This window comes from Lissotriton helveticus, chromosome 8, assembly GCF_964261635.1.
Source record: "Lissotriton helveticus chromosome 8, aLisHel1.1, whole genome shotgun sequence".
In the NCBI taxonomy this organism is placed as follows: domain Eukaryota; kingdom Metazoa; phylum Chordata; class Amphibia; order Caudata; family Salamandridae; genus Lissotriton; species Lissotriton helveticus.
Window position 1 is genome coordinate 1,055,396,803 of NC_136069.1, and position 72,089 is coordinate 1,055,468,891.

The following is a 72,089-nucleotide window of genomic DNA, read 5'->3' on the forward strand; positions in this document are numbered from 1 at the left end:
GACAGAAAGTTTTTGATTGATACAGGGGCAAGTAGGACTACTATCAGTCATGACGAGGTTCCAGGGGCTCCGCTCTCAGGCTCTAGAAATGTTTCCCTTGGATTTTCAGGAAAGCCTATTGTTAACGAGATTTCAAAGCCAGTTACTCTAGAAGTTGGTCCATTGTCCCGAACTACTGATTTGTTACTTACGAAGTCATGTCCAGAAAATTTGTTAGTTGCTAGAAGAGGGCAACCCAATACTCCCCAAGGAACTGGGTAATTAACATTCATAGAAAAATTGCGCCTTGAGGTATTATTTTATCTCATTGAGTCTTTTTTTCACATGTCATATATATGTACACTGGCTCCAAAGAACATCAGAAAACGTGGTATTTCAATTCAGAACTTTTATATCGTATCTGAAATCAATATATTTATTTAGGTTCTTTATAAGTAAGGCAACACAAAAACACTACTACATTCAGTAAATTCCTAGTAGTGTGTTACACCGTTGGTATAATATGTACACACCATATATATACATAGAATGCTACTGAAAATACAGTCAGCTCAGTCCATCACTCTCTTTTTTACAAATCCTGTTGTTGGTGATTCCTGACCCAAAACGGTGCCTGGGCGTCGACGTTTCGGTCTCTACTGTATAAATCACACCAAGACCATCATCAGGACTACTGTTGCACAAAACATCTACAAAGAAATATATAAATATGTACAATCAGTCTCATTGTATCCACATTCCAATGTCCAATATATTTAATCGCCTGCTGACACTAAACCATCACCTCACCCGGTGTGACAGAATATATAAAAACCACTACCTGGCTTAATACTCACTGAAAAAGTATATCCTCTCAAAAATATTCTCTCTGAAGTATTCAGATTCCACTGTGGTTTTACCACTATTGTAAATTTAGTCCAACTATCGCCCTAAAACCGGTGTAATAAAAACACGAAACAACCAATCAATAGAACCACAGGCCACATCTATTCCACTTATATGGCATCCACCTCGGCTCCCTGCTTACCTTGATTTCAATCTCAGAGCGTACTTGAAAACGCGAGTCCACAATTCGACTCAGTGTGCAAAAAGTATTACCTAAAAGATACAAGCAAGGAGGGCTACCGTCACACTCCTATCTCGTTTACTCTGGGCATCTTCTGTTAGCTGAAAGGCAGCTGAAAGACAGCGTTTGTACTCACTCGTATGCACCGCCATAGACGGGACCCATCCTTGTCACTTTCACTTCGCGTCTGCTCACAAACGCGCTGGCTAGAATAACAAACTTTCCGTGAAGTGCGCGCATGCGCATACGCTCAAAAAACGCTAGAAACTGCAGTGGCCATTCCTGCAACACTCTGTTGAAATACTCCAGTCATCACCCCAGGAATTTAAGGGACAATCTCCCCTTTGGCCAATTTTTAAGAATTAAACGTAATTGTACACGAAAAGAGGATTATTTTAGAGAAGCTAAAATCCTCCAATTGAAATTAGGCGCCAGAGAATATCCACACAGAATGGTGAAACGGGCCCTTAAGCGGGCTTGGTATTATGACCGTGGAGCACTATTGACTGAGAATACAGCCAAAGAGAAGGCTGAAAACATAATAGCGTGTGTCACTACCTTTGGGACAGAGTCTAGCCAAATCAAAAGAATTATATCCAAGAACTGGCATCTAATACAGAAATTAGAACCACAATTGAGCTTTCCCCGTTTTGCTTTTAAGAGAGGCAGGAATTTACGGGATCATTTGGTTAAAACATACAGGGAACCATGTGTGAAAACTATCCAGAACCAATGGGGTTTGGCCCCCATTGTGGGACATTACCCCTGTGGACAATGTGCTGTATGTGATACCACTGCGAGGACAAAATCCTGCACTCTGAATGGCAAACAAGTAATGCTGCAACATCATTCAAATTGTATGACAAGGAATGTCATTTACTGTATCGAATGCCCGTGTGGCCTGATGTATATTGGAAAGACCACACAGGAAATCAGGAAGAGAATATCACAACACCAATCACGAATTAGGTGTAAGGTACTGACGGCACCATTAGTCGAACATTACATTCAGAAGTCACATGGTCCCAAAGACATGAAGTGGTTTGTGCTGGAAGTGGTAAAGGGTTCAAAAAGAAGGACCAATGTGGATCGTCTGCTGACATTAAAAGAGAACAAATGGATATGGATGAGTAGAACAGTGGAACACGGACTGAATCAATTTGTGGAATGGCACAATCTTGCAACCCTTTGAGTCTCAGTTGTGTTGCTGACGCACGTGATGTAACTTAGATCAGTGTCTTGTACATAGTGGTTAACAGTGGTCCCTCTAGGTGAGGAACGCTTGCCTATTAGCATGTAAATAACAGGTTTATGAAATTAAGCTGAGAGAATTCCTGTATGTTTTTAGTAATTGTTGTTTTATTTTTGGTGTGGTGATGGAACACTTGATATATAGAAAGTGGTATGAATCAGTAGACAACATTGTCCCTTCTAAAATGGCCACTGCAGTTTCTAGCGTTTTTTGAGCGTATGCGCATGCGCGCACTTCACGGAAAGTTTGTTATTCTAGCCAGCGCGTTTGTGAGCAGACGCGAAGTGAAAGTGACGAGGATGGGTCCCGTCTATGGCGGTGCATACGAGTGAGTACAAACGCTGTCTTTCAGCTGCCTTTCAGCTAACAGAAGATGCCCAGAGTAAACGAGATAGGAGTGTGACGGTAGCCCTCCTTGCTTGTATCTTTTAGGTAATACTTTTTGCACACTGAGTCGAATTGTGGACTCGCGTTTTCAAGTACGCTCTGAGATTGAAATCAAGGTAAGCAGGGAGCCGAGGTGGATGCCATATAAGTGGAATAGATGTGGCCTGTGGTTCTATTGATTGGTTGTTTCGTGTTTTTATTACACCGGTTTTAGGGCGATAGTTGGACTAAATTTACAATAGTGGTAAAACCACAGTGGAATCTGAATACTTCAGAGAGAATATTTTTGAGAGGATATACTTTTTCAGTGAGTATTAAGCCAGGTAGTGGTTTTTATATATTCTGTCACACCGGGTGAGGTGATGGTTTAGTGTCAGCAGACGATTAAATATATTGGACATTGGAATGTGGATACAATGAGACTGATTGTACATATTGTATATATTTCTTTGTAGATGTTTTGTGCAACAGTAGTCCTGATGATGGTCTTGGTGTGATTTATACAGTAGAGACCAAAACGTCGACGCCCAGGCACCGTTTTGGGTCAGGAATCACCAACAACAGGATTTGTAAAAAAGAGAGTGATGGACTGAGCTGACTGTATTTTCAGTAGCATTCTATGTATATATATGGTTTGTACATATTATACCAACGGTGTAACACACTACCAGGAATTTACTGAATGTAGTAGTGTTTTTGTGTTGCCTTACTTATAAAGAACCTAAATAAATATATTGATTTCAGATACGATATAAAAGTTCTGAATTGAAATACCACGTTTTCTGATGTTCTTTGGAGCCAGTGTACATATATATGACATGTGAAAAAAAGACTCAATGAGATAAAATAATACCTCAAGGCGCAATTTTTCTATGAAAATGAACAGAAAATTTGTTAGGCATTAAAACATTGAAAGAATTAGGTGCAGTAATTTGCTGCTCTCCAGAAGGAATACGATTGTTTTTGCGTGACTTTAAAGGTCACTATGTATTACGCGATTTTGATCCAAGATTATCCAATGTACCGCAGCATTTATGGGCGCAAGGTCCAACTGATGTAGGTTTTATGCAAATCACACCCCATCGTGTGACTCTCAAGCAAGGTATAGTCTTGCCACGAATCAGACAATATAGATTGCCACCTGAGGCTGTAGCAGCCTTATCCAGAATTATTGATGAGCTCATTGCTCAAGGAGTGGTTGTAGAAACTGACTCCAATGTATGTAATTCTCCTATCATTCCAGTCATGAAACGTACTGATCCAAATGCACCTCCAGTATATCGATTAGTGATTGACCTTCGAGAACTTAATAAATGTATCATACCCCAGTATCCAGTAGTCCCGGATATTTCATCCCTATTGACAGCCATTGATTCTGGAGCTACATTTTTTACTGTCATCGACCTCAAGAATGCATTTTTTAGTGTTCCCATTCATCCAGACAGCCAGTACCTTTTCGGTTTTTGTTTAAATGGAAGGAGCTATAAATTCACACGAGCTCCTCAAGGTTTCACAGAAAGTCCTAGTATTTACAGTCAAGCACTCAAAAGACAACTAGACAATATCCACATGCCAACTGACACTGCCCTGCTCCAGTATGTCGATGATCTACTGATCACAGCCCGTTCTGAACGTGACTGCGAACGAGCGTCACTTACAGTTCTGTATTTTCTGGCCGAGATGGGGCACAAGGTGTCCCCTTCAAAGCTCCAGTTCTGTGTCCAGCAAGTGATCTACTTAGGCCACTTACTGTCCAAGTGGGGTAGGCAGTTGACACCAGACCGTATCCAGTTAATAGCGAGTCTTCCACAGCCCAAGACACAGAAGGAGGTACGTGCTTTTATTGGCCTCACTTCTTACTGCAGACAATGGATTCCTCAGTATGCATTTCTAGCCAAGCCACTGATACAGTTAACGACACAGGAGGCAGCCGTATCGACTGTCCTCCCTTGGACCCAGGAACATACATTTGTTTTTAATGAATTAAAGAAAGCCTTATGCAAAGCACCTGTTCTAGCTACACCGAACTACAGTAAGCCTTTTACACTTTTTGTCACAGAACGTGATGGTACTGCATTATCTGTTCTCACACAAGATCAAGCAGGACAGTACAAACCTTGTGCTTATTTTTCGAGCACATTAGATCCAGTAGCCCAGGCTTTGCCTGCGTGCCTCAAGTCAGTTGCAGCCACAGCTCTAGCTATCAGACAAAGTGATTCCATAGTATTAGGACACTCCTTGACAGTACAAGTTCCACACTCCGTGGAAGTTCTTTTAAACCGAACACAGACACAGCACTTGACCATTGCACGTTTAACAGGTTATGAACTGACACTGTTCCAGCCACACATAGAAATCAGACGCTGCAACGTTCTAAATCCTGCTACACTGTTACCATCAGTTACTTCAAATCCTGCCACACATGACTGTGTGGAAGTCATTAATACTATGACTAAGCCAAGACAAGACCTGACAGACATTGCATTACCTAACCCCGACCTGACACTTTATGTGGATGGTTCATGTATGAGAACAAGTACAGGAGAACTAGTAGCCGCGTACGCAGTGACTACTGAAACCGAAGTTATAGAAACACGTCGTATTGACACCCTGTCTGCTCAAGCAGCAGAGCTAGTTGCTCTGACCCAAGCCTGCATACGTGCCAAGAACCTGAAAGTAAACATATATACAGATTCACGTTACGCATTCGGAGTTGTACACGACTTTGGAGTACTCTGGCAGGAGAGAGGTTTCATGACTTCTCATGGAACCAAGATTCAGCATGGTCTCCTCATTCAAGCTCTGTTAGATGCAATACATTTACCGACACCTATCGCTATCATGAAGTGCAAGGCACATACGAAAGTTACTGACATCATTTCCCAAGGTAACGATCTAGCAGACCGAACAGCCAAGCTTACAGCTCAGACACCAGACATTCCAGTTAACAAGACACAGACATTTACTCCAGATTCGATTACATGTATGACAGTTAAGGACCCTACACAAGATGTCATAGACATACAGTTACATGCTACTCCTGAAGAAATCAAGAAATGGTCCGAACAAGGAGGGGTCCAGACAGATCAGGGATGGGTGACGAAGGGAAAAGCCACATGGTTTCTCCCCGACTCCATGGTTCAAGTCATTATCAATACCGCACATAGTCCAGCACACCTAGGAGAAAAAGCCATGTTAGACAGTATACAGAACCTCTGGTTCAACAAGCATTTACGAGCTGCAGCCAAGCAGAAAGTCCGTACCTGTATGATATGTTGCCAGTTCAATCCAGGTAAAAGTGTCCCGGTGGAACAAGGTGGATTCCAACCTCCTGACCCCCCTTTTGAAGTCCTCCAGATGGATTATATTCAGATGGAGCGATGTCGAGGTTTCAAGTATGTCCTTGTAGTTGTATGCGCTTTGTCCAGGTGGACAGAAGCATATCCAGTTCCAGATTACACAGCAGCGACCACTGCCAAGCAGTTGGTTCGTGAATTTTTTCCCCGTTATGGACTCCCTAGGGTCGTGTATTCTGAAAACGGCCAGCCATTCTCATCCGAGTTAATGAAACATGTTTCCCTTCTGTTAGGGTACCAGTGGAAGTTCCATTGTGTGCGCCATCCTGAAGCAGCCGGTCTCGTAGAGAGACATAATCAAACCCTGAAAATCCGTATTGCTAAGACATGTAAAGAGAAAGGTGTAGACTGGCTAGTTGCCCTGCCAGTTGCTTTATTCTTTATGCGAATGGTCGCACATTCCAGATCAGGTCTGTCCCCTTATGAGGTCGTATTCGGCCGCCCCCCAAACATGTGGGGTACACCTAGACCCCGCAGTATTACAGATGTTTCCAGCAATATGTTGACAGATTACCTAGCTTCCTTGATGTCTGCCCTACACTCTTGTCGTTCACAGGTTGCCGCCGCATTTCCAGACAATACTGAAGTGAAACCGCACGAGGTCATTCCAGGGGACCTTGTTCTCGTAAGGAACTTTGATCGTTCAAGTCCGCTGGAGCCTCGCTGGAAGGAGCCAAGACTAGTCCTCTGACCACCCGTACGGCCGTGAAGTTGGAAGGCCGCAAGGGTTGGGTCCATCTGTCGCATATCAATAAATTCCATGGAGTCCGGAAAAAGACATTTTTAAAGGACATTTCTAAAGACTGTTCCATTTCTAGAGACTGCCTGAAACCAGACATTGATCTAAATCCTGAACTGAAAGTTCCTCTGTTAGAGAAAACTCCGCAACAGGAGTATAAGTTAAAGCTCCGGTCTAGTAAAATAAGTCAGCCAGTTTAATTGTCTAAGTCCCTCTCGGGTGAAACGGTTAGACAGGTCCCTGACATGTATGAGATAGACCCCCATAGTGAGAGAGTTAGTCAAAACTCTATACGATGTATCGTCATTCTAAGTTTCCTATTGTTTCTAAGTTTAATGGTTACCTGCACAAGTTATGCATTACATTTATGTTTTCCAATTTCTCATGTAAATAAGTTTGCTAATGCTATAGTAGAGCACACATTTAGTGATCTGCCTCCTCACGAGTTATCTTATCGTCTTGCTATGCGTAATAATACATTCATCCGAATGTTACACTATTCACACCAGACCAGCAATGCCACTAATTGTTGGGTGTGTGGTCGACTCCCCCCTTTCCAGACACCGAAGGGAGTTCTGCCACTCTTTCTTTATCCGTTTTCACATAATGGTTCGTGTGGAGCATGGTCCATGTTAACGTCATCTTCAAATGATATGTCCTTTCTGAATAGAACATGTTTTCCAGACAAGCAAGGTCTCCCCCATAGAACAGGGTTAGATCTAGAAAATGAAGTATATAATTTAGGTAATTATTCTTCGAATTTTATGGTATTGAATGTTCAGTCTGATACTACTCCAGACTTACCTGCTATTTCAGTACTACCAGTCAAAGGCGAATTATGTGTCAGAAAGAATGGTTCCGCACATGTAGGACATAGTGATTGTACTACTACTGTCAAGTATAGTGACAGTGGGAAATCTATTTTCAAAGCATCACGTCATTCTTATTTTGTTTGTGGTCAGACCGCATATGTTCGTCTGCCCCTCGATTGGGATGGAACATGTTACATTGCCTTCCTACTGCCACCAGTTTTTCTAGCCCCATCTGATTATCATAGAAACACACATCTAGTACACGTCAGACATAGAAGGGAGATTGAGTCTCCGATTGTCGATCAAACTGAAACTACTCTAGAACAATATCAAGATTTCAATAAAGGTTTCTTCTTCTTTATAGGACCTATCCAGAATAGTAAGTTAATACGTAGACTAACCAGAACCCTTGAAGCAGTAGTGAATGAGACTACTTCTGCTCTAGGTAACTTAACCGAAGAGCAATCTGCTATGAGATTTGTCGTGCTCCAAAATCGTCTCGTTCTTGACGTCATACTGGCCGATAGAGGAGGAGCATGTAGAGTCATCGGATCTAGTTGCTGCATTTTCATTCCTAATAACGCGCCGTCTGTTTATTCAGCTATAACCAGACTTCATAAAATTGCCCATCAGTTACACCAGAATCCAGGCACCTGGACATGGTCCGGTTGGCTCTGAAGTATCATATCTGCCTGGGGATGGAAAGTATTGTCATTTCTAGGTATTGCAGTAATGATCCTATTCAGTTGCTGCCTCTGTATACAATGTGGCCCTGCGATTTGCGGCATTTGTGCTACCTCTTGTATTCCTAGTCCTAAGTCCCGTTCCAAGACAATTCGAGACGAGCAAATGATGCTATATGAAATGATAGATGGTATCATGAATATTGATGTTTCCTGATGGAAACGTAGGGCACAAGGAGGGAATGTGGAAAAGTAAATTTTGCCATGTCATATGTGCCTACGTGTTCCCCATCTTATGTTATATGTGCATGATCGATATGCATGTATTCCCCTCTGATCGATTAAAGACGCAATTACAGTTGTGTCCATCTCTAGTATGCCAGTTTCCAGTTTTCGTGAATATAACGAATATCAGGCCTATGTAAAGCTACGTTGCCACGTTTTACAGTGTGCACGTTAATTCATTGAATTGTCCCCGTTTCTAGGCCTCAAAAGGGCCCGGACTCAGATTCAGCTCCTGTTTCCTGAACTCTCCGAGGAGCGATACAGCCCCCACCTGTATCCCTGACCCTTCACTTACTTTCATGCCTCGCAGTGCCCAGCTAGGCCTGGCTCTGCCTCCCAGTCTGCCAAGAGTATGTTATGTTTCTAGTTATCAGTCCAGCCCTCCTTCTCTGCATTCCTAAGCTACTGAATCGCATCAATAGTTTCCGTCATGGTCTAGCCTTTATGTCTCCATGTAAGAGAAATACTGTATTCATATTCATAGAATATTCCTCGCACATACAATACATTTAGAATAATGCATGCACCAGTCTTAGTGTCTGTTAGCCTTTACCCTGATAACTTTTGGATTCTATCAACATGTACTCTAAACACCAGATACTAGATATGCCTAGGTACATGTCGCTCTGACCCTCCAGACTTTCGTCTCCTCTTCTAGTGCAGAAGTCATAGCCCCCAGTTCTCCCTGGTAACACGTCATTGCCAGTTTACGCGCACCACTAGGTTAGAGGTCCCAGCTGCTCAGGTAGCCCCCTCCATGTTTCCGCCCCGTTTATGACATATTCTGTTACGTTTGCATCACATGTCTATGTATACGCCCTGTACACACCTCTTGTTACACCCACTTTATGCCTTATCTTTCGCGACTGCTACAAACTCCGCCTACTGCTACGCCTACTGTATTGAATGCAATGTAATTGTTTTTAGTATATATATTAATGCACTGTTATTAAAAGCCAGCCAATTCCCAGATCCTGCCCCCGGCAGCTGCCATCCTATTCCCATGCAGGCTGTCCTGTTCCTGTCCTTTTATGCCTGATTAAAGCCTGTATACTTCAGCTACCTCGAATCTTGACTCTTATTTATTGAGCTATCTGTTATTAGAGTATCCTGAAAAATAGAACCGGTAATTAATTATTTATTTACCACACATCAGAAATAGGATCACTGAATAACCTATGCTGGCTGGAAATCAAGAAACAATATGATGAAAAAGAACCAAACACTTGGGGCATCTATTTGCGAACTGCCCTGGAGGCGCTAAACATCGAGGAAGTTTGGAACAGCCACTTGGAACGAACATCTTTCTATAAAATTTGTAAACTAAATTGCAAAGTCACTATCGTTGGTAGAAGACAAAATGACTTTGGCCAAACGCCTATACGCCTGGTCAGTAATCAATTCATATAAAAGACTAAAACCTCAACTGTATCTTGAAGCTCACTTCCGGCTATCGCTAAAGATGAAATTCATGGCATACAGACTGGGCGACCATTGCTCAAAAGACCTAATTCCATCTTGGAAAAATAAACTGCAGGAAATGTCATGCCGCCTTTGTGGGTACCACACAGAAAGTTTGTACCATCTAATGTGCATGTGCGAGACAGTAAAAGACGAAAGAAGATCCTTGTTGAAATCAGTTCTAAACACTTTAAGAATTCGCACCTGCAGGCAGGCGGTCACTAGTTGGATGGGTGCATCATCGAACATCTTAATATGCCGTGGAGTAAAATTCATGACTCTTGTAGAGACCTTACTTTTGAAAATCGAAACAGATTAAACTTCGGGTGATCTTCTTTTACTTTTTTGTAAATTTTTAAAGAACATGAAATTTATCTTGTTTTGATGGCTATATTTTTATATATGTATACTTTAAGGTTGTGATAAACCAAATAAAGTTAAATTTTGACTGACTGACTGACTGTTACCCTCACTCCCATTGTCCCCTCACTGTCTTACGCCCCTACACTCACCCTCACTCACCTTCCATCCCTCATTGTCATGAATCCACCCTCACTCACTTCTCCTTCCCTGTCACTCACTCCCCTTTCCTTACTTCCCTTTCTTCCTTTAGTTTTCCTAACTCACATTCCTTTAGTATCTTACTCACCTTCACTTCATTTCTCTCTCTTTCTCTTCCTCTCTGTCACTGAATGTATCCATCTCATTATCCTCTTAGTAATTTGCTCTCCCTCTATTTCTTTTTGACTCTCTCTAACCTTCAACATTCCTTTGTTTTCCTTTCTGTATCGTTCACTCCTACTTTATCTCTTACTACCCTTTTATGACTTTTAATCTCCTGCCTTGTCTCTTGTATTGTGAAATATATATTGTAAATATTATAATTTACTTTTTTTTTTCTTCCACAGATATTACATTTAGCAAAAATATGTAATTAAGTTTACATTACATATAAGGTAAGTTTGACATACAAAATTTACTTTCTCATCACTCTTTTCCTTAACCTCACTTCTCTTCTCTCACCCACCCACACCCCCGTTCCCTTACTGCGCTTCCCTCACTTATTCTCAATCCGCATGTTTACTCCCCTTTCCCTCACTCCCCTCCCACACACAACTTTTTTCAGTTCCCCTGCTTTACTTCCCTTCCACTCTTTTCCCTTCCTTCATTCCCTCACCCATTCCCCTTCCCTCACTCACCTTACTCCACTTTACTCACTCGTTCTCTTACTCCCTCTGTCCTCTCACTTCTTCACTCCCCTTTCCTTACTCCCTCTCTCTTAGCCTCACTCTCTCTGTCCCCTCTCTCTCATACTCCTCTTCCGTCACGTTCACTTCCTTTAACTCACCCACACTCCCTCACTTACCTTTCTTTGCTCCCTCACTCAGTACCCTTCTCTCACTCTTTTCTTCATTCCCTCTGTCTCCTCACTCCCTCATTCCCCTTGTCTCATGCTCACTTGCCTTTATCCACCACTCTTTCCTCAACCTCATTGCTCTTCTCTCACCCTCCCTCAGCCCCGTTCTCTTACTCTGCTTCCCTCACTTATCCTCATTCCCCATGTTTATTCCCCTTCCCCACCCTCCCCTCCCACACTCACCTTCTTTCAGACCCCCTGCTTTACTTCCCTTCCCCTCTCTTCCCTTCCTTCTTCACTCATTCCCCTTCCCTTACTCCCCTTATTCCACTTCACTCACTCCTTCTCTCACTCCCTCTGTCCTCTCACTTCCTCACTCCCCTTCCCTCACTCCCTGTCTCTTAGCCTCACTCTCTCCGTCCCTTCACTCTCTCACTCCTCTTCCATCACACTCACTCCCTATAACTCACCCACACTCCCTCACTTACCTTTCTTTGCTCCCTCACTCAGTCCCTTTCTGTCACTCTTTCCTTCACTACCTCTATGTCCTCACTCCCTCAGTCCCCTTGTCTTACCCTCACTCACTTTTATCCACGCTCTTTCACCCATCTTTACTCACGCTCTCTGCCCTTCTCTCACCTTCCCTCACCCCATTCCCTTATTCCGGTTGCCTCACTACCCCTCATTTACCATCCTTCTCTCCATTTCCCTTTACTTTCCTCCCCCACTCACCTTCTCTCAGAACCTATGCTTCAGTCCTCTTCCCCTCTATTTCCCTTCCTTCGCTCACTTACCTTACTCCACTTCACTCAGTCCTTCTCTCACTTCCTCTGTCCTGTCACATCCTCATTCTCCTTCCTTCACTTCCTCTCTCTTAGCCTCACTACCTCCGTCCCCTCACTCTCTCAGTCCCCTTCTCTCATGCTTACTCCCTTTAACTCTCTCACACTCCCTCACTTACCTTTCTATGCTCGCTCACTCAGTCCCCTTCTCTCACTCTTTCCTTCACTCCCTCTGTCTCCTCACTCCCCTTGTCTCACGCTCACTTGCCTTTATCCACCCTCTATCGCTACTCTTTCCTCAACCTCACTGCTCTTCTTTTACCCTTCCTTACCCCCATTCCCTTACTCCGCTTTCCTCACTTATCCTCATTCCCCATGTTCACTCCCCTTCCCCTCACTCACCTCCCACACTCACCTTCTTTCAGTCCCCCTGCTTCACTTCCCTTACCCTCTCTTCCCCTCCTTCGCTCCCTCACTTATTTTCCTTTCCTTTCTCACCGTACTCCACTTCACTCACTCCTTGAGAAGATGTAAAGAATATAGCTCTTTTTGGAAAATTGGAGGTAGTTCTAAAAAGAACTGTTTTTTTTCTTCTTTTTAATTTTTTTTTCATTTTTTCCGAACGTTTTTAAAAAAAATTGTATTTTTTTAGAACAAAAACAAAACTAGGGAATGCTAAACTGGTCAACAGGAGCAAAAAAAGGGGAAAAATGTGGGCCGAGGGGCGCAGCGGTGATCTTCTCTTTTTCTTACAATTAGCTGAATGCTCTGCTCCCCATAACAAAGCAGTTCGTCACACTGCTTACACCTAATTGTAATGTCACCAAACACAGGTTGAATATTTGGAATCATCAGTTCTGGTCTTCCTCTCACTGATGATGTGGAAGCTCCGGTGGTAGTGGAGGGGCCTTCTTGTGGTAGATTGCGAGCCAGGGCTCTGGTGGTCTCCCGTGCAAAATTAATCGGGTGCTTCCTCTCCACATGCCTTATTAATGTTGCATTTCCAAAACTATATTTCCGGGTGGGACCTCCACGAGAGAGTACAGTGTCACAAATCTTACACGTGACTTGTGCTGCATTGCATTTCTTCTCCCCCTCTGGAAAAGAGAAAAATTTCCAAATGAAGTGGTCCTTCACTTTTCTCTGAGGGGGACCTCAGGCAGGAATCCATCGGAAGAGTCTGAGGACTGGTCCTGAGAAGGGTTCTGGGAACCAGACATGATGGTAGAAGTTTTGTTTTTGCAGGAAGAGACAAGAGGTGTTGTCTCAGCAAAAGCAAAGAGGTTGTGATGGAAATGGGTGGGGTGTTTCCCTACTTGTGAAAAAAAACTGTTATTAACCAATCAAAAGTGTTGTTTTAAGGTCACATGGCTTGACGCGCGCTTACGCTATGCGCCACGGGGCGCTTACGCTATGCGCCCCGGGGCGCTTACGCGGCACGTACGTAGGCGCTTCCGGGAATGCTTCCGGGGGCGCTTACACGGCGCGTCAGAATGACGTTTTGCTAGATTTTATTAAATGCGTTTAAAGGTGAAATACGGATATTAAAAATGAAAATTAGTACTTTTATTAGTATTCCATTGAATGTCTTGCATTATTATTTACTTTAAATACATAATTATATTTTTTTACTCACGCGAGAATATCGCTCTAGCTACATTTACGGGTGCGTTTACGGGTGCGCGTACCCTGATCGCTCTGGGGTAAAATGATAAAAAAAAAACACAGGAAAAATACATCGAAAAATAAATTTTTGAAAAATATACATTATTTAAATAATTTAATAAAAATTATAATAAATAATAGCTATAAAAAATAGCTATTAAAAAAACTTCATAATTCACTTTAAAAACTGTAGGTTACAAACTCGTTATAGTAAGGAATTAGCTTTTAAAAAACCTTTGAAATTCACTGAAAAAACCATAGGTTCGACACTCGTTATAGTTAGGAATTAGCATTTAAAAAACCTTTGAAATTCACTGAAAAAACCATAGGTTTCACACCAGTTATAGTTAGCTGAACATTTTACTCATTCAAAACCATTGAAATTCCCACATTATAGTTAGTTGGACTCACTATAACTCGCGCGCCCCCAATCCACTGCTGATGATGTCACATATTACATCATTCATGACATGTAAATGTAGTAGATGTAGTGGTACTTGTATAGCGCACAAATCACCCATGAGGCATCTCGGCGCTTGTACGAATACCGCTGAGGAACCCTTCCTGGCCTTTCCCTGTGAAGTGCCCACTCCTGGGCACCCCCAAGGTGAAGCCAGGCATCCTAGCGTTGTTGGGGCCGTTGTGGAGATTAAGCAAGCGATTGCCCAGAGTTGCAGAGTGGGACCCATGATTAGAATAGGCACCGAGGCGATAATTATCAGGTCCGAGGAAGTTGAGCCCAAGACCCGCCGAGGCGGGAATTGAACCCTGGTCCCGGGCTAGATCTCTGCATCAGGGTCTGCCGCTCTAACCATTGAGCCACACTTCTCCACATGGTCAGTGACATCACTGATGACATCAAATGACATCACTGATGACATCACTGATGACATCTCAAATGACATCACTGATGACATCACTGATGATATCATCCATGTGATAATACGATGCACCTCCTCACACTCTAATCTAACCTTTGATACACCCAGTGTTAAATACAGACTACCATTGCTGAAACCATTGACACACCAATACCAGTAACTACAAACGCACTCACTGATTCCTAGGTCTACACACACATCCACTCATTCACCCATACAATCACTCATACATACAGACACTCATCAATACAAAACTATCATATGCACTCATACACCTATACAGACACTTACACACTGCCACTCATCCATGGAGTTACTCACACACCTAGTCAGTCATGCAAAGAATCAATCACACTCCCATTTTCTCATCTATACAGTTATACAGACAACACCTCAAATATAAAAACATATACTAACACATACTTACTCTCTTATACAATCAGTGATACAAGTACACATTGATGCATACAGCTACTCACACAATCACTGGATCTCATGTATAGTCATTTATATATGCCAACACTCCACATGCACTGTGTTTTACATATGTACTTACTTGGACATGTAGCACTGAGATATCCATTCACTCACCAACACAGCCATGCACACAGTCAACCGCCCATACAGCTGTTTCCACATGCACTCTTGAACCCATACACCTAGTGAATCAACTGATCACACATCTATCCACAGTCACACACCTCCCAGCCACCCACACACACACTCAGACTCACATACAAATACTTGCGCAACCAACCAATCAATAACCGATATAGCCACTCATATAGCTACTGATCAACACATGCAGCAGCTTACACAACAACAGACATACTGATGCACACATTCAGACAGTTTAGTCACTAACCCATGCATTCAGTAAGACACATATAATCACTCACTCGTACAGTCAGTCATGCACCTACTAAATCCTTCATCCAGACACTTATACATCCACTCATTCTTCAATATGTAAAACATATTTAAAATTTACAGAAACACACAGACACTGGATGATGTCATCAGTGATGTCATCATTGATGTCATCAGTGATGTCACTGACCATGTCTTGAATTATGTAATATGTGACATCATCAGCAGTGGATTGCGGGCGCGCGAGTTATAGTGAGTCCAACTAACTATAACGTGGGAATTTCAATGGTTTTGTATGAGTAAAATGTTCAGCTAACTATAACTGGTATAAAACCTATGGTTTTTTCAGTGAATATATATACCGCCTATGCTGATGTAATGGTGAACAACATAGTGTCATGGCATAGGTTCATTGACGACCTATTCATAGTATGGAGGGGGTCGGTCAGCAAGGTAGAGAAATTCATCGCTGATATTAATGTGAATGATTTGAACTTAAGTTTCACTGGGCAGATCAGTAGTAAGGCAGTTAACTTCCTGGATGTCGAAGTGCATATTGAGGGAGGCAAGTTGCAGACTAGGTTGCACCGCAAGGAGACTGCAGGCAATACAGTCCTGCCCGCATCCAGCCACCACCCAGCTCACCTGATCTGAAGCATCCCATATGGAGAGATGCTGAGGATCAGGAGAATTTGCAGTATAGAGGAATCGTGTTCACAAGCGCAAACAGGCAGCAAAGAGAGGTTCTTGGAGAGAGGCTATTCGGTGTCAGTGGTAGACAAAGCCATGATGAGGGCCAACAAACAGAGCATTGATCAAGACCCAGAGGGTAAAGCAGGCAAAACACAAGAAATGGGAAGTAGCGAAATGGGCCAGCCCAGGCTAATAACAGCTTACAGCCGACAACATAAGCAGCTACAAAGAATCATTTGAAAAAATTGGCCCATAATAAAGGGGGACCCAGTAATTGGTAGATCTCTTGCAGACAGACCGGCGATAACATATAGCCATGCCAGATCAATGAGTGACATGCTGGTGAAAAGCAGCCCAGAGGTAGTAATCAATACCTGGCTACAGACCAGCAAAGGTTTCATAAAATGCGCAAGTTGTAAGGCGTGCAGGATGGGGAAAAATAAAACAGCATATATGACCCCATTCAGTGAAATACCAGTACCAATTACCAAGAAGATCACATGTAAGTCTGAATTCGTCATGTATGTGCTGGAGTGTACGTGTGGCCTGCAGTATGTGGGTAGTACCAAGCTGCAGGTCCACAAACGCATACTCCAGCACATGCGGGCAGTCAGCAATGGCGATGAGGCTTACCCTGTGGCTAGACACATCAATTCATGTCACAACGGAGATCTGGGGTGTCTCAGCTATTTTGCTATAGATATGGTCCCACCGCTACGTAGAGGGGGCGATAGGGAGGCCCGCCTGAGAGTCCTAGATACTAAGTATATCATAGAGCTCAATTCAAAGACACCGAATGGGTTAAACGCCACGGAAGACCTCTATACGTGCCTGTAAAATATCGAGCTAAACTGAGCAAGTGTACAGGGCTCAAGTAATAAGAGTCTGAAATTTGAGAAAGGGAGCCATCGGAGCATATGATTGTCATTCGGAAAAACATGAAATACAACTATATGTTGTTTTTTAAACAGATTTCACTGGGTGAAGAGAAGGGACACACTTAGGGGTTTCTCCCACCTTTGTTGTTTTTCCTATAATAGTGTACCAAGAGCTGACCACAACATAAAGGGCAGTGCAGACGCAGTTGTCTTAACACCATATTCTAACAAGCCCACTTGGGCAGAATTACAACAGACCACCTATAAAAAAAAAAACCAAAAAAAACCCCAACCTCTTAAAAACGTCTGCACTTATCCAAATGCGAATTTTGCACACAATGAGCTGATTTGCACAAATAATAAATGAAATTTAGTGTATCAAACCATGAATTATAAATTTTAGGTAAAAAGAAAAGGTTTTTATGATATTTTTACATATATTTATTTATTTATTTGCGGATATTTGCACATTGATGGTCTTGTTTATATAGAGGAATCTGACATGAGAAACCGTATAAATTGTTTTTTTTAATGTGGGGGTAAGGTGGTGGGTGATGAATATTTAAACATTATGTGTATTATTGAACGTGTCACCCATAAGTCTTCGGTACTGAGGCAAGGCAGTAGTATGTTTTTTACGTCTGCAGGCCCAAGGGTCAGATGATCCGTTTGTACACTAATAAAATAAGGTGATAGGCTAACTATGTCATGTGATCAAGGGCCCGAAACGCGTCATGGCGGAGAGACAAGCACACGAATAAAAATTGGCAAATTTACCTGAATGGGTCCGGTTCGTTTTTTATCCTGGTGGTAAAGGATGATTTAACGGAGTTCCTGGAATATATATATATATATATATATATATATATTCACTGAAAAAAACATAGGTTTCAGGAGTTATATAGTTAGGAATTCGTTTTTAAAAAACCTTTGAAATTCACTCAAAAAACTATAAGTTTTAGTGGTGTTATAGTTAGCTGGACATTTTACTCATACAAAACCAATGAAATTGCTCCTAAATAGTTAGTTGTATTAACTATATTTCGCGCACCCGCAATCCACTGCTGATGATGTCACATATTAGATCATTCATGACATGGTCAGTGACATCACTGATGACATCTCAAATGACATCACTGATGACATCACTGATGACATCATCCAGTGAATGTGGTTTGCTTCGTTATTTAAATATGCATTATATATATAGCAATTTACATTGAAGAATGAGTGGATATATATGAATAAATATTTGGATGGAGGATTTAGTAGCAGTGTAATTGACTGTTTACTTGACCAATTTATAATGGCTCACTAAATATAGTGGATAGTGACTAAACTGTGTGAATATCTGTATCACTTTGTCAGTTGTTGTGTAAACTGATTCTACAGTTGGTTACTAGCTATGTGAAAGTCTATATTAGTTATTGAATAGTTAACTGAGTATTTGTATGGGAGTGTGAAAGTGTGTGTGGTTCGGTGGGGGGTGTGTGACTGTCCAAAGATGTGTGAATAGTTGATTCAGTAGATATATGAAGTTAAAACTACATGTTCTAACAGTTTGGGTGAGGGAATCTCTTTATGGGTGTGGTGATGAGCAAAAATATTTCTCAAAGGTACAGGTCCAACAAACTAGAAAAATAAAAGGCAGTGTATGTGTCAGTTGTTGTATATAAATAAGTATACATAAGACACAATGATTGTGTGAGTGACTGTATGGATAACTGTATACTTGTAATAATGATTTTATAATTCACTAAGTATGACTTACTATCTAAATGAATAGAAGAAGTGGTGTTTGTATAAGTGTTTTGCTAAGTAAATATGTAAGTATGATCCATTGTTTGCATAAGTGAGTAGGATGACTTCATATGTGAATAGGATACGTGCTGTTGTTTAATGTCGATATAGATGTATAAGTATTTTTGATAGTGTTCTATTGTTCATTGACAGCATGTATGAGTGAATCCATAGGTAAGTGATTAGATCTGTGTATACATCTATGAATCACTGAAGGGATTTTAGATACTTGTATTGCTGTGACAATGGATTTAAATATGATCCTCTGTATTTTACAAACAGTGATGAAAAATTGTAATAGTGTATGAAAAGGTGTATGTGATTGTCACGTGAATGATGTCATCAGTGATGTCATCAGTGATGTCATTTGAGATGTCATCAGTAATGTCACTGACCATGTCATGAATGATCTAATATGTGACATCATCAGCAGTGGATTGCGGGTGCGCGAAATATAGTTAGTACAACTAACTATATAGGAGCAATTTCATTGGTTTTGTATGAGTAAAATGTCCAGCTAACTATAACACCACTAAAACTTATAGTTTTTTGAGTGAATTTCAAAGTTTTTTTAAAAACTAATTCCTAACTATATAACTCCTGAAACCTATGGTTTGTTTTTTCAGTGAATTTCAAAGGTTTTTTTAAATGCTAATTCCTAACTATATAAGGCCTGAAACCTATGGTTTTTCAGTGAAAATATATATATATATATATTACCTACTGGCGATAGCCAGTAGGTATATATAGTTAGGATTTTTTTCCTATGGGATTTTTGAAAATTCTATGTCGAATAACTTTGGCGTTTGAGGACAGAATTGGCTGACATTTTTAGGAAAATGGAACATTTTGTTTCTGAGCAGCCCCTGAAAATTTGGGGGAGTTTCGTCAAGGGGGGGCCGAGAAAAAAGGGGGGTCCCAAAACGTGTTTTTCCCATGCAATTTTCCATAGGGCGGTTGGCCTCACTTTTAGGCTGAACGGCTGAATGGATTTACACCAAACTTGGCAAAATTGTAGGGACTGGTAGCCCTATGTGCCTTTGCTATGTCTCAAGATATAGGCTCCAGTGGTTTTTACGAAAATTAACTTTGAAAAATATATATTGGGCTACATTGGGCTATATATATGTTGGAGCCCAAATGTAGCCCAATGTAGCCCAATGTAGCCCAATGTAGCCCAAAGATGGCCACCAGAGACAAAAAAACCAAATGTAGCCCAAATATCAGCCAGATGTAGCCCAACTATAGCCCAATGACAGAATGTCCCAGAGTGTTCTAAAGAACAACTAGAGTGCTAACATTCCTACTTATTACAAAGGTATGGCACACCTGAAGCCATCTTGATTGGAATAAAGTGGTAACTCTTAAAACATTTAATTTAAAAAGGAACAAAATGAGGGGGTTCATTTTGCCATAGAAAGTATGATTAGCGAATATATGGCGAAATCCCGCATACCATCAGTCCGCAAAAAAAATCCCGCATGTACTATTAGGCCACAAATTAAAATAACGAAAACCTTTAGAACGAATATGCCTTTAGCATACACTAAACAACTAAACTACCCTAAACCCTAAAACACTACCCCCAGCATGACCCTACACTACACAAACAGTACAACACTACCCTAAACCCTAAAACACTACCCCCAGCATGACCCTACACTACGCAAACACTACAACACTACCCTAAACCTTAAAACACTACCCCCAGCATGACCCTACACTACGCAAACACTACAACACTACCCAAAACCCTAAAACACTACACCCCAGCATGACCCTACACTACGCAAACACTACAACACAACCCTAAACCCTAAAACACTACCCCCAGCATGACCCTACACTACGCAAACACTACAACACTACCCTAAACCCTAAAACACTACCCCCAGCATGACCCTACACTACGCAAACACTACAACACTACCCAAAACCCTAAAACACTACACCCCAGCATGACCCTACACTACGCAAACACTACAACACTACCCTAAACCCTAAAACACTACCCCCAGCATGACCCTACACTACGCAAACACTACAACACTACCCTAAACCCTAAAACACTACCCCCAGCATGACCCTACACTATGCAAACACTACAACACTACCCTTAACCCTAAAACACTACCCCCAGCATGACCCTACACTACGCAAACACTACAACACTACCCTAAACCCTAAAACACTACCCCCAGCATGACCCTACACTACGCAAACACTACAACACTACCCTAAACCCTAAAACACTACCCCCAGCATGACCCTACACTACGCAAACACTACAACACTACCCTAAACCCTAAAACACTACCCCCAGCATGACCCTACACTACGCAAACACTACAACACTACCCAAAACCCTAAAACACTACCCCCCAGCATGACCCTACACTACGCAAACACTACAACACTACCCAAAACCCTAAAACACTACCCCCAGCATGACCCTACACTACGCAAACACTACAACACTACCCAAAACCCTAAAACACTACACCCCAGCATGACCCTACACTACGCAAACACTACAACACTACCCAAAACCCTAAAACACTACCCCCAGCATGACCCTACACTACGCAAACACTACAACACTACCCAAAACCCTAAAACACTACCCCCAGCATGACCCTACACTACGCAAACACTACAACACTACCCTAAACCCTAAAATACTACACCCCAGCATGACCCTACACTACGCAAACACTACAACACTACCCAAAACCCTAAAACACTACCCCCAGCATGACCCTACACTACGCAAACACTACAACACTACCCTAAACCCTAAAACACTAGCCCCGGCATGACCCTACACTACGCAAACACTACAACACAACCCTAAACCCTAAAACACTACCCCCAGCATGACCCTACACTACGCAAACACTACAACACTACCCTAAACCCTAAAACACTACCCCCAGCATGACCCTACACTACGCAAACACTACAACACAACCCTAAACCCTAAAACACTACCCCCAGCATGACCCTACACTAAACAACCACCACAACTCTACACTACACAACACTACACTACACTACACAATCACTAACCCACGAAAAAATTAACACAAACCCACTTACCTCTCTCGTCATCGTGGTTTTCACAACGCAAATGCATTTACCATACATGCCTTTAAAACGTAATTCTTTGTAAAGGCATGCGCGATAAATGCACATGCGTTTTGAAAAAATGCGGGATAATGGTATGCGAGGTCAATGACCTTGCGGGATAATGGTATGCGGACTGAAAGTCTGCGGGATAAAAAATGCGGGAAAATGGCTGCAAACCATGATTAGCAGCAGACTTCCCTGGTGAGCACTAGCTTTACTACAGTGATCTAATGAGCAACTAGAGTGCTAACATTCAGAATTTATGGCAAATGTGTGACACATCTGAATGCCTTCTTGATAGAACCAAAGTAAACAAGCATTGAAAATGCAATAGATCTCGCCCTCGTTTAAGTTAAAGCCATTCTGTTTGTAATGAGGCGGCTTTTTAGCTTTGCTTTTATTAGTGTTTTTAAAACTTTCATGTTTGGCCTCTCTTCCCCCCCTTCCCCCTCTCTTCCCCCCCTATCGGGACTAGATTCCGCAGCCCAAGCCTCAGCCATTGACTCATGGCTCACGGAGGGAAGCGATCGTTTAGCTCCTCTCCGGCGTACCTCGATTAGGCGCCCTAAAGACGCCAATCGGTGGTTTAACATCGAGCTGAAGGAATTGAAGCTTACCGTTCGAAGGGCTGAACGCAAGTGGAGACTGGATTACTCCCCGAATACCAGGACCCACTACGTTCACCTCCTGGGGACCTACAAGCAAAAAATCGTTGAGGCCAAGAAAGCATATTTTTCGGCGAAAATCTTAGCGGCCGAGAACCAACCAAAGGAGATTTTTACCATCACCCATGATTTGGCGTTCTCGGACCGGACCACACTTAAGCCCCCCCCCTCCCAGATACTTTGCGATTCACTGAATCGCTACTTTGTCGACAAAATCACGACAATTAAATCCAATATCCCTCCCCCTTCTCCCTCCTATGTTGACCCTGTCCTTCACCCGTCCCCAGCTACCTTCAACTCCTTTCCTCCACTCTCCGAGGAACTTTTTCTGTCCCTCTTTCCTAAAATCAAGTCCGGCTCCCCATCTGATATATGCCCGGCTCATATTCTACGGCAGATTTACACTGTCTGCCCGTCGCCCCCCCTGGGCTTCCTTAACGATTCACTAGCCCGAGGGGTTGTCACCCCATCGTTAAAAGCCGCTTCCATTGTTCCCATCTTGAAGAAGCCGGGAGCTGACCCCTCTGTGATGGCTAACTATCGCCCCATCTCCCTTCTCCCTTTTTTGGCGAAGGTGCAGGAGCGGCATGTGACATCTGCACTCAGCGCCTTCGCCGAGGAGAATGGGAGGTTGGCCCCTTGCCAGGCGGGTTTTCGGCCAAGGCACTCAACTGAGTCAGTGGTGGTGTCAGTATCAGACACCCTCCGAGAGGGCATGGACTCCGGTAGATCTCAGGCGCTGGTCCTTCTCGACTTGTCCGCCGCCTTTGACACGGTGGACCATTCCATCTTGCTTTCCCGTGTCAAGGCGGCGGGCATAGGTGGATCAGCCCTCATCTGGCTCTCGTCCTTTCTGAGGGACCGGACCCAGGCAGTTCATCTCGGGGAGTTTTCAGCTACCCCCTGCCAGGTCCAGTGCGGTGTTCCCCAGGGTTCCTCTCTCTCTCCCTTACTCTTCAACCTTTATATTGCTCCGCTTATCTTTTCTCTACAGCACCTGGAGGTCTCGGTATTTAATTATGCCGATGACCTCCAGCTCATCTTTAATCTCTCTTCTACACCTGACTCTATCTCTAATTTCCAATCTACTCTATCTTTTATCAGGGACTGGATGAACCTCAACCACCTGAAACTCAATCCCGATAAAACGGAACTTGTGGTGACGGGTGGTTGCTCCAGTCCCTGGAATTCACTCTTTTGGCCCCCCTCTTTTGGTTCCTCTCCTACTCCTGTTTCCTCGGTCAAGACTCTTGGTATCAAGCTCAATAATCAACTCACTATGCACTCCCAGATTGGTTCCGTGGTATCTTCCTGCTTTCTTACTCTCCGCACCATTCGTTCTATCTCCCGCTTTTTCTCCTTTCCTGCACTCAAGCTAATTATGTCCGCACTGGTCCTGTCCCGCCTGGACTACGGGAACATTCTGTATAATGGCATCCCTCAGTACAGCCTCCGTAAATTGCAATTAGTGCAAAACCAGGCTGCTCGTCTCGCCTTTGGTCTCCCTAAATTCCATCACTCCTCCCCCCTCCTGAAAACTCTTCACTGGCTCCCAGTGCGAGAACGTGCCTTGTTTAAACTTGGCTGCATGGTGTTCCAGGCCAGGACTGGCCTGGCCCCCCTGTTTATATCATCGGCCATCAAGGCTTACGTCCCGGGCAGAGCCCTCCGTTCCTCGGCCCAACTTCTCCTAGCGGTGCCCCGCTACCGGAGAAAGAAACAGGGTGGCTCTAAATTTTCCACTCTCGCCCCCTTGTTTTGGAACTCTCTCCCTTTTCACCTTAGGTCCCTCACTGATTATTCCACCTTCCGTAAAGCTTTGAAGACCTTTTTATTTCCTCAGGCTCTTCCCTAGGCTATCGTTTAGTTTCCAGCCGCTGTTTCACTGTCTGTCCCCGCTCAGTGGGATGCTCTTCAACTCTAGCGCCAAGAAACCGTCTAGGTGTATGTTGCGCTCAACAAATATTTTAAACTTAAACTTAAACTTAACATGCATATGTATGCATATATGTATATGTATGCATGCATTTATATTTATATAGATATGCAGATTATATATGTTTATATATGTATATTACCTACTGGCGATAGCCAGTGGGTATATATAGTTAGGATTTTTTCTCTATGGGATTTCTGAAAATTCTATGTCTAATAACTTTGGCGTTTGTGGACGGAATTGGCTGAAATTTTCAGGAAAATGGCACATTTTGTTTCTGAGCAGCCCCTGAAAATTTGGGGGGGTTTCGTCAAGGGGGGCTGAGAAAAAAGGGGGGTCCCAAAACGCGTTTTTCCCATTCATTTTTCCTTAGGGCGGTTGGACTCACTTTTAGCTCGAACGGCTGAATAGATTTACATGAAACTTGGCAAAATTGTAGATATGGTTTGCCCGACGTGCCTTTGCTATGTCTCAATATATGTGCTCCAGTGGATTTTGAGAAATTAACGTTTAAAAAAAAATATATATCTGTGACAGCGCTCCGGTTAGCGCCCCGGTTCGCGTACCTGACGCGTAACGGAACTTCGCGAAGCGAAGCTGATTGGCTCTCCGGTGTCTGTCAACATTCTAAACAGTCCGGAGCGGCCGCCATCTTGTCTCTCGGTACGATCGAGAGACAAGATGTGGTGAAAAACGAAGGGGGAAATGAAGGAAAGGGGGCAAGGTAGACCACTCCTGACCCCCTAGGATTGATGAGGGGGATATTAAAGTGCCCCGGGGGGAAAAAAATAAAAAAATATATTTTTTTTGCGATTTTACGCCGTAGAGGCGCGTCCCGGTACGCGAACCGGGCAGCTCACCGGGCAGCTCACCGGGCAGCTAACCGGGCAGCTAACCGGCAGCGTAGCTGTCAACATTGTAAACAGTCCGGAGCGGCCGCCATCTTGTCTCTCGGTAGGTTCGAGAGACAAGATGTGGTGAAAAAAGAAGGGGGAAATGAAGGAAAGGGGGCAAGGTAAACCCCTCCTGACCCCCTAGGATTGATGAGGGGGATATTAAAGTCCCCCGCGATTTTTCGCTGTAGAGGCGCTTCCCGGTACGCGAACCGGGCAGCTAACCGGCAGCGTAACGGGAGTCCGCCATCTTGTGTTTTTGGAGCGTCCGATTCGCGTACCGGGTAGCGTCCCGGTAAGCGTAACAAGGGGAAAACCAAGAGAAACAGTAAAAAAAAAATTAAGGGAATAGATTTCCAGCAAACTTGGCAAAATTGTAGGGACTGTTTGTTTGATGTGCCTTTGCAAGGCCTCAAGATATGTGCACGTGTGGATTTTGTCTAATTAAGGTTAAAAAAAAATATATATATCTGTAAGCGTGCTCCGGCACGCTTACGTTACGGGTTTTGTTTGCGCTGCAGAGCCGATACGTCACGGTTATGCGACGCGTCATGAGGCGTCTCACGTGGCTACGTGATACGTCACGTAATAAAGAATATATTTTACAGCTATAGATATTAGCTTTTAAAAAACCAATGAAATTCACTGAAAAAACCATAGGTTATAGACCATATATAGTTAGGAATTTGCATTTACAAAACCTTGAAAATTCACTGAAAAAACCATAGGTTAGAGACCATATATAGTTAGCTGGACATTTTATTGACATAAAACCAATGAAATTCCATATATAGTTAGTTGCACTAACTATATATCGCGCACCCGCAATCCACTGCTGATGATGTCACATATTACATCATTCATGACATGGTCAGTGACATCACTGATGACATCACTGATGACATCTCAAATGACATCACTGATGACATCACTGATGATATCTCAAATGACATCACTGATGACATCATGACACACCAATACCAGTTACTACATACGCACTCACTGATTCCTACGTCTACACACACATTCACTCATTCACCCATACAATCACTCATACATACAGTCACTCATTATTACAACACTATCATATGCACTCATACACCTATGCAGACACTCACACACTGCCACTCATCCATGGAGTTACTCACACACCTAGTCAGTCCTGTAAAGAATCAATCACACTTCCATTTCCTCATCTATACAGTTAAACACAGAACACCATACTTCAGTGACATCACTGATGACATCACTGATGACATCTCAAATGACATCACTGATGACATCTCAAATGACATCACTGATGACATCATGACACACCAATACCAGTTACTACATACGCACTCACTGATTCCTACGTCTACACACACATTCACTCATTCACCCATACAATCACTCACACATACAGTCACTCATTATTACAACACTATCATATGCACTCATACACCTAGTCAGTCCTGTGAAGAATCAATCACACTTCGATTTCCTCATCTATACAGTTAAACACAGAACACCATACTTTTCACACATATACTAACACATACTTACTCTCTTATACAATCACTGATACAAGTACACATTGATATGCACAGAGTCACACACCTCCCAGCCAGCCACACACACACTCAGTCTTCCATACATCCACTCATTCTTCAATATGTAAAACATATTTAAACTTTACAAAAACACACAGACACTAGATGATGTCATCAGTGATGTCATTTGAGATGTCATCAGTGATGTCATCAGTGATGTCATTTGAGATGTCATCAGTGATGTCATCAGTGATGTCACTGACCATGTCATGAATGATGTAATATGTGACATCATCAGCAGTGGATTGCGGGTGCGCGATATATAGTTAGTGCAACTAACTATATATGGAATTTCATTGGTTTTATGTCAATAAAATGTCCAGCTAACTATATATGGTCTCTAACCTATGGTTTTTTCAGTGAATTTTCAAGGTTTTGTAAATGCAAATTCCTAACTATATATGGTCTATAACCTATGGTTTTTTCAGTGAATATATATATATATATATATATATATATATATATATATATATATATATATATATATATATATATATATATATATTACCTACTGGCGGTCGCCAGTAGGTAGTTATAGTTAGGACCTAGGTACCATAGGAAATCCGCAACATTCTATTAGGAAGAACTTTGGCGCCAGTTGAGGAATTTGCATGTAATTTTCCAAAATTTTGTCCAGCTCCGCTCCACTCCTTCCCTGCAAGTTTCGGGGGGATTCGTGAAGCGGGGGCCGAGAAAAAAGGGGGGTCCCAAACGTGTTTTCCCCATGTTAATTTCCTTAGGACGATCTGACAAGGCTACAGCCCGAACCGCTGAACGGAATTACGCCAAACTTTCCAAAATTGTAGGGACTGGTACGCAGAAGTGCCTTTGCTATATTTGGTGAAAATTGCTCCAGTTTTTTTTTTTAAATTAACTTCAAAAACACATATATATCTATAGGCGCACTTATTATTCACCCAGATCCATTTAAAATCAATCTTGACTCACAGTGTGATCTTAGGCACATGACCAGGATGTTACATGTAATCTACCATGTCTGTCTCTGCATGCAATATGTGTGTTTGTGCTAATAGTAACTCACTGTCTCTACTGGCAAAAAACAAACCACATATATATAAGCAAGACATAACATTACTTTTTCATTTCAAAGGCACACCCTGGATCTTGATTGCACAGCTTGGAACCTATTTCTGAAGTAAGAGGCCTAACACACACACTGCCTAAGATTCCATACTAGAACATATACTTAAGCCCAACTGACTTTAAAAAAACATGTACTTCCATATTTTTAAAGACATCAAATAGCATATTATTCACCCAGATCCATTTAAAATCAAGCTTGACTCACAGTGTGATCTTAGGCACATGACCAGGATGTTACATGTAATCTACCATGTCTGTCTCTGCATGCAATATGTGTGTTTGTGCTAATAGTAACTCACTGTCTCTACTGGCAAAAAACAAACCACATATATATAAGCAAGACATAACATTCCTTTTTCATTTCAAAGGCACACCCTGAATCGTGATTGCACAGTTTGGAGCCTATTTCTGAAGTAAGAGGCCTAACACACACACTGCCTAAGATACCCTACTAGAACATATACTAAAGCCCAACTGACTTTAAAAAAACATGTACTTCCATATTTTTAAAGACATCAACTAAGCATATTATTCACCCAGATCCATTTAAAATCAAGCTTGACTCACAGTGTGATCTTAGGCACATGAGACACATGTCATGACACACACACTCAGAGAGAAATGACACACAGAAAAAGAGAGATTATGCACGTGCAAAGTGACATGAGGCACAGACACAGAGTACCCTTTAAGCTAAGAGAGGCAAACAGTTAGAAGGCACAGGTAACATTATTGAAAAATGTGAAAATGTAATTCCTTATTTCAAACAGACACTCAGGGGCCGATTCCGATCCTGGAAAAACGCTGTACAAATCGTGGTATGGAGTGTTTTCCCCATACAACTCGTACTTGTAAGGAGGCCCCTAAAACCTAGGAAGTACGATCCGTACAAATAGACGCACTCCATATAAATTGTAAAAAAGACCATACAACTTGCATATACAAGAGATTCCGATTCGAATTGCTCTGTACACGACGTTCCCATGTATTCCTGGCAGCAGTTTACAACCCGGAAAGTACGATTCGTACAAACGGCACTCCATACAGCTCTTTTTTACAAGAGCCAAAAAGTGCTGGAAAAACCTTGTACGCCCCGAAAACAGTATGAGACAGACCCCCTCATGTACGCGTCGTACACCCCATGAATACAGGGGTACGGTGCGTATGTACGGTGCGTACGGATGGCACGGAAAGTGGGGTACGGTGCGTACATACACGATGAAGGGGTACTGGTCGTGTACGCACCGTACAAGCACCGTACCCCAAAATCGTGTATGTACGCACCATACCCCAAAATCGTGTACGTACACACCGTCCCCCAAAATCGCGTATGTACGCACCGTACCCCAAAATCGTATATGTACACACCGTACCCCAAAATCACGTATGTACGCACCGTACCCCAAAATCGCATACGTACGCACCGTACCCCAAAATCATGTATGTACGCACCGTACCCCAAAATCGCATACGTACGCACTGTACCCCAAAATCACGTATGTGTGCACCGTACCCCAAAAACGCGTGCGTACGCACCGTACCCCAAAAACACGGTTTTGGGGTACGGTGCGTATGTACGCAATTTTGGGGTACGGTGCATACGTACGTGATTTTGGGGTACGGTGCGTACATACGCGATTTTGGGGTACGGTGCGTACGTATGTGATTTTGGGGTACGGTGCTTGTACGGTGCGTACATGACCAGTACCCCAAAAATCACGTACGTACTTTCTGTACATGCACGATGTTGGGGTACGCACCATACACACGCCTCGCATGTGGGGGGACCCCTGTACGCCTCATACCCCTATACGACCCGTACCCCGGTATGAGTCGTACCCCCAGAACGAGTCATACCAGGATACGAGGCGTATAGGAGTTCGCTTTGTTGCCTGGTATGAGTCATTCCCCGTATACAGGCCATTTTCCATTCAAATCGTATGCTGACAACCGGGTACCAATCGTACTTGACGGGTTGGACAGCCTTTTTACAAATTGAATGGTCTTTTTTACAAGTCCGTGTCGTACAGCTTTTCCCGATCCGATTTGTAAGGATCGGGCCGATCTGTATGTATTTTTCCCATACGAATCGTACTACACGGGTTGGAAGGGACTTTTACAATTTGTATGGAAAAAATTACAAATCCTATTTGTATGGAAAATTAAAATCCAGGATCAGAATCGGCCCCTCAGTGTGAACCTTGTCCAAAATTTAAAAGCCAGACATTTTACCAGAAAACATTTTCCATAGTAAATCGTTTTTGACACAAAGCACAGCACATGTAATGTAAATCAGGCTTATGTTGTAAACTAGTGTTTATATCGTTTACTTATTGTAATTTCTATGTAATATGTTTGTAGTGGTCTATAAACTGTAATTTTTTCTTTACCACAGATTATAATCATTTATAGAAAAAAAAAGAATATGCCATCAAAGGAAAGACGTCAAAAAAATTACAAAAATGAATTAAGGTCCAAGAAAAAAGAAAGACAAGACTCATCCAAAACAAAATCTTCAGTGAAAAAAAATAATGCTCCTGGTAAGCAAATAAAGAATTTTCTCAGGAAGTTATTGAAATGTCAAAAAAAAGATGTTGTTTCAAAGAAGAATAAAACACCTTTAATTAGAAAGAAGAAATTGTGTCCCTCAAAAAATTATAGACCTGTAGAAGGAGATGATATTGTCTATAGGAATAGAAGGAGAAATCAATTTATTGAAATTCGTAGACGAATGTTTTATAACAGAATAGTATACAATTTATTAAAAAATGTAAAGAGGTATCAAAAAAAGACCGCTTTTTACAAGAAAAAAAGCATAGTTAAGATTGTGGATGAAGTATTTAAAGTGAAAAATAAGTTATATGGATTAGTAATGAATAGAATTCGTACACTAGATAAGGTAATCAATGTGTTCAAATCAAAATGTAAGTGGAGAAGAGTAATTAATCGGACTAATTTTTGTGATGTTTTTTCTGGAGAATGGAAGCATAGTTCAAGTTGTGAGCCATTTTTTAATGAAGAAAGTTACTTTCAGGATAATGATTTGGTGCATGCAGTTGACACCAGTGGTCGAGCATATGAGGTGAAGGACGGTTGTCCGGTTGAAAAAGAAAAGATTGTGCCTAGAAATACAGAAGAGGTGTTAGCTGGTGAAGTTTTAGGGAGATGTCCTAAGGCTCCAGTGTATACTTGGAATTGTAGTAGTATTTGTAGTGTGCGACAGGATTCAATTGATTTGTTTAGCAGTTTCTTACGGACATATACTAAAAAAAGTCTAAAACAAAAAATGAAAATTTTGCAAGAGTTGGATCCTTGTAGAGTGAGAGAAAAAACAGGTTTGCAAGGGCATTCACTGGCTTGTCTTTCAAGAAAAGTATGTCAGAGTGTTTTTTACCATTTTAGGATGTTAGCAGTGCATCATAATAAAGTGAGGAAATTAGTGAGAAGGCTGTATTATGCAAAAAGTCCAGCACTTAAACTAAAACAGTTAAACAGTGCTCTTTTGCATGGAACTGAATTAGATGTGAAAAACATTTGTGAAGAAATTGAGTTTTGTTACTTTGGTGAAAAAGGGGACAGTGCAGAAATTGATACAGTAATAGAAGGTAATATAGAAGAGAATGTAGAGATTTCAAGTACAGAAAAATTTGAACATGAAATTACCAAGTTTAAGGTCAATTCAGGTGAAAGGCCTAATTTTACTTGTGTGTGTTGTCGATGAACTCATTATAAGCATCAGACTAGATTAGTTGATTTATATGTAAAAAGCGAAAAGGTAAATTATATTGAGTGGAAGGATTTTGCAACTTATTTGTTGGTAGAAAATTGTTTTGATTTGGGTTCTGATCAACGTATTTGTAAATATTGTTATAATAAATTAAATGAAAACAAAATGCCTGCTCGAGCTGTTCATAATAATCTGGAGTTGGTAGACATTCTTTCTGAATTGATGGATTTAAATACCTATGAGACGCCGATAATTTTGCTTACCTGCCGTGAGGGGAAAGGCTGCTGCTTTTTGCTGCCCCACCAGCACGAGGGAGACGCCGTGAGGGGAACGGCTGTCGCGCCCACGCCAAACTGCGTCCTCAGACACCGGGGGCCCTGAAACTACACCTCCCAGGTGCCCCGGCAGCAGAATCACGTCCCTGACGGCACCTCTGCGCCCGGAGATGCCACAAAAGAGAGGAGCGCCGAGCGCTCTGTGGGATGCCGATAATTTTGCTTACCTGCCGTGAGGGGAACGGCTGCTGCTTTTTGGTGCCCCACCAGCGCGAGGGAGACGCCGTGAGGGGAACGGCTGTCGCGCACACGCCAAACTTCGTCCTCAGACACCGGGGGCCCTGAAACTACACCTCCCAGGTGCCCCGGCGGCGGAATCACGTCCCTGACGCCACCTCTGCGCCCGGAGGCGCCACAAAAGAGAGGAACGCCTCTCGCCCCGCGAGTCGCGTGCGGGAGCGCCCGGGGCTAAGCCCGGGCAAAGGGCGGGCCCTCTGTGGCCCTCAGAGGCCTGAGGAGACTGGACGGGCCAGGGACTCTACCCCATAGGATTTGAACATCCACTGTGCTGTTGCACGTGAGACATTATTTATTATTTATATTTCGGACATTTCTTATGAGTAAGTAGTGGTTATTCCTGTGTGTAAGCTGTGTGCCATTATTGTCTAAAATGTCTAAATCAAAAACGGATAAAGTGGTAGTGGGTCCCGCCACCCTGGACAATTATTTGGTTAAGAAAGTAAACCAGATAAATAACGATAGGCGTGCCTCTTTAGGGAAGGGCACTGTGATAGTGGACTTACCAGAATTGTCTCCCACTAGTATGACCCTAGACGTTGAGGAAAACGTGAGTGGTGTTACTGTAGTAGAACAACCATTGCCTATTATAGTGAGTGTTGAGGTTCACTCAGATCAACACGCCCTGCTAAATGAGAACACAGGTGTGCCAAATGAGGCCCAGCCTGAAATTAGACCGATGAGAACTTGTAGGACAGCTCATCAAAAAGAGGTGGGGAAGCATAACGCTAAAGCTAAAAAAAAGGATGGGAAGGTACCTCTTAGCCCTGCCATAACCCCTTTTGTATTTACAGGTAATAATGATAATGGTCCTAACTTGAACTCTGATCAGTTTGCTTCTCTTATTAAAAATCTAGAAGCAAAACTAACTATGAAGATAGAGGAGCTAATTAAACCACTAACCCACAAGATTGAGACTTTGGTCACAGAAGTGGCCAGGTTGGGTGGTTTGTTATCTACACACCTGAGCGCACCAACTAATGGTAGCGCATATTCGGGTGGAAAAGGGCAAGAAGTAGTGAAAGCCAAAGACCAGTTGAACAAGGGGAAGGGGAACACTGTTGCAACAGCTGCCATTGGGTCTGATGCATTAAATACATCGGCCGCCCCTGTGGCAGCTGTTCCGCGGACACAACCTAAGATAGTCCCCCAAAGTGGTAGAGCCATTAGATCTCCCAGGTACAATCGATACCTAAATTTACCACCAGATTGTGCACCGTTTGTGGCAGTATTGACCAATGTTCCACCTTGTGCTACTCATCCCGCCTCTCCTTATGATGAATCCCATGCCTCTTTAAAAAATGAGGTAGTGGCGTGGCTTAATAAAAATTGTGGCTTTCCCATTTCCTACTCAGAACAGATAATGGCAGTAAGGCGTGTAAATTGGGTAGGCCCCTCCAAAAAAATGGGCAGTGGGGATTGCATAGTTATAAATTTTAAACATCCCCAGCATGTGGCAACTGTCCTTCTGAGAGCCTCCTCATTAGTCTATAATGAGAATAGCATTTGTGTGCGCCCACTGGGATACTTCTACGAACATTTATGCAAACCTACACCCCAACAAAGACAAATTAGGCGGGTGTTTGAACCACAGACACCAGTCCAGGACGCACAATTTATATACAACATCACCAATCCCTGTGGTTCAGTTGGTCTGAACGAAACCTACAACAGGATTAATAGTGTTGGCCGCTATCAGTATGGGTCTAATGTTAACACACAGAACAGGTACGAAGTGCTATCTGGGCTTGAGCTGTGTGATTGACGGGAGGCACCTGCGGCTCAGGGTACTGTGGCTACAGGTGAATCTATCCATATAGAAAACCCTCAGGTTATAGCATCAGGATGTCATGTTGTTTCATGGAACATTGCTGGCCTGGCTGCCAAAATGTCTGATGAAAATTGGGTTACCTATATAAAACAATTTATGATCATCTGCCTTCAAGAAACATGGGTGGTGGGGTGTGATCTTTTTCTGGAAGGGTACAAGGCCTTCTATGTGCCAGCCACACCTTCGATAAGGGGTAGGCCTAAGGGGGGACTTGTAATTTGTGTTTCTATTTTAATATCTTGTGAAGTACAAAGAATTGAATCACAGCATACAGGCATGATGGGCTTAGTTTTATCCGGAGGTAACTGCCGGTTTGGCTTGGTGAATTTCTATAATGCTAACCAAGATAGTGCAGGCATGAATCAAATTTTTATTTTAAATTCTTTTGTCTCTAGATTTCTGAAAGATCTGGGTCATAACCTCATGATTATGGGGGATTTTATTGTGCACCCTTGTGGTGATCCGCTGAAGAAATGTTTATCAGAATTGTATTGTGAACGTATGGGTGGTCTCCATATGGAACACACTAAGGAGGGGGAATTATGTAATGATTTGCTGAATAACTTTGACCTTTCCCTGGCTATGACCCTCAGGGACCCGTTAAAATATTTTGATATCCCTACTTTCAAAGGGCATGGCAGGGGTACCTTTATAGACCACATATTTGTCTCTCTGACGATGCAACATTTTTTAGATTCGTTTAACATCGACTCAAGTGTATACAGTGACCATAATCCTCTAACAATCTGTTTAAAAGGTTCCTGGGGAAAAAAGGTGAATAAGAATAATAGCCTAGGTAGGCTGGGAACAACAGATGGGAGGAGGCGACTTAAATGGTCAATGGTCTCTGCGGATAATCTCTATAAAAACATTGTTGAAAGTTGTGCGGAGGATATCAAAGACTGTACCATTGAGGGGGGGGATCCCAGGCAGGTCCTAGCTGCTTATCAAAACGTATCGGAGAAGGTGTCAGAACTATTATCTGTCCCCAATAAGAACCAGGTGAAAGTAGGTCCGAGGTGGTTCAGCCACGACTGCACTAAAGCTGCACGCAAACTTAGGTCTGCTTTGTCAGCTACCCCGAGGAACCGGGAGGATGTAAAATTCTGCAGAAAGGAATACAAGGTTGTCATTGCTTCCCGTAAGGAGTTTTTAAGAAGGGAGGCCTGGGATGAAATACTTGACCCCTCCACCTTGAATTGCAGCACCAAGTTCTGGGCACTGGTCAAAAAACCTTTTTTGGTAGAGGAACCAGGTGATGGACTTGACTGCTGCATAACTAAGGAGGAGTGGGAATGTCATTTCAAAAACCTGTACTACACAGCGGATCCCATAACCGTTGATGTTGCCGCCTCCGATAGGGGAGGCGATATTAAATTTGACAAAAGGGAGGTATTGGTTACCATAGAGGGTCTCACAGCAAATAAAGCTCCTGGACCTGATGGAATCCCACCGGATCTCTATAAATCAGATCCAGACTTTTGGGCACCCATTCTGGCGGCAGTATTTAATGCTGCCACTATGGTGGGTTGTCCAACATCTTGGGGATTGTCAACTATTGTCCCTGTCTTCAAGAAAGGAGATAGGGAAAGTGCTCTCTGCTATCGCCCAATATCACTTATAGATTCTATGGTCAAGATTATGGGGGGAATCTTATTGCAGCGTTTAACAAATTGGACTGCCTATAATAATATTATGTCAAATTCCCAATACCGCTTCTGTGAAGGCCGTTCTACTATAACACAGTGCCTTAATCTGTTTCTCATATTAAATAAATATACTGTTGTACAGAAGGGAGCAGTACAGCTTGCCTTCATGGATCTGTCATCGGCCTTCGACTGTGTTAACAGGGGAAGGCTGTGGCAGACCATGAAGGACAAAGGTGTTGATAGGGGGATTGTGGACTTTTTGGTGGATTTGCACAGCGATACCAGAGCCAATGTTAGGTTCACATCCAACGGGGAAACCACGGGAAATTTTTGTATTAAAAAGGGAGTGCGCCAGGGCTGTATCCTGGCCCCATTCCTTTTCAATTTTTATATCAATGACTTAGATGCCGTGCTACAGGAGGTAAAATCAGATTGTCCTAGAGTCGGCAGGAGGGGTATTCCTGTACTTTTATACGCAGATGATGCGGTTTTAATCTCAAGAACAGAAAAGGGTCTCCAGGCACTTCTGAATGCTTTTAATAATTTTATGATTAATAGGGACCTTAAGGTCAACAATTCTAAATCATACATAATGCATGTTGGCCGTCAATTAAAAAAGAATTTCATTTTTAAACTAGATGATGTCCTGATCCCCATCCCTCATACATTCTCATATCTCGGTGTTTTATTTGACACAAAGCTCAGTTGGGCCCCACATGTGGCAAGAAAGAAGGGGGAAATGACCAGAGTAAATGCCTCCATTTTTAACTTTGCTACTAAACTGGGGAAAAAGCCAAACGCTGCCATGATGAAATTATACAACGCTAAATCGATAGCTACTGCAGTTTATGGCAGTGAAATATGGGGCTATGCCAGTGGCGATCAGCTACAAATCACAGAAAACAATTTCTTAAAGCGTCTGCTCTGTGTCCCAGCCAGTACATCGAATTTAGCAGTACATGAAGAGCTGGGAAGCCAGTACCTAACCGACATTGTTGGTTTAAGACCACTGACATGTTGGGTAAAATTATGGTTAAATCATGATATTCCGTTAACCCACCAGATAGTGAAAGATCTTGTTTCGCATGACAATGCAATGTGTGTACCCTAGCTTTAATACTTGAAGTCCCAATTCCTGAAGCTTGGACGCTTGAACTTGTTTGAAAACCCGATTGAGATAGTAAAGGGTGATGTGGCAGCAATTAAGAGGGCTTTTTATATGGACAGAAGGGCCCAAAGAGAAGAAGTCGAGCTACTGAAACCTAATGTTAGGAAATATGTCATGCTAAGAACTTGTGATACTATGGAACTATACCTAACATGCTCCTTTACTTCGCATGAAAAATTTTTGTTGACACGGTTCAGGTTTAACATCTTTCATCACCTTTTAATCAGACCAAAGTTGGACATTTTTAAGAAAACTGCAGCTCCCTGTGGCTGCAACGTGAGGAAAATTTAATTTTGCCCTGTCATGTGTCCCTACGTGTTCCCCATTACATGCTATACGTGCATGTACGCTATGCATATTTATCCCCTTGACCGAATAAAGACGCAATTATAGTTGTGTCCAACGTTAGTATGCCAGTTATCCAGTCCTCGTGAAAGCAACGAGTATTAGGCCTATGTTGCCAACGTCTTTACATTGTGCACGTTAATTCATCGAGTTGTCCCCGTTTCTAGGCCTCAAAGGGCCCGGACACCAGATTCGAGTCTCAAGTCTCCTGAAACCACTCCGAGGAGCGATGCAGCCCCTCCCGCATCCCTGACCCTTCACTTACTTTCTGCCAAACAGCGCGGTGCCCGGCCTGGCCTGCCTGCCTGTCTGCCAAGAATATGTTATGCCTCTAGTTATCAGTTCAGCTCCCCGGCTTCACATTTCTAAGCTAACGAACCGCATAAACATCTTCATCTATAGTCTAGTCTTCCTGTCTCCATGCAAGAGAATTACTGAATTAGTATCCATAGAAGATTCATAGCACACGCAAAACATGTAGAATATATGCATGCACAAGCCTTAGTGTCAAGTAGCCTTTGCCCTGATGACTTTTAGAATCAAGCAACATGTTCTCCAAACACGAGATATCAGATATGCTATAGGTACATGTCGTCCTGACATCCCAGACTTTAGTCTTCTCTTCTAGTGCCAGAAGTCAGAGGCCCCAGCTCTCCCCAGTTACACGTCATAGCCCGTTTGCGCGCACCAGTAGGTTAAAGGTTCCAGCTGCCCAGGTAGCCCCTTCCATGTATCCACCCATTTATGACACTTCTGTGACGTTTACATCACATGTCTTCGTGCACGCCCTGTGCACGCCTCCTTTTGCACGCCCATATGTTCTTATCTTTCGTTTGTCACTTGTTACGCCTACTGTATTCAATGCAACTGCACTGTTTTACTATATATACTGTATGATGTTAATATGATTTTTAGGCTTTTACTTCCCTTTGTCCTGTGTCTGTCCCTTCCTGAACCTTTGCAGGTGATGGAACCCGATGGTCTATTGGCTCGAGCCATCTGATTAAAGCCTATTCGACTCAGATACCACGGATCCTGCCTCTTATTTATTGAGCTATCTGTTTCAGTTAATGCATAGAAAAATAGTACTGGTAATTAATTATTTATTTACCACATAATGGCGCCCGAATAGGGACTAGCCCCTTCCCCACGCGCCGGCGATGTAACGCAGGCCCCCTGACCCTTCTACAGCCGTGACGGACCCCTACTGTGCACCTGCAGATATTTCTGCTTCAAGTCTCCCTCAGGCCCACGGAGGAGACGGAGACTGCGGTCCGGCATCCAGACGAGGCGGTGAGGAAGGCGGATTGTCCCGACCAGAGCCCAAGCCAAGAGAGCAAGGTCCGAGGTATCCGGAGGCCCACCTGTTTCCGAAGCCCGAAGCCCGAGGCGCATGCGTAGTGCGTAGCAGTAACCCGACGTCGTAGCAGTCCAGTCCAGTCCGAGGCCTTCAGTTTGCTTCCCGGTGAGTACCGTTGCTGGGGGGTATCTAGACGGGTTCATTAATTTGTGCCCGGTCCGACGGGTTTGGGTACACAGATCCGGTCCGACGTGTTCACCTAGGTGGATACGGTATGACGTGTCTCTTTAGGAGACCGGTATGTTCTGTACTGTTTTAGCAGTGCATCCAGTAATTCTAGGAAGTCCGTTTTCTCGAGAAATTCCAGTATTATGTTTTCAATGTATTAGGTAGTATCTGTTGGAACTGTTATTAAGGTGTTTTTTGATGTCGTGGTATGAGTGATTGTTTTGCTATTTCACTACTGTGTTCATTGTGTATTGTGTTCAAGTTCAAGTACGGTTCAAATATGCCGCTGTTTTCGAAGTTACGTCAGATAAAAACCAGAAAAGGGTTACTCGAAGAATCAGTTCCTGTCCCTCCCAGGGACAGTCCTGGACATTTCATGTATCATAAGCATGGCTTAGATGCCATACTGTATCTAGATTTATGGGTGGACTACACCAAACATCTTGAAGAGAAATATAGATGGCCTGTTTCAGGAACATGGGATGCCGAGTGCATCATGAGAGTAGAAGAAGCATTATGGAAAAAGAAAGCCAGACAATCCCAGAAAGATGCCATAGAATTATGGCGTAAAGAATCGCATAAAAGAACAGAGAAAGAATTCAGAAAAGCAGAATTAAGTAGGGAATCTTCAGAAAAAGCCCAAGAAAGGGAATTACTAGAAGAAGGTGAACGAGTTAGAGCAGAACAATCAGACAGACAGAGAAATGCCCTTATTAAAGGTATGTATCCTCTTCTCGCCGAGGGTTTGCCCAAAGCGACCCCGGAAACACCCTGTAATTTGCCGCCACCATTGTTCCCGACTAAGCTACGTCATAAACCGACCGCGGCTGAAATTTTCCTTTCTTCCTATTTAGATGACACTGTCCCAGAATATGCTAATACGAATCCTCCGCCAGTTCAACTTCCACCTCCTGTTAATAATGTAATTACTGTGCCTCCAGTCGTTGGTCCTGTTAATATGCCAGTATCCCAGGACCAACCCACATTACGTACCCCTACTTTGCCAGTCACGTTACCAGTAGCCGCACACTCAGTATTAATTGACGATTCCAGTTCAGGAGGGGCAGGGGGAGGCATTCCTATCACCCCGCCTCAAACAAAACGCCTGACGCTGAGAGATGCAGCGTTACAACGTACCCCGAAAGTGACTACGTACGAAGCCCTCAGAGAGTATTTCAATGAGTGCGGATCTGATTGTAGATATGATCCAGTACCAGGTGAAGATAGTATGATAATATATTCCATACGCTTACGACGAGTTGCAAGCTTCTTGGTTACCATATCAAATATGAAAGAACATCTAGACAGAATATATCATTTCATCCGAACAGGGGAGAAACCAGAAAGTATTCACGAAGCTATGGTACACAGAAAAGTCGAAATTCAAGGCATGATTTTGCAATTCTTAATAAATTGTTTAATAAGAGAACAGGATCATCCTGATAAAAATCCAGAAGAGATGAGAGTACTGACCAGATGGAGTGACAATATAGCAGAAGGAAAACACAGAACACAGAATAGTATAGAAACCATGTACAGGAAGATTCGTAAAGAAATTATAGGTATACACCAAAAGGAGGAAGCAATGAGAGTAGCCGAGAAAGAGAATGACTCTTCAGACGAAGAGGTAGACAATGAGAATCCCACTAGAATAGCGTATGTAGGTAGGACGAGACCTTCTGATAGACACACACGCCTAGACTACAAGAAAGCTTTTCCTCTTCCCGTGCCGGAACAGTGTTCTCTTGAACAATTATTTCAGGCTACCGATAAAGTTCTGAAATTACAAATTGGTTACAGTAAACTTAGTACCATGCACGAACAAGAACTAGCCCGATCAGCAGTCCGATGGACTAGTGATTCTACCACGTATTCAGACGAAGTAATGGCTCAAATGTTTCTGAAACTACCGCCAGCCGAGCAGCGACTGGTGGGTATGTACATGATCCAGCACCTCATCACACTGTACGAGAGTCAGCATTCTGATCCAGGTCCCTTATATAATGTACTGAACGAGTTACTCCTAAACAGATGGAGAGGTCTAGGTACCGATTTAATTAACGTCATTCTAGAACAGCGCCACAAATACAGAACATTCCTGACTCCGCATTTTGTTTCTGTTTCACCCCCATTCTATATAGATAGACAGAATCCGTTGCGAGAAGTGCATCCTGTTAAGGGAACGGGGGGTGAGCTCGAACGAGTATTTGTTTACACCCCTATAACGAAAATAGAGCTACTAGAAATGAAAAAGTTAGTGCCCTGTCACGATAAAGATCCAGCAGGGTTCCACCGTGAATTAAAAGACATGCTCCGTATGGGAGAATACACGTATCCAGATATTATCAAAATGTTAAAGGTCCTGTTGCCTGCGGGCATATATGAAAAACTCAAAGAAAAAGAATGGGAGGTGGGAGAGAAAAAGATAGACTGGACCGCGTTAGAGAACGAAGATAACACACGAGTCCCAGGTACTGGTCTTGGGGATAAAGCCAAAGAATTGCCCGAACTGTTAATACAAGTCTTGCCAAGATTACTAGCCACGAAAAAGGAAGATTGGGACGCCAACTCAGCCTGTAAACAGAAACAGGACGAAGACACTAGTGATTTTTATTCCAGATTTGAGAAATGTTTCATTATTAATAGCGGTCTGAAAACAAGTAGTGAGTCGTATCCACATCTTTTTGTTACCAAACTAGTTGAGAATTCTTTGCCACAAGTTAAAAATCGAGTATTGAAAGTCGAGAGTACTTGGCAAGCTAATACCCCGTCCCAAATGCTCCAGATGTTACAGTATCACCAGAACAGAATCAGGGAAGAGCAAGAACACGAAAGAAGACGTATGAAAGACACGAAAATGAAAGTACTAGTTGCACAGTCGGTTCCACAAGATAGTCAGAAGAGGGGTACGAGTCAAACTAGTCATTCTGCAGCTCCGGTTAAAGGGACATGCAATTACTGTAAACAGCCAGGTCATTACATAAACGAATGTGCAGTTCTGAAACATAACATAGCTACAGGTAAGACGAAAGAGAGACCGCGTCCTCCTAGACAAGAACATGTTCCGCAAAATACGCAACCACCGCAGAACGCACAACAGACAGTTACAGTACCGCAGCCTATAGCTGCCACACAACACGTTACACAACAGATGTACCAGTACGCACAGTCAGATTACCCAGAATACCAGCAGTATTCATGAAATAGCCTAGAGAGGGAGGTTGGCTTGCCTCTCATTGAGGTTCCTGTAGATCAAGAGGGTCCCTATGTACACAGTCAAGTATTAGGGAAAGACAGAAAGTTTCTGATTGATACAGGGGCAAGTAGGACTACCATTAGTCATGACGAGGTTCCATGGGCTCCACTCTCAGGCTCAAGAAATGTTTCCCTGGGATTTTCAGGAAAGCCTATTGTTAATGAAATATCGAAACCAGTTTCCCTAGAAGTTGGTCCATTGTCCCGAACTACAGATTTGTTGCTTACGAAATCCTGTCCTGAAAATTTACTGGGTATTAAAACATTGAAAGAATTAGGAGCCGTAATATGCTGCTCTCCGGAAGGAGTGAGATTGTTTTTACGTGATTTTAAAGGTCATTATGTGTTACGTGATTTTGATCCAAGATTATTGAATGTACCACAGCATTTATGGGCGCAAGGTCCAACTGATGTAGGTTGTATGCATATTACACCATATCGTGTCACTCTGAAACAAGGTGTTGTATTACCACGAATCCGACAGTACAAGTTACCCCCTGAGGCTGTAGCAGCCTTATCGAAAATAATTAACGAACTCATCGCTCAAGGAGTAGTTGTAGAAACTGACTCCAATGTATGTAATTCTCCTATCATTCCGATTCTTAAACGTACTGATCCAAATGCCCCTCCAGTTTATCGATTAGTGATTGACCTTCGAGAACTTAATAAATGTATCATACCCCAGTACCCAGTGGTTCCAGATATCTCGTCCCTATTGACTGCCATTGATTCTGAAGCTACGTTCTTTACTGTTATTGATCTCAAGAACGCATTCTTTAGTGTCCCCATTCATCCAGACAGCCAGTTCCTTTTCGGATTCTGTTTAAATGGACGTAGCTATAAATTCACACGAGCACCTCAAGGTTTCACAGAAAGTCCTAGTATTTACAGTCAATCACTTAAAAGACAACTAGACAGTATTCACATGCCAACTGACACTGCCCTGCTCCAGTATGTCGATGATCTATCGATCACAGCCCGTACAGAACGTGACTGCGAACGTGCGTCACTGACAGTCTTGTATTTCCTGGCAGACATGGGGCACAAGGTGTCCCCTTCCAAACTGCAATTCTGTGTCCAGCAAGTGGTATACCTTGGACACTTACTGTCCAAGAGGGGTAGACAGTTGACACCAGACCGTATCCAGTTAATAGCACATCTTCCACAGCCCAAGACACAGAAGGAGGTACGAGCTTTTATCGGCCTCACTTCTTACTGCAGACAATGGATTCCTCAGTACGCATATCTAGCCAAACCACTGATACAGTTAACGACACAGGAGGCAGCCACATCGACTGTCCTCCCTTGGACCCAGGAACATACACTTGTTTTCAATGAGTTAAAGAAAGCTTTATGTAATGCGCCTGTGTTAGCGACACCAAACTACAGTAAGCCTTTTACACTTTTTGTTACTGAACGTGATGGTACAGCATTATCTGTTCTCACGCAAGATCAAGCAGGACAACACAAGCCTTGTGCTTATTTTTCTAGCACATTAGATCCAGTAGCCCAGGCTTTGCCTGCGTGCCTCAAGTCAGTTGCAGCCACAGCTCTAGCTATCAGACAAAGTGATTCCATAGTGTTAGGACACTCCCTGACAGTACAAGTTCCACACTCCGTGGAAGTTCTTTTAAACCGAACACAGACTCAGCACCTGACAATTGCACGTTTAACAGGATATGAACTGACACTGTTTCAGCCACATATAGACATCAGACGCTGCAACATTTTAAATCCTGCTACACTGTTACCCTCGAATACATCAAATCCTGCCACACATGACTGTGTGGGAGTTATCAACACCATGACAAAGCCAAGACAAGACTTGACGGACATTGCATTACCTGATCCAGACCTGACACTTTATGTGGATGGTTCATGTATGAGAACAAGTACAGGAGAGTTAGTAGCCGCGTATGCAGTGACTACTGAAACTAATGTTATAGAAACACATCGTATTGACACCCTGTCTGCTCAAGCAGCAGAGCTTATCGCTCTGACCCAAGCCTGCATACAAGCCAAGAACCTGAAAGTAAACATATATACAGATTCACGTTATGCATTCGGAGTCGTTCACGACTTTGGAGTCCTTTGGCAAGAAAGAGGTTTCATGACCTCTCATGGAGCCAAGATTCAGCATGGCCCCCTCATTCGAGCTCTGTTAGAAGCAATACATTTACCGACAGCTATAGCCATCATGAAGTGCAAAGCACATATGAAAGCCACTGACACCATTTCCCAAGGTAACGATCTAGCAGATCGAACAGCCAAGCTTACAGCTCGGACTCCAGACATTCCAGTTAACATGACAAAGACAGACGTTCCAGATCAGACGACTTGTATGACAGTGAAGGATCCTACACAAGACGTACTAGATATACAGTCACATGCTACCCCAGACGAAATCAAGAAATGGTCTGAACAAGGAGGGGTCCAGACAGATCAGGGATGGTTGACGAAGGGAAAAGCCACATGGTTTCTCCCCGACTCTATGGTTCAAGTCATTATTAATACAGCACACAGTCCAGCACACTTAGGAGAAAAAGCCATGTTAGACAGCATCCAGAACCTTTGGTTTAACAAGCATTTACGAGCAGCAGCCAAGCAGAAAGTGCGTACCTGCATGATCTGTTGTCAGTTCAATCCAGGTAAAGGTGTTCCGGTGGAACAAGGTGGATTCCATCCTCCTGACCACCCTTTTGAAGTCCTCCAGATGGATTATATTCAGATGGATCGATGTCGAGGTTTCAAGTATGTCCTCGTAGTTGTATGCGCTTTGTCCAGATGGACAGAAGCATATCCAGTTCCAGATTACACTGCCGCGACCACTGCCAGGCAGTTGGTTCGTGAGTTTTTCCCACGCTATGTTTTGCCCAGGGTCGTGTATTCAGACAACGGCCAGCCATTCTCATCCGAACTCATGAAACAAGTATCTCTTCTGTTAGGGTACCAGTGGAAGTTCCACTGCGTACGACATCCCGAGGCAGCTGGCCTCGTCGAGAGACATAATCAGACTCTGAAAATCCGCATTGCAAAAGTTTGCGCAGAGAAAGGCGTAGATTGGATGGTAGCCCTGCCAGTCGCCTTTTTTTTACATGAGAATGGTCGCTCACTCCCGTTCAGGTCTGTCACCGTATGAAGTAGTATTCGGTCGTCCCCCGAACATGTGGGGTACACCTATGCCACGTTAAATTACTGATGTTGACAGTAATATGCTGACAGATTACCTAGCTTCCTTGATGTCTGCACTACTCTCTTGTCGTTCACAGGTCGCGGCTGCTTTTCCAGACAACACCCAAGTGAAACCGCACGAGGTCATTCCAGGCGACCTCGTTCTAGTGAGGAACTTTGATCGTTCAAGTCCGCTGGAGCCCCGCTGGAAAGAGCCAAAACTTGTTCTGATGACCACAAGGACCGCCGTAAAGCTAGAAGGAAGAAAAGGGTGGCTTCACTCCAGCCACATCAAGCGTTTTCATGGACTCCGTCCAAAGACTTTTTTCAAGGACTGCCCCGATACTGACTCTAAACTCCCCCTGTTAGAGAAAACTCCGCAGCAGGAGTATAAAATCAAGTTAAGGTCTAGCAAGTCAGATAGTTTAATTGTTTAAGTCCCTCTCGGGTGAAGCGGTTAGACAGGTTCCTGACATGTATGAGATAGACCCCCATAGTGAGAGAGTTAGACGAAACTCCAAGAAAATACGTTATTGTAAAAATCTGCGAAGCAGATGTATTATTACGTTATTGTTTATGTTATTTCTGAGTCTTACGATCACATGTATAAGTTACGTTTTACATGTATTTTTTCCTCCTATTGATTCACATGTACATCTTTCCTCTAATAATACAGTAGAGCACACTTTTAGTGAACTACCTCCTCACGAGTTATCCTATCGACTTGCCATGCGCAACAATACTTTTATCCGAATGTTACACTATTCACACCAGACTAGCAATGCCACTAATTGTTGGGTATGTGGTCGACTCCCCCCTTTCCAGACACCGAAGGGAGTTCTGCCACTCTTTCCCTATCCGTTTTCAAACAATGGTTCGTGTGGAGCATGGTTTACGATAACATTATCCTCAGACGATAAGTCCCTTCTGAATAAAACATGTTTCCCAGACAAGGAAGGTCTTTCCCATAGGACAGGGTTAGATCTAGAAAATGAAGTATATGATCTAGGTAATTTCTCCTCGAATTTCATGGTTTTGAATGTTCAGTCCGAGACTACTCCAGACTTGCCTGCTATTACAGTTCTACCAGTAAAAGGCGAATTATGTGTCCGAAAGAATGGTTCAGTACATCTAGGACACAGTGATTGTACTACTGTGGTCAAGTACAGTGACAGTGGGAAATCTAATTTCAAAGCCTTACGTCATTCGTATTTTGTATGTGGTCAGACTGCATATGTACGTCTGCCCCTAGATTGGGATGGAACATGTTACATTGCCTTCCTACTGCCACCAGTTTTTCTAGCCCCATCCTATTATCACAGAAATACCCATCTAGTACACATCAGACATAGAAGGGAGATCGAGTCCCCAATTGTCGATCAAACTGAAACTGCTTTAGAACAGTATACAGACTTCAATAAAGGTTTCTTTTTCTTCATAGGACCTATCCAGAATAGTAAGCTAATACGTAGGTTAACCAGAACCCTTGAAGCAGTAGTGAATGAGACTACTTCCGCTCTAGGTAACTTAACAGAAGAGCAATCTGCTATGAGATTTGTCGTTCTTCAGAACCGCCTTGTTCTTGACGTCATACTGGCCGATAGGGGTGGAGCTTGTAGAGTCATCGGATCTAGTTGTTGCATTTTCATTCCTAATAACGCACCGTCTGTTTATTCAGCTATAACCAGACTTCACAGGATAGCCCATCAGTTGCACCAGAATCCAGGCACCTGGACATGGTCCGGTTGGCTCTGGAGTATAATATCTGCTTGGGGATGGAAAGTACTATCATTCCTAGGAATAGTAGTAATGATCATATTCAGTTGTTGCCTATGTTTACAATGTGGTCCTGCGATTTGCGGCCTGTGCGCTACCTCTTGTATTCCAAGTCCTAAGTCCCATTCCAAGAAGATTCGAGACGAGCAAATGATGCTCTATGAACAGATAGATGGTATCATGAATATTGATGTTTCCTGAAGGAAACGTAGGGAACAAGGAGGGAATGAGGAAAATTGAATTTTGCCCTGTCATGTGTCCCTACGTGTTCCCCATTACATGCTATACGTGCATGTACGCTATGCATATTTATCCCCTTGACCGAATAAAGACGCAATTATAGTTGTGTCCAACGTTAGTATGCCAGTTATCCAGTCCTCGTGAAAGCAACGAGTATTAGGCCTATGTTGCCAACGTCTTTACATTGTGCACGTTAATTCATCGAGTTGTCCCCGTTTCTAGGCCTCAAAGGGCCCGGACACCAGATTCGAGTCTCAAGTCTCCTGAAACCACTCCGAGGAGCGATGCAGCCCCTCCCGCATCCCTGACCCTTCAATTACTTTCTGCCAAGCAGCGCGGTGCCCGGCCTGGCCTGCCTGCCTGTCTGCCAAGAATATGTTATGCCTCTAGTTATCAGTTCAGCTCCCCGGCTTCACATTTCTAAGCTAACGAACCGCATAAACATCTTCATCTATAGTCTAGTCTTCCTGTCTCCATGCAAGAGAATTACTGAATTAGTATCCATAGAAGATTCATAGCACACGCAAAACATGTAGAATATATGCATGCACAAGCCTTAGTGTCAAGTAGCCTTTGCCCTGATGACTTTTAGAATCAAGCAACATGTTCTCCAAACACGAGATATCAGATATGCTATAGGTACATGTCGTCCTGACATCCCAGACTTTAGTCTTCTCTTCTAGTGCCAGAAGTCAGAGGCCCCAGCTCTCCCCAGTTACACGTCATAGCCCGTTTGCGCGCACCAGTAGGTTAAAGGTTCCAGCTGCCCAGGTAGCCCCCTCCATGTATCCACCCATTTATGACACTTCTGTGACGTTTACATCACATGTCTTCGTGCACGCCCTGTGCACGCCTCCTTTTGCACGCCCATATGTTCTTATCTTTCGTTTGTCACTTGTTCCGCCTACTGTATTCAATGCAACTGCACTGTTTTACTATATATACTGTATGATGTTAATATGATTTTTAGGCTTTTACTTCCCTTTGTCCTGTGTCTGTCCCTTCCTGAACCTTTGAAGGTGATGGAACCCGATGGTCTATTGGCTCGAGCCATCTGATTAAAGCCTATTCGACTCAGATACCACGGATCCTGCCTCTTATTTATTGAGCTATCTGTTTCAGTTAATGCATAGAAAAATAGTACCGGTAATTAATTATTTATTTACCACAAACGGGAAGTCTCCACAGGATATGTTGCATTTTATATTTTTATGTAGGTTTTATGAATACCCCCGTAGACGCTATCTTGTTACCCTTTTAAAGAAACTAAATTTTAATCAAATAAGACCTGCACTAATGTATTTATAGCTTTTGCACAGTGTCAGTGTCCTTCAGGTGATAGAATTCCTAAAACTAACTGTGAGAATAAGAAAATGTTCAGATGAGTGACTATATACCCCTGAAGGATGAAGCACTATTGCACTTTGTTGCACTTCGGTATTACCTGCACTTTAACTGTGATTTTGATTTTGCCTACTTACTCATCAAAGAAAATTGTATGATCTATGAAATATGTATTATTTGTCCAGATGTAACGGTGATTTTATTTATGAAATGTTCATTGATTTTGTTCTTTTATGGATTGAAATATATCCGAAATAAAGTCTTATTGATTGATTGATTGATACCTATGAGTCTATTCTGATTCAATGTGTGCATCCTTTTCAGGCTATTGTTCGCATGGAGCCTAAGACAGGGAAATTGCCTCCTTCAGATTTACAGAGAGGATTAAAGGAAAGAGTTGTTTATTTGCCTCTAGATTTTAAGAAAAATATTGATATAATTGGTGTAGAAAAAGTAGAGGAGGAACCTCTGGTTATTCTAGTTAATGGTGTTCCGACAAAGAGTAAGAAAATCTGGCAAGAATTAGTGGATGTTAGGAAAGTAAAAAAGACAACGTTGTATCTGGTAAAAAATAATCAGTACTATAAAAATGTGTATGTGGGAGAAGAGGAAACAACTGTAGAAGAGGACAGTGATTTCTCAGCTGGGCAAATTGAAAAAGTTGATATCTCTAGAAGTGAAGAAATTTATGAACATTATAGTGTTCATCCATTGCATTCCAAAGAAGTAATGGGGAATGCTATTGACTTGTTTCAAATAAAAGAAGCAAGAGGAAGTCCCATTAGTTATTTCCAACAGGTGAAGGTGGACGATATGACGACCGACCTGTTCAAATTCCTGCATCTGAATACCGGACTTCAAGATTATATGCAGAAGATCCAAGGTTTCGTCAATGTATTCCACATTTGTTCCATTTACTGTTTGAGAGTGACTTGTCTGGACTTTCTTATGCAGTGAACCATATACTGAAAAGTGGAGCACACCTACAAAATGTTTCGGCAAAGGACTTTATGGATAAAGTGAAACTGCAAGACAGTGTTTTGGAATCTCAGGTAATTAATCTCATGGCATGTCAGCGTGGTACTAACGAGTATTGGTACCGTCGTCATAGGGAATTGAAATGTATGCTAAGAAACTTAGGAACTCCTACATGTTTCCTCACTCTTAGCTGTGCTGAGTATGCTTGGGAAGACTTACTTGAATTTCTACGAGAGGCAAATAAAAATATTGAAAATATTGAATAAAAGACACCTGGAGAACTGTGCTCTTTGGATCCAGTTAATGTATGCAGGTATTTTAATCATAGGTTTGAAGCTATGATGTCTTTTATTACAAACAAAAAAAATCCTCCGCTTGGAGAGGTGTTGGATTTCTTTTGGAGAAAGGAGTATCAAGCAAGAGGTGCTCCACACATACATATGCTGCTATGGATTAAAGATGCACTAAAATGTGGAACAGATTCAGATGAGAAAGTGATGAGTTTCATTGAGCAGTATTCTACATGTGCTGTTCAGAAAAGTACAGAAGAAAACAATTTAAGACATCAAGTTTTACGCTTTCAAACCCATCGTTGTGGAAAATACTGTCGTCGTAAATACAAATCCAAGGACAAGTTCTACACGAAATGTCGTTTTGCATTTCCACGTCCAGTAACATCGAAAGGAAGAGTGAACAATTGTATGTCTTCTCTGCGACATACTGTGACAAGAAAATCACCTAAAAATACATACAACCTAAGAAGAAATGAGGAGTCCAAATACATAAATGACTACAACCCAGTCATTTTGTCCATGTGGAATGCTAACATGGATATTCAATATGTGGCTGACAACTCTATTGCTGTGGCTCGATATGTGACGTCTTACATCACAAAATCTGAAAAGACGGAACTGAAGGAAATGTGGGAGGAACTTTCACACGAAAAGAGTCTAAGCAAGAAATTATACAGTTATAGTCTGAAGATGTTGTCGCATCGAGAAATTGGAGCATATGAAGGTTCTGATCGGTTATCATCAGCAAGTCTATATGCCAAATCTAGAAACATCATTTGGGTGAGTCTAGGTCTTGCTGCAACACGAAACCGAGTTTTGAAATCTGTACAAGAAATAGAATATTTGGCGGAGAAAGAACCAGACAGTACAGATATTTTGAAGACAAACATGATGGATACATGCTATCCAAATAGAAGTACTCTTCTTGAGAACGGTTGTCTCTATGAAGTTCTGCAAACCTATACTTTTAAGAGGAACGTCACAGAAGATATCAATAAAGGTGTATATGCTGTAATTGGATGTGAAGGCTGTCTGGTGAAACAAAGAAAAGGCCATTTAATTAATCATCGAAAATTGAGTAGTGAATCTCCAGACAAAAGGGAATTTTATTACTTAGCTCTTTTGCAACTCTTTAAGCCTTGGCGTACAGAAGAGGAATTACTTGGAGATTTTCTTACTTATGAAGATTCGTTCAATGCAACCAAGGATACCATAGAATGTCCTGTTTTTTCAAATTATCTGCAAATGTTGAACGAGGAAATACAGCAAGAAGCTACAATTGCAGCAGAGATTGCTAGAGACAGTTCTCAAGACAGTCAGAGTTCTGCTTCATTGAGTCAGGATCCACTAGGACGAGCAATTATACAAAATGAAGCTGCCACTGCCATGGATGAAGTTGAAAGAGCCATGGAACAAGCTCAGGAGGATGTAGTTAACTTAGAAGATTTGGAAAAAGAACCAAACGTTGAGCAGAGACAAATATATGATGAAGTCACAGAACACATTGAGCATGGTTTATCTCATGAGAAAAAAGAGTGCTCATGTACATCATTTATACCTGTCTGACTGTACGTGAGTGGAGAAGCAGGAACTGGAAAAAGTTTCCTGATTAAAGCAATTGCAACATATCTGCAGAAAAGAACGGAGTCATCGCTGTCTTGTGTTGTTACCGCTCCAACTGGTTTGGCAGAACACAACATTAAAGGGATTACTTTACATCGCTTATTGATGCTGCCAGTAGAGCATGATAATAAATTACAATACCACAAGCTATCTGGAGAAGCTTGTTGTGAAGTTTCAAGAGTCCTAAAGAAAATGAAACTTCTTATAATTGATGAAGTAAGCATGGTATCAAATGTAATGCTTGCTTTTGTGCATTTAAGAATGCAAGAAATTCTTAAAACAGAGTATGATGTGTTATTTGGAGGCAAACACATCATTGTTTTTTGAGATCTACTGCAACTAACTCCAGTGAAAGGACAGCCAGTGTTTAAAATGCTTACGCATGAAGATACCAGGAAGTGCTTAGGAAGCATTGGAAATGTTAACATATGGTTACATTTCAAATATGAAGAACTGCTTCAAAATATGCGACAGGCAAAGGATGAAGATTATAAAAATATTCTACAAGATGTAAGAATTGGAAAACTAACTGAGCATGGCAAAGAAGCTTTACATGCACGATTAATTTCAAATTTGTTTCCAAATGATAATATTCTCCCAGAGAATATTTTTATGAAAATTCCTGAAAACAAATCGGTCATATGCTTGATGCCAACTCTGCAAGAATGTTCAATCTTCAACAACAAAATGTTAAAGTTGGAAAATCAAGAGATTGTGAAACTGGAAGCTATTGATAAAATAGAACATGAAGGAGCAACTATTATTTTGTCAGAAAAGTTGAAATCAAAATTGGATTCTTTAGAGAAGACAATATCTAAAACTGCTGATTTGGAAAAGACTCTGTATGCATCTTTAAATTGTCGTATAATTTTACGACGTAATTTACATGTGGAAAGAGGTTTAGTAAATGGAGCAATGGGTTATGTTGTTGATTTTGTGAATTACCGAAATAGAGATGGAATTGAATTTATAAAAATTAAATTTGATGGTATTGAAGAAGTACAACAAATCAGTCGCTGTTCTGCCCGATTTTTGCTTGTGAAAGATTTATATGTCCGCAGAAAACAGTTTCCTGTTTCTTTGGCATCTGCAGTGACTATTCATAAATCTCAAGGCTTAAGTGTAGATAGTGCTTTGGTGAATATTGGAAGTTCTGTGTTCAAGGAGGGTATGGCATATGCTGCTTTATCTCGAGTCAAAACTTTATCTGGATTGTACTTGATTGATTTTGATGACACAAAGATTAGTGCAGATCTGAATTGTGTAAAAGAATATAATAGGTTAAGAAGAGTATGCTCCAAATTTACCTCAATAACCTCTATTTGAAAAGCGTGTGGTAGGCCCAAAAAGAAGAAATGAGAAAAATTGTAGTGAAGTTGTAGCAAAAAGAAAAAAAGTAGATGAACCAGTAATTGTAAGCAGAAAGGAAAAGGATTCAGTTAAAGATGTTGTTGGATTTCAGTTTGAAAACAGCTCTAGTGTCAACTGCTATGCTAATGTAGTGGTTAATGTTTTTTTTTTCTCCAAACTGTACAAGAACAGATTGTTGAAAATCGGGATCAAAGATTTTGTTGTTTGTTGAATTCTGTGTTTTGGAAATATAGCAGTGACAGAACAAAAATACAAAGTGTTTCTGAAATTCGAAATGTTTTAGACATATGTTCTGGTCTAAATTAATTTTCACAGAATATTCAGCAAGATTGTCAGGAATTTCTAATGTATATGCTTGTTGTATTGCAAGATGAAGGTGTAGATGTAGAAAATCTTTTTGGCCTTTCTTATGAATGGCAACATGACTGCCACAATTGCTCCTTTTCAAGTAGTACTACAATAGACACTGAAAGATTTATATATTTGACTTTACCAGACTGCAAATTAGTGTCTTTTAATAATCTAGTTAGAGAAGCAAATCATAACATGGTCTGTACTCAATGTAAATCTGCAATGCTATCAACATTATTTATAAAAAGATATGGACAGTATGTAGTTTTAATGTTCCAACAATGTAGACCTGATGGAACTAAATTGACAACTTTAATAAAAAATTTTGTGGCTTCTCAATTATCAATTTCAGGAAGAACCTTTGCAACTGCAGCAATTATTTACCATGATGGTCCTTCAACAACATCATGACATTACACAGCTTATTTAAAATGTCAAAAAGGCTGGAGTAACTGTAATGATACTCAATTGACTTTCAAACAACGTTTGCCTTCTGACTTACAAAATTCTTACCTAGTGTTCTTACAACCGAAATTTTAGGGAAGGTAATTGGCCTATGAAGATTGGAGCAGTTAATAAAATTTAGTTTTTTGTTCAAAATTACTTTCCGAGTGAGAGTGATGAAGATAATAAAAAACATGTAGTTGTCATAGACGTAGTATAAGTGTATCACGTAGTGTGTGATGTGAGTATTGTAGGAAATATTAATGAAAAGTAAGTGAGGAGTTGTAAATAAAACTATTGTTTCATAATGTAAACGATGTTGGAGCTTTTCTCTCAGAAACTCGTGTAAATGGGACATTAAGAATACTCTTGAGTAATTTCCAAAGAAAAGGATTTTCCATATACTATTTGGCCTCGTGAAAAAGTATGTGGATCAAAAGTGACTTAAGATAAGTTTTTTCTAAATTTTACATTATTTATTGAAACGTTGTATGGGTTTTTTAAACACAATCATTTTGATTGTGGTTTTTTTGCCCGCTGTCATAGGATGAGTAGTATTGAAGTCACTGTTTTAAGTGAAATTCAATATATTCTGAGAACAGCAAAAATAAACCATATAACATGTTGTACAAATTATTTTGTATTTTGTATTATCACATATATATTATTCTCCCCTTGTCTTATGCTCACTCACCTTTTTCCATCCTTTATCACTCCTCTTAACTCACCCTCACTGGCCTTCTCTCACTCTCCCTCACCTCCCTTTCCTTATTCCACTTCCCTCACTTATCCTCATTCTCCATTTCTTCACTGCCCTTTCTCTCTCTCCCATCCACCACTTTCCAGCTCTCAGTCACTCTACTTCACTCCCCCTCCCCTTCTTTCCTTTCTTTGCTCCCTGAATAATTCCCGTTCTCTCACTAACCTTACTCCACTTCAATCACTCCTTCTCTCACTCCCTCTGTCCTCTAACATCCTCACTCCCCTTCCCTCACTCCCTCTCTCTTAGCCTCACTCTCTCGGTCCCCTCACTCTCTCACTCTTCTTCCATGACACTCACTCCCTATAACTCACCCACACTCCCTCACCTACCTTTCTTTGCTCCCTTACTCAAGTCTTTTCTCTCACTCTTTCCTTCACTACCTCTATGTCCTCACTCCCTCAGTCCCCTTGTCTTATAATTACTCACCTTTATCCACCCTTTATCACTCCCCTTTCCTCAACCTCACTGCCCTTCTTTCAGTCTACTTCACCCAGTTCCCTTACTCCACTTCCCCCATTTATTTTCATTCCTCATGTTTACCGCCCTTTCCCTAACTCCCCTCCCACACTCAATTTCTTTCAGTCTCCCTTCTTCACTTCCCTTCCCCTCTCTTTCTTTCCTTTGCTCCCTCACTCATTCTTCTTCCTTTACGCACCTTACTCAAATTCTCTCACTCCTTAGTTCACTCCCTCTGTCCTCTCACTTCCTCAGTCCCCTTCCCTCAGTCCCTCTCTTTTAGCCTTACTTTCTCCGTCCCTTGAGACTCTCACTTCTTTTTTGTCTCGCTCACTCCCTATAACTCACCCACACTCTCTCACTTACCTTTCTTTGCTCTCTCACTCAGTCTCTTTCTGTCTCTCTTTCTTTCACTACCTCTATGTCCTCACTCCTTCACTCCCCTTGTCTCATGCTCACTTGCCTTTATCCCCCTCTATCTTCCCTCTTTCCTCAACCTCACTGCTCTTCACTCACCCTCCCTCACCCTTGTTCCCTTACTCAGGTTCCTTCAGTTATCCTCATTCATCATCCTTAACTCCCCTTCCTCTTTCTCTCCTCAAGCACTCAGCTTTTCCCAGTCCCTTTGCTTCACTTATCTTCCCCTTCTTTCCTTCCTTTGCTCCCTCAGTCACCCCCCTTCCCTCACTCACCTAACTCCCCTTTATTCACTCTTTTTCTCACTCCCTCTATTCTCTCATATTCTCACTTGTCTTCCCTCACTCCCTCTCTGTTACCCTCATTCCCATTGTCCCCTCACTGTCTCACGACCCTACATTCACCCTCACTCACATTCCATCCCTCAATGTCATGAATCCACCATCAATCACTCCTGCTTCCCTGTCACTCACTCCCCTTTCTTTACTCTCCTTTCTTTCTTTAGTTTTCCTAATGCACATTCCTTTAGTATCTTACTCACTTTCACTTCATTTCTCTCTCTTTCTCTTGTTCTCTGTCACTCAATGTATCCATGACATTTTCCTCTTAGTAATTTGCTCTCCCTCTAATTCTTTTTCACTCTCTCTAACTTTCACCATTCCTTTGTTTTCCTTTCTGAGTCCTTCACTCCTACTTTATCTCTTACTACCCTTTTATGACTTGTAATCTCCTGCTTTCTCTCTTGTATTGTAAAATATATATTAAAAAAATTATAACTTACTTTTCTCTTCCACAGATATTAAATTTACTGAAAATTTGTAAGTAAGTTTACATTACTTATAAGGTAAGTTTGACATACAAAATTTAGTTTTTTAACACTCTTTTCCTTAACCTCACTACTGTTCTCTCACTCACCCACACCCCCGTTCCCTTACTGCGCTTCCCTCACTTATTCTCAATCCCCATGTTTACTCCCCTTTTCCTCACTCCCCTCCCACACTCACCTTCTTTCAGACCTTCTCCTTCATTTCTCTTCCTTTCTCTTCCTTTCCTTCGCTCCTTCACTCTTTTCCCTTCCCTTACTCTCCTTACTCCACTTCACTAACTCCTTCTCTTACTCCCTCTGTCCTCTTACTTCTACACTCTCCTTCCCTCATTCTCTCTCTGTTAGCGTCATTCTCTCCATCCTCTTAGTTTCTCACTCCTCTTCTGTCACGCTCATTCCCTATAACTCAGCCACTCTCCCACACTCACTTTCTTTCAACTCTCCTGTTTTACTTCCCTTCCTCTCTCTTCCCTTCCTTTGCTCCTTCAATCTTTTCTCTTCCGTTACTCTCCTTAGTCCACTTCACTAACTCCTTCTCTCACTCCCTCCGTCTCACTTATCTTTCTTTGCTCCCTCACTCAGTCCTTTACTGTCACTCTTTCCTTCAGTACCTCTTTTCCCTCACTTCCTCACTCCCTTTGTCTTACCTTCACTCACTTTTATCTACCCTCTTTCATCCCTCTTTACTCATGCTCTCTGCCGTTCTTTCACTCCCATTCTTTTAGTCTGGTTCCCTCACTACCCCTCATTCCCTATCTTTCTCTCCCTTTCCCTTTACTTTCATCCCCCACTCACCTTCTCTCAGTACCTTTGCTTAGTCCTCTTCCCCTCTATTCCCTTCATTTGCTTAGTCACTCATTCCCCTTACCTCACTCACCTTACTCCACTTCACTCACTCTTTCTCTCACTACCTCTGTCCTGTCACATCCTCATTCTCCTTCCTTCAATCCCTCTCTCTTAGCTTCACTACCTCCATCCCCTCACTCTCTCACTCCTCTTCCGTCACGCTTACTCCATATAACTCATCCACACTTCCTCACTTACCTTTCTTAGTTCTCTCACTCAGTCCCTTTTTGTCTCTCTTTCTTTCACTACCTCTGTGTCCTCACTCCTTCACTCCCCTTGTCTCATGCTCACTTGCCTTTATCCTTCCTCTATCTTCAACCTCACTGCTCTTCACTCACCCTCTCCCATCCTTATTCCCTAACTCCGGTTCCCTCAGTTATCCTCATTCATCATCCTTAATTCCCCTTCCTCTTTCTCTCCTCAAGCACTCACCTTTTCCCAGTCTCTTTGCTTCACTTCTCTTCTCTTTCTGTCCTTCCTTTGCTCTCTCAGTCATTCCCCTTCATTCACTCACCTAACTCCCCTTTACTCACTCTTTTTCTCACTCCCTCTATTCTCTCATATTCTCACTTGTCTTCCCTCACTCCCTCTCTGTTACCCTCATTCCCATTGTCCCCTTACTGTCTTACGACCCTACATTCACCCTCACTCACATTCCATCCCTCAATGTCATGAATCCACCATCAATCACTCCTGCTTTGTGGAAAAGTAAATTTTGTCATGTTCTGTGTCCCTACGTGTCATCCATCATATGTTATGTGTGCATGATTGAATATGCATATGTATTCCCCATGTCCGATTAATGACGCAATTACAGTTGTGTCCACCTCTAGTATGCCAGTTTCCAGTCCTCGTGAATACTACGAATATCAGGCCTATGTAAAGCTACGTTGCCACGTTTCTCAGTGTGCACGTTATTTCATTGTAAAGTCCCCATTTCTAGGCCTCAAAAGGGCCTGGACACCAGATTCAGCTCCTGTCTCCTGAAGCCTCGCTAAGGAGCGATACAGCCCCCACCTGTATCCTCGACCCTTCACTTACTTCCTGCCTCCCAGTGCCCGGTGCAGCCTGGCTCAGCCTCTGAGTCTGCCAAGAATATGTTATGAGTCCAGTTATCAGTTCAGCCCTCCTTCTCTGCATTCCTAAGCTACTGAATCACATCAATAGTTTCCGTCATTGTCTAGCCTTCACGTCTCCACGTTAGAGAAATACTGCATTTAATGGTCATTTAATATTCTTCACCACGCACTACATGTAGAATAATGCATGGTCCAGTCTTAGAATCAAGTTAGCCTTTCCCCTCCTAACTTCTAGTTTATATCAACATGTTCTCTAAACATCAGATACTAGATACTGTTTAGGTACATGTCGCTCTGACTCTCCAGACTTCAGTCTCTGCTCCTAGCACAGAGTTCATAGCCCCCAGCTTCTCCTAGTGATACGTCATTGCTAGTTTGCGCGCACCATCAGGTTAGAGGTCCCGGCTCCTTAGGTAGCCCCCTCCATGGTTTCCGCCCCATTCATGACATATTCTGTTACGTTTGCATCACATGTCTATGTATACGCCCTGTTACACCTCTTTTCCCCCTTATCTTTCGCGACTGCTACGCGTCACGCCTTCTGCTTCACCCACTGCTACGCCTACTGCAATGTAATGCTATGTGTTTGCGTTATGTATATATGCTCATGTATTGTTATTAAAAGCCAGCGCGCTCATCCCAGATCCAGCCCCAGCAGCTGCTGGGCCCTGCCATTCTATTCCTATGCAGGTTGTCCTGTTCCTGTCCTTATGCTATATTAAACCTGCAAAACTCCTACTACCTCGAATCTTGACTCTTATTTATTGAGCTATCTGTTATGATATATGTCTAGTCAAAAATAGGGTATTATTTATTTATTTACCACATAATGGCGCCCGAATAGGGACTTGCCCTTTCCCCACGCGTCGGTGAAGCCACGCCGACCCCCTGACCCTCTGCAGTCGTGACGGAACTCTTCTGCGCAGTGGCAGATATTTCTGCTCAAAGTATCCCTCAGGCCCACGGAGGAGACGGAGGAGGCGGTCCAGCATCCAGACGAGACGGTGGAGGAACGCGGCGAGTCCCGACCAGAGCCCAATCCAAGAGTCCAAGGTCCGAGGTATCCGGAGGTCCACCCGTAACTGAAGTCCGAAGTTCGTCGTCCGTCGTCGTAGCAGTCCAGTCCAGTCCGAGGCCTTCCGTTCTTGCTGCCCGGTGAGTACCATTACTGGGGTAGTATCTAGACAGGGTCAATCTAAATTGACTCTGGTCCGTGGGTTGGTGGTACCCAGACTCACAAACGAAGTGTTCACCTAGGTGGATACGGGTCTTGATGCGTCCCTTTATGGGACCGGTATGTTCCGTACTGTTTCAGCAGTGCATCCAGTAAACTCTAGTCTGTTCCGTTCTCGAGAAATTCTTGTGTTTCTGTTCTCAGTATTCCAGGTAGTATTCTGTTCGAACTGATTATTTTAAATGTTTTTCATGTATTTTAATGTCGTGGTATGAATGGGGAATAAGTATCGTGTTCATTGTGTATTGTATTGTGTCTAGATTACAGTTCAGTCATGCCCATATTTTCCAAGTTACGTCAGTTAAAAACTAGAAAGGGTTTGTTAGAAGAAGCAGTTCCTGTCCCGCCGAGGGACAGTCCAGGTCACTTTATGTATCAGAAGCATGGCATAAGCGCCATATTGTATCTAGATTTATGGGTAGAGTATACCAAACAGTTAGAAGAAAAGTATAGATGGCCCGTATCGGGTACATGGGATGCCGAATGCATCATGCGAGTAGAAGAAGCATTATGGAAAAAGAAAGCCAGACAGTCACAGAAAGATGCCATCGAGTTATGGCGCAAAGAAGCTCATAAAAGAACCGAAAAAGAAATCAGAAAGTCAGAATTAAGTAGAGAATCCTTAGAGCGAGCCCAAGAAAAAGAATTAATCGAGATAGGTGAACAAGTCAAAGCCGAACAGTTAGACAGACAGAGGCATGCCCTTATTAAGGGTATGTACCCTCTTCTTGCCGAGGGCTTGCCAAAGGCGACCCCAGAGGCATCCAGAAATTTCCCGCCACCACTAGTTCCGACCAAGCTACGTCACAAACCGACCGCAGCTGATATTTTTATTTCGTCCTATCTGGACGACACAGTCCCTGAATATGCAGATCCTGTTCGCGCTCCGCCAGTCCCTGTAAATCAGGCACATCCTGCTCCTCCAGACACCGGGGCACCCCATGCAGTACCTGCTACGGTACCCCCGGTCCAGCCAGCATTTCAATTTCCCGCTCCGCCACGAAGAATATCAGTCGACGATTCTAGTCTAGGGGCCGCAGGAGGAGGTCCTCCTCAAACCCCGCCGCCACGCAAGCGTTTATCAGCACTCGAATTACATGCTCAAGCATCACAGCGTACTCCCAAGAGTAATAAGTCTGTTGCAGAAATCAGGCAAGCCCTTGGCGAATGTGCCTATGACCCAGTCCCAGGCGAGAATAATATGGTTTTATATTCAGTACGCGTAAGGAGGGTGACCGAGTATCTAGTCACCCTACCCAATATGAAAGAAGATCTAGACAGAATATATCGTTTCATCCGTACAGGGGATGATCCAGAAAGTATTAGTGATGCCATGTCTCAAAGGAAAGCTGAGATCCAGCGTATGATATTAAAGTTTTTAATTAACTGTCTAATAAGAGAACAAGATTACCCGTCTAAAGATCCGGCCGAAATGAAAACCCTGACAAAGTGGAGTGATAATATAGCCGAGGGTAAGCACAATACCATTAGTGCCATGGAGAGTATGTACAAGAAAATCCGTAGAGAAATAATAAAGATACACGAACAACGTAAAGCAGCACAAGTAAGCGAGAAAGAAAGTAACTCCGATACTGAAGAGGTAGAGGACGAGAATCCCGCCAGAATAGCGTATGTAGGAAAATCTAGATTTCCAGATCGCCATTTACGCCTAGAACACAAGTCAATTTTCCATCATTCAGCACCAGAACAAGGTTCCCTAGAACAAGTATTCCAAGCTACCGATCACATTCTAAAATCACGAATCGGTTACAGTGAGTTAAGTACCATGCATGAACAGGAACTAGCCCGATCAGCAGTCCGATGGATTACTGATTCTACCACTTTTCCAGACGAAATAGTGGCACAAATGTTTCTGAAATTGCCCCCAGCCGAGCAGCGACTGGTGGGTATGTATATGATCCAGCACCTCATTACTCTGTATGAGGGTCAGCACTCTGATCCAGGTCCGTTACACGATATCCTGAACGAGTTACTCCAGTATAGATGGAAAGGTCTAGGTACCGACTTAATTAGTGTCATTCTAGAACAGCGCCACAAATATAGAACGTTTCTGAACCCGCATTTTGTTCATGTCTCACCCCCAGAAAGTAAACCATTTTACATGGAAAGACAGAACCCGTTACGAGAAGTGCATCCAGTTAAGACAGAGGACGGTGAAATGCAACGAGTGTTTGTTTACACCCCGATAACAAAGATGGAACTCCTCGAAATGAAGAAATTAATTCCCTGTCATGACAAAGATCCAGCAGGGTTCCATAGAGAATTAAAAGACATGCTCCGTATGGGAGAATACACTTACCCAGATATCATTAAAATGTTAAAGGTCCTGTTGCCCGCAGGGGTGTATGAAAAGCTAAAGGAAAAAGAATGGGATGTGGGAGAGAAAAAGATCGATTGGGCAGTTCTAGAAGCTGAAGACAAGGCACGAGTACCAGGTACCGGTCTTGGAGATAAATGTAAAGAATTACCAGAATTATTAATACAAGTTTTACCTAGATTATTGACAACTAGAAAAGAAGACTGGGATGCAATCTCAGCCTGTAAACAGAAACAAGAGGAAGATATTAGTGATTTTTATTCTAGGTTTGAAAAATGCTTTAGCATCAATAGTGGCCTCAAGACAAGTAGCGAGTCATACCCTCATCTCTTTGTTACTAAATTAGTCGAGAATTCAAGTCCACAAGTTAAAAATCGAGTTTTGAAAGTCGAAAGTACCTGGCAAGCTAATACCCCGTCCCAGATGTTGCAGATGCTTCAGTATCACCAGAATAGAATCAGAGAAGAGCAAGAACACGAGAGAAAACGTATGAAAGACACGAAAATGAAAGTATTAGTTGCACAATCCGTTCCTCAAGACAGTCAGAAGAGGGGTCCGAATCAAGCCAGTCATCCTGCAGCTCCCGTTAAAGGGAATTGCAATTATTGTAAACAGCCAGGTCATTTTATAAATGAGTGTGCAGTTCTGAAACACAACATAGCTACTGGTAAGACTAAAGAAAGACCACGTCCGCCTAGACAAGAGCAAGTTTCACAGATTCCTCAGTCACAGAATGCACCACAGACAGTTACAGCACCGCAGCCTATTGCTGCAACACAGCACGTTACATCACAGATGTACCAGTATGCACAGTCTGAGTATCCAGAGTACCAGCAGTATTCATGAAACAGCCTAGAGAGGGAGGTAGGCTTGCCTCTCATCGAGATACCTGTAGATCAAGAAGGTCCCTATGTTCACAGTCAAGTATTAGGGAAAGACAGAAAGTTTTTGATTGATACAGGGGCAAGTAGGACCACAATTAGTCACGCCGAAGTTCCAGGGGCTCCGCTCTCAGGCTCAAGAAATGTTTCCCTTGGATTTTCAGGAAAACCTATCGAAAATGAGATTTCAAAGCCAGTTACTCTAGAAGTAGGTCCATTGTCCCGTACTACTGATCTGTTACTTACTAAGTCATGTCCAGAAAATCTATTAGGCATTAAAACACTGAAAGAGTTAGGTGCAGTTATATGTTGTTCCCCAGAGGGAATACGTCTGTTCCTACGTGACTTTAAGGGTCACTATGTTTTACGTGATTTTGATCCCAGATTGTCTAATGTTCCGCAGCACTTATGGGCGCAAGGTCCAACTGATGTAGGTTACATGCAAATCACACCCTATCGTGTGACTCTCAAGCCAGGTGTAGTGTTACCACGAATCAGACAGTACAGATTGCCACCCGAGGCTGTAGCAGCCTTATCCAAAATTATTGACGAGCTCATCGCTCAAGGAGTGGTTGTAGAAACTGACTCCAACGTATGCAATTCTCCGATCATTCCAGTTATGAAACGTACTGATCCAAATGCACCCCCAGTATATCGATTAGTGATCGACCTACGAGAGCTTAATAAATGTATTATTCCGCAGTACCCAGTTGTCCCAGACATCTCTTCCCTATTAACGGCCATTGATTCCGAAGCCACGTTCTTCACTGTCATAGACCTCAAGAACGCATTTTTCAGTGTCCCTATTCATCCAGACAGCCAGTTCCTTTTCGGATTCTGTTTAAATGAAAGGAGCTATATGTTTACACGAGCTCCTCAAGGTTTCACAGAAAGTCCTAGTATTTACAGTCAAGCACTCAAGAGACAACTAGACAACATTCACATGCCAACTGACACTGCCCTGCTCCAGTATGTCGATGATCTACTGATCACAGCCCGTTCTGAACGTGCTTGCGAGCGAGCATCCCTTACAGTCTTGTATTTCCTAGCCGAGATGGGGCACAAGGTGTCCCCTTCTAAGCTTCAATTCTGTGTCCAGCAAGTGGTCTACTTAGGACACTTGCTGTCCAAGAGGGGTAGGCAGTTGACACCAGACCGTATCCAGTTAATAGCGAGTCTTCCTCAGCCCAAGACCCAGAAGGAGGTACGTGCTTTTATCGGCCTCACTTCTTACTGCAGACAATGGATTCCTCAGTATGCATTTCTAGCCAAACCACTGATACAGTTGACGACACAGGAGGCAGCCGCATCGACTGTTCTCCCTTGGACATCTGAACATACACTTAGTTTCAATGAGTTAAAGAAAGCTTTATGTCAAGCTCCAGTTCTAGCTACACCGAACTACAGTAAGCCTTTTACACTTTTCGTTACTGAACGTGAAGGTACAGCATTATCTGTTCTCACACAAGATCAAGCAGGACAATACAAGCCCTGTGCTTATTTTTCGAGCACATTAGATCCAGTCGCCCAGGCTCTGCCTGCGTGCCTCAAGTCAGTTGCAGCCACAGCACTAGCTATCAGACAAAGTGATTCCATAGTCTTAGGACATTTCCTGACAGTACAAGTTCCACATTCCGTGGAAGTTCTTTTAAACCGAACACAAACTCAGCACTTGACAATTGCACGTTTAACTGGTTATGAATTGACACTGTTCCAGCCACACATAGAAATCAGACGCTGCAACATCCTGAATCCTGCTACACTGTTACCATCAGTTAATTCAAATTCTGCCACGCATGACTGTGTGGAAGTAGTTAACATTATGACTAAGCCAAGACAAGATCTGACAGATACTCCGTTACCAGACCCCGACCTGACACTTTATGTGGATGGTTCATGTATGAGAACAAGTACAGGAGAACTAGTCGCCGCGTATGCAGTGACTACTGACACTGAAGTTATTGAAACACACCGTATTGATACCCTGTCCGCTCAAGCAGCAGAGCTAGTTGCTCTGACACAAGCCTGCATACACGCCAAGAACTTGAAAGTTAATGTTTACACAGATTCACGCTACGCATTTGGAGTTGTACACGACTTTGGAGTGCTCTGGCAGGAGAGAGGTTTCATGACTTCTCATGGAACCAAGATTCAGCATGGTCTCCTTATTCAAGCTCTGTTAGATGCCATACATTTACCGACATCTATCGCTATCATGAAGTGCAAAGCACATACGAAAGTCACTGACATTATTTCTCAAGGTAATGATCTAGCAGATCGCACAGCCAAGCTTACAGCACAGACTCTAGACATTCCAGTTAACATGACACATGCTCCAGATCCGATTACATGTATGACAGTTAAGGACCCTACACAAGATGTCATAGATATCCAGTTACATGCTACTCCCGATGAAATTAAGAAATGGTCCGAACAAGGAGGGGTCCAGACAGATCAAGGATGGTTAACGAAGGGTAGAGCCACATGGTTTCTCCCCGACTCTATGGTTCAAGTCATTATCAATACCGCACATAGTCCAGCACATTTAGGAGAAAAAGCTATGTTAGATAGTATCCAGAACATTTGGTTCAACAAGCATTTACGAGCTGCAGCCAAGCAGAAAGTCCGTACCTGTATGATATGTTGTCAGTTTAATCCAGGTAAAAGTGTCCCGGTGGAACAAGGTGGATTCCAGCCCCCTGACCACCCTTTTGAAGTCCTCCAGATGGATTATATTCAGATGGAGCGATGTCGAGGTTTCAAGTATGTCCTTGTAGTTGTATGCGCTTTGTCCAGGTGGACAGAAGCATATCCAGTCCCAGATTACACAGCCGCGACCACTGCCAAGCAGTTGGTTCGTGAGTTCTTCCCCCGTTATGGACTCCCTAGAGTCGTATATTCTGATAACGGCCAGCCATTCTCATCTGAACTCATGAAGCATGTTTCCCTTTTGCTAGGGTACCAGTGGAAGTTCCATTGTGTACGCCATCCTGAAGCAGCCGGTCTCGTTGAGAGACATAATCAGACTCTGAAAATCCGAGTCGCCAAAATATGTAAAGAGAAGGGTGTGGACTGGCTAGTAGCTCTGCCAGTCGCTTTATTTTATATGCGCATGGTCGCACATTCCAGATCAGGTCTGTCCCCGTATGAGGTCGTATTCGGCCGCCCCCCTAACATGTGGGGTACTCCTAGACCCCGAAGTATTACCGATGTTTCAAGTAATATGCTGACAGATTACCTAGCTTCCTTGATGTCTGCCCTCAACTCATGTCGTTCACAGGTTGCTGCCGCATTTCCAGACAATACCGAGGTGGCACCGCATGAAATCGTTCCAGGATCCATGGTGATGGTGAGGAACTTTGACAGATCAAGTCCGCTGGAGCCTCGATGGAAAGAGCCTCGACAGGTCCTCCTCACCACCCGTACAGCCGTGAAGTTGGAAGGACGCAAGGGCTGGGTGCACCTTTCTCATATTAAACTTTTTAATGAACTGAAACCCGCCTTAAAGAACATTTCCCAGGATTCAAAGGATTGCCAAAATATTGTTCTCAAGGACTGTCCCGCAAAAGACATTGCTACAACCCCTCCCCTGTTAGAGAAAACTCCACAGCAGGAGTATAAACAGAAACTACGGTCTAGTAAATTACGTCAGCCAGTTTGATTGTCTAAGTCCTCCCCTAGGTGAAACGGTTAGACTGTTTCTGACATGTATAAAATAGACCCCCATAGTGAGAGAGTCAGTCAAAACTCAATCCGATGTATCGTTTTTCTATGTTTCATATTATTTCTCAGCATTATGATTTCCTGCACCAGTTATGCATTTTACCTATGTTTCCCAGTTTCACATGTAAATAAGTCTGCTAATGCTACAGCAGAGCACACGTTTAGTGATCTGCCCCCTCATGAACTGTCTTACCGCCTCGCTATGCGTAATAACTCCTTTATCCGCATGTTACATTACTCACACCAGACCAGCAATGCCACTAATTGTTGGGTGTGTGGTCGACTCCCCCCTTTCCAGACACCGAAGGGAGTTCTGCCACTCTTTCCTTATCCTTTTTCACATAATGGTTCGTGTGGAGCATGGTCCACGTTAACGTCATCCTCAACAGATATGTCTTTTCTTAACAGTACATGTTTCCCAGACAAGCAAGGTCTCCCTCACCGAACAGGTTTAGATCTAGAAAATGAAGTGTATAATTTAGGTAATTATTCTTCGAATTTTATGGTCCTGAATGTTCAGTCTGATACTACTCCAGACTTACCTGCTATTTCAGTACTACCAGTCAAAGGCGAATTATGTGTCCGAAATAATGGTTCCGTACATGTAGGACACAGTGATTGTACTACTTTTGTCAAGTATAGTGACAGTGGGAAATCTATCTTTAAAGCTTCACGTCATTCTTATTTTATTTGTGGTCAAACCGCATATGTTCGTCTACCCCTCGATTGGGAGGGAACCTGTTACATTGCCTTCCTACTGCCACCAGTTTTTCTAGCCCCACCTGATTATCATAGAAATACACATCTAGTACACATTAGACATAGAAGGGAGTCCCCAATTGTCGATTATACTGAAACTGCTCTAGAACAGTATACAGATTTCAACAGAGGTTTCTTTTTCTTTATAGGACCTGTCCAGAATAGTAAGTTAATCCGTAGATTAACCAGAACCCTTGAAGCTGTAGTAAATGAGACTGCCTCTGCTCTAGGTAACTTAACTGAAGAGCAGTCTGCTATGAGATTTGTCGTTTTACAGAATCGTCTCGTCCTTGACGTCATACTGGCCGATAGGGGCGGGGCCTGTAGAGTCATCGGATCTAGTTGCTGCATTTTCATTCCAAATAACGCGCCGTCTGTCTATTCAGCTATAACCAGACTCCATAAGATTGCCCATCTGATACACCAAGATCCAGGCACCTGGACATGGTCCGGTTGGTTCTGGAATATAATTTCCGCCTGGGGATGGAAAGTCTTGTCCTTCCTAGGTATTGCAGTAGCGATCATATTCAGCTGCTGCCTCTGTATACAATGTGGCCCTGCGATTTGCGGCATGTGTGCTACATCCTGTATTCCTAGTATAACTCCTAGTCCCAAGTCCCGTTCTAAATCCCGTTCCAGGATAATTCGAGACGAGCAAATGATACTGTATGAAATGATAGATGGTATCATGAATATTGATGTTTCCTGATGGAAACGTAGTGACAAGGAGGGAATGTGGAAAAGTAAATGTTGTCATGTTCTGTGTCCCTACGTGTCATCCATCATATGTTATGTGTGCATGATTGAATATGCATATGTATTCCCCATGTCCGATTAATGACGCAATTACAGTTGTGTCCACCTCTAGTATGCCAGTTTCCAGTCCTCGTGAATACTACGAATATCAGGCCTATGTAAAGCTACGTTGCCACGTTTCTCAGTGTGCACGTTATTTCATTGTAAAGTCCCCATTTCTAGGCCTCAAAAGGGCCTGGACACCAGATTCAGCTCCTGTCTCCTGAAGCCTCGCTAAGGAGCGATACAGCCCCCACCTGTATCCTCGACCCTTCACTTACTTCCTGCCTCCCAGTGCCCGGTGCAGCCTGGCTCAGCCTCTGAGTCTGCCAAGAATATGTTATGAGTCCAGTTATCAGTTCAGCCCTCCTTCTCTGCATTCCTAAGCTACTGAATCACATCAATAGTTTCCGTCATTGTCTAGCCTTCACGTCTCCACGTTAGAGAAATACTGCATTTAATGGTCATTTAATATTCTTCACCACGCACTACATGTAGAATAATGCATGGTCCAGTCTTAGAATCAAGTTAGCCTTTCCCCTCCTAACTTCTAGTTTATATCAACATGTTCTCTAAACATCAGATACTAGATACTGTTTAGGTACATGTCGCTCTGACTCTCCAGACTTCAGTCTCTGCTCCTAGCACAGAGTTCATAGCCCCCAGCTTCTCCTAGTGATACGTCATTGCTAGTTTGCGCGCACCATCAGGTTAGAGGTCCCGGCTCCTTAGGTAGCCCCCTCCATGGTTTCCGCCCCATTCATGACATATTCTGTTACGTTTGCATCACATGTCTATGTATACGCCCTGTTACACCTCTTTTCCCCCTTATCTTTCGCGACTGCTACGCGTCACGCCTTCTGCTTCACCCACTGCTACGCCTACTGCAATGTAATGCTATGTGTTTGCGTTATGTATATATGCTCATGTATTGTTATTAAAAGCCAGCGCGCTCATCCCAGATCCAGCCCCAGCAGCTGCTAGGCCCTGCCATTCTATTCCTATGCAGGTTGTCCTGTTCCTGTCCTTATGCTATATTAAACCTGCAAAACTCCTACTACCTCGAATCTTGACTCTTATTTATTGAGCTATCTGTTATGATATATGTCTAGTCAAAAATAGGGTATTATTTATTTATTTACCACAGCTTCCCTGTCACTCATTACCCTTTCTTTACTCTCCTTTCTTTCTTTAGTTTTCCTAATGCACATTCCTTTAGTATCTTACTCACTTTCACTTCATTTCTCTCTCTTTCTCTTGTTCTCTGTCACTGAATGTATCTATGACATTTTCCTCTTAGTAATTTGCTCTCCCTCTATTTCTTTTTCACTCTCTCTAACTTTCACCATTCCTTTGTTTTCCTTTCTGAGTTCTTCTCTCCTACTTTATCTCTTACTACCCTTTTATGACTTTTAATCTCCTGCTTTCTCTCTTGTATTGTGAAATATATATTATAAATATTATACTTTTTTTTCTCTTCCACAGATATTAAATTTACTGAAAATATGTAAGTAAGTTTACATTACTTATAAGGTAAGTTTGACGTACAACATTTAGTTTCTCAACACTCTTTTCCTTAACCTCACTACTCTTCTCTCACCCACACCCCGTTCCCTTACTGCGCTTCCCTCACTTATTCTCAATCCCCATATTTACTCCCCTTTTCCTCACTCCCCTCCCACACTCACCTTCTTTCAGACCTTTTCCTTCATTTCTCTTCCTTTCTCTTCCTTTCCTTCGCTCCTTCACTCTTTTCCCTTCCCTTACTCTCCTTACTCCACTTCACTAACTTCTTCTCTTACTCCCTTTGTCCTCTTACTTCTACACTCCCCCTTCACTCTTTTCCATTCCCTTACTCTCCTTACTCCACTTCACTAACTCCTTCTCTTACTCCCTCTGTCCTCTTACTTCTACACTCTCCTTCCCTCATTCTCTCTCTGTTAGCGTCATTCTCTCCGTCCTTAGTTTCTCACTCCTCTTCTGTCACGCTCATTCCCTATAACTCAGCCACACTCCCACACTCACTTTCTTTCAGCTCTCCTGTTTTACTTCCCTTCCCTTCCTCTCTCTTCCCTTCCTTTGCTCCTTCACTCTTTTCTCTTCCGTTACTCTCCTTAGTCCACTTCACTAACTCCTTCTCTCACTTCCTCTGTCGTCTTACTTCCTCACTCCCCTTCCCTCACTCTCTCTCTCTTACCCCCATTCTCTCTGTCCTCTTAGTCTCTCACTCCTCTTCTGTCACGCTCACTCCCTATAACTCAGCCACACTCCCTCACTTATCTTTCTTTGCTCCTTCACTCAGTCCTTTACTGTCACTCTTTCCTTCAGTACCTCTATCCCCTCACTTCCTCACTCCCTTTGTCTTACCCTCACTCACTTTTATCTACCCTCTTTCATCCCTCTTTACTCATGCTCTCTGCCGTTCTTTCACTCCCATTCTTTTAGTCTAGTTCCCTCACTACCCCTCATTCCCTATCTTTCTCTCCCTTTCCCTTTACTTTCATCCCCACTCACCTTCTCTCAGTACCTATGCTTCAGTCCTCTTCCCCTCTATTCCCTTCATTCGCTTAGTCACTCATTCCCCTTACCTCACTCACCCTACTCCACTTCACTCACTCTTTCTCTCACTACCTCTGTCTTGTCACATCCTCATTCTCCTTCCTTCAATCCCTCTCTCTTAGCTTCACTACCTCCATCCCCTCACTCTCTCACTCCTCTTCCATCACGCTTACTCCCTATAACTCATCCACACTTCCTCACTTACCTTTCTTAGTTCTCTCACTCAGTCCCTTTCTGTCTCTCTTTCTTTCACTACCTCTGTGTCCTCACTCCTTCACTCCCCTTGTCTCATGCTCACTTGCCTTTATCCTCCCTCTATCTTCCCTCATTCTTCAACCTCACTGCTCTTCACTCACCCTCTCCCATCCTTATTCCCTAACTCCGGTTCCCTCAGTTATCCTCATTCATCATCCTTAATTCCCCTTCCTCTTTCTCTCCTCAAGCACTCACCTTTTCCCAGTCTCTTTGCTTCACTTCTCTTCTCTTTCTTTCCTTCCTTTGCTCTCTCAGTCATTCCCCTTCATTCACTCACCTAACTCCCCTTTACTCACTCTTTTTCTCACTCCCTCTATTCTCTCATATTCTCACTTGTCTTCCCTCACACCCTCTCTGTTACCCTCATTCCCATTGTCCCCTCACTGTCTTACGACCCTACATTCACCCTCACTCACATTCCATCCCTCAATGTCATGAATCCACCATCACTCACTCCTGCTTCCCTGTCACTCACTCTCCTTTCTTTACTCCCCTTTCTTTCTTTATATTTCCTAATGCACATTCCTTTAGTATCTTACTCACTTTCACTTTATTTCTCTCTCCTTCTCTCGTTCTCTGTCATTGAATGTATCCATGTAATTTGCTCTCCCTCTATTTCTTTTTCACTCTCTCTGACCTTCACCATTCCTTTGTTTTCCTTTCTGAGTTCTTCTCTCCTACTTTATCTCTTACTACCCTTTTATGACTTGTAATCTCCTGCTTTCTCTCTTGTATTGTGAAATATATATTATAAATATTATAACTTACTTTTTTTCTCTTCCACAGATATTAAATTTACTGAAAATATGTAAGTAAGTTTACATTACTTATAAGGTAAGTTTGACGTACAAAATTTAGTTTCTCAACACTCTTTTCCTTAACCTCACTACTCCTCTCTAAAACCCACCGACACCCCCGTTCCCTTACTGCGCTTCCCTCACTTATTCTCAATCCCCATATTTACTCCCCTTTTCCTCACTCCCCTCCTACACTCACCTTCTTTCAGACCTTCTCCTTCATTTCTCTTCCTTTCTCTTCCTTTCCTTCCCTCCTTCACTCTTTTCCCTTCCCTTACTCTCCTTACTCCACTTCACTAACTTCTTCTCTTACAGCCTTGGTCCTCTTACTTCTACACTCCCCTTCCCTAATTCTCTCTCTGTTAGCATCATTCTCTCCGTCCTCTTAGTCTCTCACTCCTCTTCTGTC